General features: G+C 56.5%; 3 long non-coding RNA genes across 4 annotated transcripts; all 3 read left to right on the top strand.

Moving 5' to 3' along the window:
• Positions 1-29,138: 29,138 nt before the first annotated feature.
• LOC110258561 lies at positions 29,139-35,238 on the top strand. The gene is made up of 5 exons (XR_002341178.1): positions 29,139-29,153; positions 29,512-29,559; positions 31,149-31,348; positions 32,084-32,108; positions 35,202-35,238. It is a non-coding gene; the product is annotated as an uncharacterized LOC110258561 (long non-coding RNA).
• A 14-nt stretch (positions 35,239-35,252) lies between these two features.
• On the top strand, positions 35,253-43,011 carry LOC110258560. 2 transcript variants are annotated; one of them, XR_002341177.1, is made up of 6 exons: positions 35,253-35,267; positions 35,626-35,673; positions 36,709-36,837; positions 38,952-39,151; positions 39,888-39,912; positions 42,975-43,011. It is a non-coding gene; the product is annotated as an uncharacterized LOC110258560 (long non-coding RNA). The 2 variants fall into 2 exon arrangements; XR_002341176.1 differs by lacking the exon at positions 36,709-36,837.
• A 14-nt stretch (positions 43,012-43,025) lies between these two features.
• On the top strand, positions 43,026-49,095 carry LOC110258559. Its single transcript, XR_002341175.1, has 5 exons — positions 43,026-43,040; positions 43,399-43,446; positions 45,036-45,235; positions 45,972-45,996; positions 49,059-49,095. It is a non-coding gene; the product is annotated as an uncharacterized LOC110258559 (long non-coding RNA).
• Positions 49,096-59,490: the final 10,395 nt, after the last annotated feature.

The raw sequence follows: 59,490 nt of genomic DNA, 5'->3' as shown, positions 1-59,490 counted from the left end.
TATGCTTAAGGATCATGTTTACAAACATGTTCCCTGAGAAGTTTTCTACCTGTATAGAATCCAGTAGTATAGAAAAGAAAAGGAATAGTGCTATGAGCTACTGCATGAGGTAAAATGAGATAGGATGTATTGTTTGATGAGAGCTTCAGTAGTGTATCTTAATTATGGAATTTCATCCCAAAAAACTGGGAAAAACTACCATAAGATTCAGCAAATCCATTGTTAGGACTTCTGACGAAAACGAACATCCTAATTTGAAAAGATAGGACCAGCTCTGTCCACCGAAGTATTTTTTAGACCTTTTCTCTCTCACATAACTTCTTTTCACAACAGCGAGTGATAACGTGTAGACCAGCCAGGATATGGCAGCAGCCTGTGTCCACTGAGAGATGAGTCAAGAAGATGTGGTGTCCCTGTGCAGTGCAGTGGTATTCGGCCAGAAAAGAGAGTGGCCTCTTGCCATTGGCTACACCTTGGGTAAGCTTAGAAAGTATTATGCTGAAGGCCACAGTCAGACAAGTCAGGGCAGATACTGTGTGATGTCCCTGATTTGTGCAGTCTAATACCCAGAACCAATGAACAAACACACCAAAGAGTAACAGACTCATAGATACAGGGAGGAAAAGAGGACACCATCTCCCTTGTTGTCCTGGCTGAAAAGTGATGCATTCGGTCTCTCAGTTTTAGATATTTGGGGTGAATCAGCCATGGCAGAGTTGTCTCTCACAGCCTCCCATACCTTACACCCTCCCTGCTTGGCTTGAAATATTGCAATGCTCTCAGTTTTCTCCTGGAATTGTCTCATGTTCCATGTGGGCTGGTGCTCATTTTGCTTTCGAGTCAGATTTCATGACACTATCCCAGGAACTGGTGTGATGAGGGGTTGAATTTTGAGAAGAATACATTTAATCCTAGAGCTTTGAGTTACCTAAAGTTTGTTGCTTGGAAAATCATGAGATACCTGTTTTAAGACACCCCTCTGTTGAAAGTAGGGTGAGTCTTTGTTTCCTAACTGTTCAGGCATAGTAAGTTTTGTACGTATACAATGACAGGGACACTGTTATGAGAACCAATGGGAAGATAATCAAGTGTACAGATTGTTGCATCAGAAAAAATTCTACACGTGGTCAGTGTGAAGATTTTACAATTTGATGAGCATATGCTAGCGTGTGCCTTTTACATTTAATTTCTATAACTACCTCTTTCTTCTGAACAAATGTTTACCTATGAATGTAAAATGTCTGGTGCTCAACTGCTAGAAATGAGTGAAATGTATATCCATCCAAAAATGGAGCATTTTAAATCTGAATAATTTAGGTTTTTTCCTTCCCTAAATGTTGAATATCATTATATTTGGGGACGTCAATAATGTCTTTTCAAAAACAGAGAGTAAAACTGCTTGACTTCAGGATGCGTTTTGAAGTACAATGTTGACCCTGTCCAGGGAAACGGCCACTCAGCTATATAGAGCAGGTGGGAACGATCCTCCTTGAAGTTGCTTGACCAGCTACGAGGTATAGATTGAACTGCCATCTAAAAAAAGGCAAAGCTTCTCACTCTCAGAATGGGGGTGGTTCAGTATAACGACTAAGGCTTATTGACTGAACATATATCTCTTTACTTCAGTCACCAGTCTCTCAGTCTGCCAAGCATAGTCTTTATACAGCTTGCCATAAGTCTAAGGTATATCTTAATGCTCCGAGTAGGCTGACGGCCTCACATATTTTCCTAAAATTGAGAAAAGACTCGGGTCTCATGGCAGTTTGAAACGCCCAGTCCGTGCCCTTCACGAAAGCCACAAGTCTGTTCTCTGTGTCCGTGGGTTTTGTGGACAGGGTCCTTTGTGCCATGGTTTAGACTCCACATCTAAGTGAGATCTCTCTCTTTGTCACGTACTTCGCTTTGTATGAGAATGTCTCGATCCAGCCCTATGGTTTTGAATGGCATTGGTTTCTTCTTGGATTTTCTGGCTGAGTCGTGAATTCCCTCGTGTATGTGGACCACATGGTCGTGATCCATCCCTGTGCCTGTGGACATGAGGTGGCGTCCCTGTCCTGGCTGTTGTGAGTGGTGCCGCCATACACACACAGGGGCATGTGTCTCTTTCCTGGATACGTGTGTCGTGGTATCTTCCAGGGCGCTCGCTCGGCTTGCTGGGTCGCATGCTGTGCTGCGTTCCGTTTTGGGAGGCCCCTCCGTGGTGCCTTCGGTAGTGGTTGTACGGTGTACGTTCGCACCGGCAGTGCTGGGGGGGAGGCCTTTGCTCCAGCCGTGTCTGCGACCGACACCAGAGCTGGCGGCAACGCTGGATCCTTAAGCCCCTCGGCGAGGCCAGGGATCAGCCCCGCAAGCTCGTGGTTCCTGGTCGGATTTGTTTCCGCTGCGCCCCGACGCCCCGACGGGAACTCCTGGCTTGTTTCTTTGCTGTTGCTGTTGAGGTGTATGAGTTTTCTTTATGTGTGCTTTGGAGAGGAACCTCACGGGCAGGGGTACCCGTCTCCTCAGTGTTTCTGTAGAGCTGCTGTCCACAGCGTGGCAGCCGCTGTCCAGAGGGAGCCATTTATGCTTCATTGAATTCAGCCAGTAGTTAGGTCTGCCTCTGGCAGTGAACAGAAGAAAGCAGCCAAGGGTTCACTCCCCCGAGCCAGCACGCAAGGGTGTCCGTGCAGCTGGACTTTCAGGTGTGTCACGCTGGGGCTGAGGCCTCCGGAGGGACTCCTAGAAGGGAGGCGTGCGTGTAAAGCGCCATCCCTCAGCAGCCCACGACCTCGGACGGTTTGCCACTGTGGCCAGTGTTTTATTGATGCTTCTGAGGCCATAGAGCACGCACGGGGAAGTTCTGAGCACACGGAGGACAAGCCAGGGCGGTGCTGTGTGGCCGCAGTCAACCCTAAGTAGGGGTCCGAGTGGGGGACGGTCGCTAACACCTCGATTCCTCATGTCTGTGTTTCTGCAGCTTGGAGCTTGGAGAGTGTGTGTGAGAGCGACCTCGCTGACAGCAACCTCGCAGAAAGTGATCGAGGTAAGAACAGCTCTCAGGTAGGAGCCAGTGGGAGAGGGTTCCCGGGACACTTGGGTTAGGCCTGCTGCTTGGAGGGTGGGGCGGGTGAGTGTGCAATTGCAAAAGAGAAAGAAATTGGTGTAAAGATGTTCGTCGCCTATGTTCCTAAGGAGGGGGAGCAGGTATGAGATGCCCGAATGTTGGCATCTGTGCTCACGTTGTGTTGGCGGGCCTCAGTCCCTGGAGCAGAGGGAAGGCCTGGGCACCTGGAGGAAAAACCCGGGTGATGCTGTGTGACCCGCCGTCACCTCGGGGAAGCCGGGGAAACGGGAGGGCCACTCCTTCTCACGCCTCGCTTCCCCGCGGTGTGTTTCTACAGACTCGGTGGCGGAGCGCACCGACTGCCGCCAGGATGAGGAGGCTGCAGGTAGGGAAGAGCACGCAGCTGGGATCCAGGGGGAGAGGGTTCCTGGGAGCAGCTGGGTTCCACCTGCTGCCGGGAGAGGGCGGAAGGGGGCTAGGACTTGGGGTGGGGTGGCCTACTGAGCGGAACTCCGCTGTGGTGTTTTCCCCTCTGAAGTTGCTAAGCCGAAGACGACTTGGGTCCCTGGTCTTTGTTGTGCTGTGTTTGGATTCGTGTCTCCTTCCTTTGAGAGGGAGAATGGCTTTTCCCTCCCGAAGCCGCTCCTTCCAGCTCTTGTCTCTGGCCATGGTGCCAGCTTGCTTTGTGGGTCGCACCCTGAGGGTCCTGTGCACAAGAGCTGTTGACTTAGTTTCCTTTGTTGCCCTTGAGGGCCCTGGTGTGGTGGGACGCAACCCTCTCCTAGGCCCTTGACCCTGGAGACCAAGTTTGCCTGGTGAGTGTCAGGTGGCGGGTGAGAAGGCAGGTCTCTCCCTCTGCACGTTTGGGATTTCTGGCCTCCCTGTCCTGGTGTGTCCTGGCGGTGTGTCCTGAGGGAAGGGGCGTTCCCAGAGTTGGATGAGTTGAAGGAGACGTCCTTGGAGTAGGCGTGGTTAACGAATCCGACCTGGAACCATGAGATTGCGGGTTCGATCCCTGGCCTCCTCGCTCAGTGGGTTAAGGATCCGGTGATGCCGTGAGCTGTGGTGTAGGTGGCAGATGGGGCTGGGATCCTGCCTTGCTGTGGCTCTGGCGTAAGCCGGCAGCTACAGCGCCGATGAGACCCCTAGCCTGGGAACCTCCATATGCCATGGGTGTGGCCCTAAGGAAGCGACAAGGATGACAAGAAAAAAAAATGTGAAATCAGGCAGCACAGCAACAGAGATAGCGTGCAGTTCAACACATAGGCGGCAAGTAGACTAGGCAGACTGTCAGAGCTGGAACGGAGAGATGGCTAAGACCTGGCAGCAGGGCTGAAGGGGGAGTCAGTCATTCCTGCATGGGTGCAGAGGTCCTGTGAGTCACGACGAGAAAGGTTGAGAAAGGTTGTTAGGGGCAGTGGTGCAAAGTACGTAGCATCGGGAAGGCCTGCTCTCCCTCCCCCTGCCTGAGTCTCCTGTTGCCAAAGCATTCCAAAGAGAAGTATTACGTGTCTAAGAAGAGAAAAGAGGTGACGCATTGCGGAGGATGGAGCGTGAACACAGGAGCACCCTGTGGGAAGAGTAGGGAAGCGGAAATGATCTCCTGCCATTTCAGCAGATGGAGGAATGGGGCCGGAGGTGAAAATGGGCAGGAGGACTCGGGAGGCTCTCTGGTGGCAGCAGAGCCGGCATGCTCGTGTTGGCCATTTCTCAGCTGGGGAATCCGCCACGGAGAGGTTCCCTTTAGCAAGAGAGGCAGAGGCTCCCTTTCTCAGGTCTTTCAGGGTGCTGTCTGCCTTCCTTCGAGACGTTTCCCCAGGAGGATGGGCCAAGAGGAGCTCTGTCCGTGCCTCATCCCGCCCCCGCCCCCCAGCCCCAGCCCTCGACTCCCAGCCCCTGTCCAGTCAGGTGAGGCGCCCAGAGTACCTCGTGAGCAGCACCACCGCCTTGCTGACAGTGACTTGTGTGTCCCCCAGCAACTCACGACGACGATGTTGTGGAGGCCGGTGGGAGTGAGAAGACCAAGGCGAAGCCCCGGGCTGGGGGACATGAGGACGAGGCGGCCCCAGTACCCCCAGTACCTGAGGTGGAGGAGGAGGAGGAGGCGGGCCGGCCCCTTGAAAATGGCCAGGAGGAGTCCCCAGCCATCGCCTGGGCCGAGCCGGAAGACGAGCCTGGCCCCAAGGTAAGCTCACCTTTCTTGATGTGAGGTTGGAAAAGGTGCCTCCTTTCTTCTTGGATGTACCTCCTTCAGAAATGGAAATCTGAGAAAGTCCACTGTAGATGATATATGCAGATTGCTGTGCGGAGGACTGTTGAGTCCAAGTTTGGTACCAAGCAGTAGCTCCTTCCCAGGGGCATTTGCAAAAGGGACCGCATCAGTTCCCAAGTGTGCAGTAGGGAGCATATGTCTTTGAAGAAGCCGGAATGTTGTTTTGTCTTGTTTGTCTTTTTTTGCCTTTTCTAGGGCCCCTCCCGCGGCATATGGAGATGAGGTTCCCAGGCTAGGGGTCTGATCGGAGCTGTAGCCACCGGCCTACGCCAGAGCCACAGCAACGTGGGATCCGAGCCTCGTCTGCCACCTACACCACAGCTCAGGGCAGCGCCGGATACTTCACCCACTGAGCAAGGCCAGGGATCGAACCCGCAACCTCATGGTTCTTGGTCCGATTCGTTAACCACTGTGCCACGATGGGAAGGCCAAAGAAGCCTGAAAGTTTGTTAAATGTACGAGGACTTGGGAGATCTTCCATGAAAAGCTGGCGCCTTTTCCAAAGGGGTCTTCGCCGTGTTCTTTTGGGGAAACGGACTCAACGCTGCCTTCTGTCTGCGTGCCTGCGGTCCCCAACGGCAGGAAGACCTGTGGCCGCAGTGCAGAGGATGCTGTGACACTCACCGTGTTTTCTCTTGTCTCATCACAGGTGGACGGGGCGGACGATGAAATCTGTGAGTATTCTGGAGCCCGGCTCTGCTGAGGAGAAGTCCAGGTGTTGAGGAAATGGGGGGGGGGCCGCGAGGGAGGCGGGGTGGGGGGGGCTCTCCTGCTCCTTTGGTTGCAGAGACACCCTGATTCTGGGTTCCTCCTGGGAATGAGGGTGAAGGATGGGGTGAAAGAGACGGACTTCCCAAGAAGGGCCACCCCAGGTTCTAGGGTCCCTGGACGAAAGGAGGCTCTTTGTATGGCGTGGGTAGGTGTCGGGGGACACTGCGGGGGCGGGGAGGGTGGTGCGTGTGAGGGCCTGCTGGTGTGATTGGCAATCAGTGTGAGTGGGTGTGTGCTGTGGGGAGCCGTTTGTGGCTTAGCACCACACAGCTGTCCAGCTTCTAATTGAAGAGTCTCACGATGACCGCAGGCTAACCGTCCATTCCCTCGTTCTGCCCGCACCGGCTGGGAGCAAGGGTTTGGGGGAAAGGCATTGCTTCCTCTGTTGGTCTTTCTTTTCCTTTTCGCTTCCCTCTCTGCCTTGTGTGGACTTTGATACCGTTGTTTCAAACACGTGCCAGGGACTCGAGCCCCTTCAGGCTGTGAGTGTCCCGAGGAGTGTTGTGAACGCTGTGCTCCACCCGCACCTCCTGCCCACTCTGGGCAGCCACCCTTCCAGCCTCTGCTCAGGAGTGGTGTGTCAGACACTTGATGCGCATGACATCAGAGAGTCTTTGTCCTTCTGTGCCTGACTTGCTTCGCTTGAAATGCTGTCCTCCAGCGAGTTCCTGTCGAGGCTCAGTGGTCATGAACCCGACTGGTATCTCTGAGGACGCGGGTTCGACCCTTGGCCTTGCTCAGTGGGGGAAGAATCCAGCGTTGCGGTGAGCTGCCTGCGGCAGAGGTCCCAGACGCGGCTGGTATCCAGCTTTGCTGCAGCTGGGGTGTAGGCCGGTGGCTACAGCTCTGATTTGCCGCCTCTCCTGGGAATTTCCGTATGCCGCGGGGGCCGCCCTCAAACCCCGAGACGAATCGATCAGTAATGTCCTCCAGTTCTCTGTGCACTGCTGCAGTGGGTAGGGTTTCTGTGGGCTGTATCCATCCCGTTGTCTTTCTCAGTCTGTGTGCCCGTGGGCACTGGGGCTCTGTTTCTGTTGGGCTCTCGTGTGTGTGGCGCTGCCGGGATCCTGGGATGGCGGGTCTCTTTACCCGACACCGATGGTTCTTCCTTTAGATGTCCACGCAGCAGTGGGACTGCGGGGTCCCGTGCTAGGTCCGTGGGCAGCTTTCCTGAGGACCTGCCATAGTGTTTCCCGTCCTGGCTGGGCCAGCTGACCTTCCCTCCCACAGCGTAGAGAAGTCCCAGGTAGTCACATCTTCCCAGACGACCTGTTCACGCTTGAAAACACTCCGCGTCCTACGAGGAGGGAGGTGATAGCTCGTTGTGCCTTTGCTTTGCCTTGCCGTTGTGGTGGGTGACTTTGGGAAACGTTCCGTGTGTGTGCTGCTGTCTGTTGTCTTCTTGGACGGAGGCGGTCTCCCAGGCTTCCGCTCACCTACACCTGAGTTATTTGCCTTTTGGGTCAATTGATTTGGCGTTGTTTCCCACAGATTCTGGACATGAGCCCCTGTTCCAAATGTAAGGTTTGCAGATAGCGTCTTCTGCGCGTTGTCTTTCCATTCAGTGGCTCGTCAGACACTGTCCTTTCTGTTTGTCTCTGTGTTCATTGAGGTGCCGTGTTGTTTCATTTTCTGCCGTGTAGCAACATTCCCCAGGCGTGTGTGTGCATAAACACAGGTTCCTTTTGGACTGTTATCGTCCGTCCCGGTCGATTTCAGGAGATGGGATCCAGTTCCCCGTGCGCTGCAGCAGGAGGACCTCGTCGTCGCTCCATTCTCAATGCCGTAGTTGGCATCGACTCCCCCCAAACGCCCAGTCCGTGCCCTTCACGAAAGCCACAAGTCTGTTCTCTGTGTCCGTGGGTTTTGTGGACAGGGTCCTTTGTGCCATGGTTTAGACTCCACATCTAAGTGAGATCTCTCTCTTTGTCACGTACTTCGCTTTGTATGAGAATGTCTCGATCCAGCCCTATGGTTTTGAATGGCATTGGTTTCTTCTTGGATTTTCTGGCTGAGTCGTGAATTCCCTCGTGTATGTGGACCACATGGTCGTGATCCATCCCTGTGCCTGTGGACATGAGGTGGCGTCCCTGTCCTGGCTGTTGTGAGTGGTGCCGCCATACACACACAGGGGCATGTGTCTCTTTCCTGGATACGTGTGTCGTGGTATCTTCCAGGGCGCTCGCTCGGCTTGCTGGGTCGCATGCTGTGCTGCGTTCCGTTTTGGGAGGCCCCTCCGTGGTGCCTTCGGTAGTGGTTGTACCGGTGTACGTTCGCACCGGCAGTGCTGGGGGGGAGGCCTTTGCTCCAGCCGTGTCTGCGACCGACACCAGAGCTGGCGGCAACGCTGGATCCTTAACCCCCTCGGCGAGCCAGGGATCAGCCCCGCAAGCTCGTGGTTCCTGGTCGGATTTGTTTCCGCTGCGCCCCGACGCCCCGACGGGAACTCCTGGCTTGTTTCTTTGCTGTTGCTGTTGAGGTGTATGAGTTTTCTTTATGTGTGCTTTGGAGAGGAACCTCACGGGCAGGGGTGCCCGTCTCCTCAGTGTTTCTGTAGAGCTGCTGTCCACAGCGTGGCAGCCGCTGTCCAGAGGGAGCCATTTATGCTTCATTGAATTCAGCCAGTAGTTAGGTCTGCCTCTGGCAGTGAACAGAAGAAAGCAGCCAAGGGTTCACTCCCCCGAGCCAGCACGCAAGGGTGTCCGTGCAGCTGGACTTTCAGGTGTGTCACGCTGGGGCTGAGGCCTCCGGAGGGACTCCTAGAAGGGAGGCGTGCGTGTAAAGCGCCATCCCTCAGCAGCCCACGACCTCGGACGGTTTGCCACTGTGGCCAGTGTTTTATTGATGCTTCTGAGGCCATAGAGCACGCACGGGGAAGTTCTGAGCACACGGAGGACAAGCCAGGGCGGTGCTGTGTGGCCGCAGTCAACCCTAAGTAGGGGTCCGAGTGGGGGACGGTCGCTAACACCTCGATTCCTCATGTCTGTGTTTCTGCAGCTTGGAGCTTGGAGAGTGTGTGTGAGAGCGACCTCGCTGACAGCAACCTCGCAGAAAGTGATCGAGGTAAGAACAGCTCTCAGGTAGGAGCCAGTGGGAGAGGGTTCCCGGGACACTTGGGTTAGGCCTGCTGCTTGGAGGGTGGGGCGGGTGAGTGTGCAATTGCAAAAGAGAAAGAAATTGGTGTAAAGATGTTCGTCGCCTATGTTCCTAAGGAGGGGGAGCAGGTATGAGATGCCCGAATGTTGGCATCTGTGCTCACGTTGTGTTGGCGGGCCTCAGTCCCTGGAGCAGAGGGAAGGCCTGGGCACCTGGAGGAAAAACCCGGGTGATGCTGTGTGACCCGCCGTCACCTCGGGGAAGCCGGGGAAACGGGAGGGCCACTCCTTCTCACGCCTCGCTTCCCCGCGGTGTGTTTCTACAGACTCGGTGGCGGAGCGCACCGACTGCCGCCAGGATGAGGAGGCTGCAGGTAGGGAAGAGCACGCAGCTGGGATCCAGGGGGAGAGGGTTCCTGGGAGCAGCTGGGTTCCACCTGCTGCCGGGAGAGGGCGGAAGGGGGCTAGGACTTGGGTGGGTGGCCTACTGAGCGGAACTCCGCTGTGGTGTTTTCCCCTCTGAAGTTGCTAAGCCGAAGACGACTTGGGTCCCTGGTCTTTGTTGTGCTGTGTTTGGATTCGTGTCTCCTTCCTTTGAGAGGGAGAATGGCTTTTCCCTCCCGAAGCCGCTCCTTCCAGCTCTTGTCTCTGGCCATGGTGCCAGCTTGCTTTGTGGGTCGCACCCTGAGGGTCCTGTGCACAAGAGCTGTTGACTTAGTTTCCTTTGTTGCCCTTGAGGGCCCTGGTGTGGTGGGACGCAACCCTCTCCTAGGCCCTTGACCCTGGAGACCAAGTTTGTCTAGTGAGTGTCAGGTGGCGGGTGAGAAGGCAGGTCTCTCCCTCTGCACGTTTGGGATTTCTGGCCTCCCTGTCCTGGTGTGTCCTGGCGGTGTGTCCTGAGGGAAGGGGCGTTCCCAGAGTTGGATGAGTTGAAGGAGACGTCCTTGGAGTAGGCGTGGTTAACGAATCCGACCTGGAACCATGAGATTGCGGGTTCGATCCCTGGCCTCCTCGCTCAGTGGGTTAAGGATCCGGTGATGCCGTGAGCTGTGGTGTAGGTGGCAGATGGGGCTGGGATCCTGCCTTGCTGTGGCTCTGGCGTAAGCCGGCAGCTACAGCGCCGATGAGACCCCTAGCCTGGGAACCTCCATATGCCATGGGTGTGGCCCTAAGGAAGCGACAAGGATGACAAGAAAAAAAAATGGTGAAATCAGGCAGCACAGCAACAGAGATAGCGTGCAGTTCAACACATAGGCGGCAAGTAGACTAGGCAGACTGTCAGAGCTGGAACGGAGAGATGGCTAAGACCTGGCAGCAGGGCTGAAGGGGGAGTCAGTCATTCCTGCATGGGTGCAGAGGTCCTGTGAGTCACGACGAGAAAGGTTGAGAAAGGTTGTTAGGGACAGTGGTGCAAAGTACGTAGCATCGGGAAGGCCTGCTCTCCCTCCCCCTGCCTGAGTCTCCTATTGCCAAAGTATTCCAAAGAGAAGTATTACGTATCTAAGAAGAGAAAAGAGGTGACGCATTGCGGAGGATGGAGCGTGAACACAGGAGCACCCTGTGGGAAGAGTAGGGAAGCGGAAATGATCTCCTGCCATTTCAGCAGATGGAGGAATGGGGCCGGAGGTGAAAATGGGCAGGAGGACTCGGGAGGCTCTCTGGTGGCAGCAGAGCCGGCATGCTCGTGTTGGCCATTTCTCAGCTGGGGAATCCGCCACGGAGAGGTTCCCTTTAGCAAGAGAGGCAGAGGCTCCCTTTCTCAGGTCTTTCAGGGTGCTGTCTGCCTTCCTTCGAGACGTTTCCCCAGGAGGATGGGCCAAGAGGAGCTCCGTCCGTGCCTCATCCCGCCCCCGCCCCCAGCCCCAGCCCTCGACTCCCAGCCCCTGTCCAGTCAGGTGAGGCGCCCAGAGTACCTCGTGAGCAGCACCATCGCCTTGCTGACAGTGACTTGTGTGTCCCCCAGGAACTCACGACGACGATGTTGTGGAGGCCGGTGGGAGTGAGAAGACTGAGGCAAAGCCCCGGGCTGGGGGACATGAGGACGAGGCGGCCCCAGTACCTGAGGTGGAGGTGGAGGAGGAGGCGGGCCAGCCCCGTGAAAATGGCCAGGAGGAGTCCTTAGCCATCGCCTGGGCTGAGCCGGAAGACGAGCCTGGCCCCAAGGTAAGCTCACCTTTCTTGATGTGAGGTTGGAAAAGGTGCCTCCTTTCTTCTTGGATGTACCTCCTTCAGAAATGGAAATCTGAGAAAGTCCACTGTAGATGATATATGCAGATTGCTGTGCGGAGGACTGTTGAGTCCAAGTTTGGTACCAAGCAGTAGCTCCTTCCCAGGGGCATTTGCAAAAGGGACCGCATCAGTTCCCAAGTGTGCAGTAGGGAGCATATGTCTTTGAAGAAGCCGGAATGTTGTTTTGTCTTGTTTGTCTTTTTTTGCCTTTTCTAGGGCCCCTCCCGCGGCATATGGAGATGAGGTTCCCAGGCTAGGGGTCTGATCGGAGCTGTAGCCACCGGCCTACGCCAGAGCCACAGCAACGTGGGATCCGAGCCTCGTCTGCCACCTACACCACAGCTCAGGGCAGCGCCGGATACTTCACCCACTGAGCAAGGCCAGGGATCGAACCCGCAACCTCATGGTTCTTGGTCCGATTCGTTAACCACTGTGCCACGATGGGAAGCCAAAGAAGCCTGAAAGTTTGTTAAATGTACGAGGACTTGGGAGATCTTCCATGAAAAGCTGGCGCCTTTTCCAAAGGGGTCTTCGCCGTGTTCTTTTGGGGAAACGGACTCAACGCTGCCTTCTGTCTGCGTGCCTGCGGTCCCCAACGGCAGGAAGACCTGTGGCCGCAGTGCAGAGGATGCTGTGACACTCACCGTGTTTTCTCTTGTCTCATCACAGGTGGACGGGGCGGACGATGAAATCTGTGAGTATTCTGGAGCCCGGCTCTGCTGAGGAGAAGTCCAGGTGTTGAGGAAATGGGGGGGGGGCCGCGAGGGAGGCGGGGTGGGGGGGCTCTCCTGCTCCTTTGGTTGCAGAGACACCCTGATTCTGGGTTCCTCCTGGGAATGAGGGTGAAGGATGGGGTGAAAGAGACGGACTTCCCAAGAAGGGCCACCCCAGGTTCTAGGGTCCCTGGACGAAAGGAGGCTCTTTGTATGGCGTGGGTAGGTGTCGGGGGACACTGCGGGGGCGGGGAGGGTGGTGCGTGTGAGGGCCTGCTGGTGTGATTGGCAATCAGTGTGAGTGGGTGTGTGCTGTGGGGAGCCGTTTGTGGCTTAGCACCACACAGCTGTCCAGCTTCTAATTGAGGAGTCTCACGATGACCGCAGGCTAACCGTCCATTCCCTCGTTCTGCCCGCACCGGCTGGGAGCAAGGGTTTGGGGGAAAGGCATTGCTTCCTCTGTTGGTCTTTCTTTTCCTTTTCGCTTCCCTCTCTGCCTTGTGTGGACTTTGATACCGTTGTTTCAAACACGTGCCAGGGACTCGAGCCCCTTCAGGCTGTGAGTGTCCCGAGGAGTGTTGTGAACGCTGTGCTCCACCCGCACCTCCTGCCCACTCTGGGCAGCCACCCTTCCAGCCTCTGCTCAGGAGTGGTGTGTCAGACACTTGATGCGCATGACATCAGAGAGTCTTTGTCCTTCTGTGCCTGACTTGCTTCGCTTGAAATGCTGTCCTCCAGCGAGTTCCTGTCGAGGCTCAGTGGTCATGAACCCGACTGGTATCTCTGAGGACGCGGGTTCGACCCTTGGCCTTGCTCAGTGGGGGAAGAATCCAGCGTTGCGGTGAGCTGCCTGCGGCAGAGGTCCCAGACGCGGCTGGTATCCAGCTTTGCTGCAGCTGGGGTGTAGGCCGGTGGCTACAGCTCTGATTTGCCGCCTCTCCTGGGAATTTCCGTATGCCGCGGGGGCCGCCCTCAAACCCCGAGACGAATCGATCAGTAATGTCCTCCAGTTCTCTGTGCACTGCTGCAGTGGGTAGGGTTTCTGTGGGCTGTATCCATCCCGTTGTCTTTCTCAGTCTGTGTGCCCGTGGGCACTGGGGCTCTGTTTCTGTTGGGCTCTCGTGTGTGTGGCGCTGCCGGGATCCTGGGATGGCGGGTCTCTTTACCCGACACCGATGGTTCTTCCTTTAGATGTCCACGCAGCAGTGGGACTGCGGGGTCCCGTGCTAGGTCCGTGGGCAGCTTTCCTGAGGACCTGCCATAGTGTTTCCCGTCCTGGCTGGGCCAGCTGACCTTCCCTCCCACAGCGTAGAGAAGTCCCAGGTAGTCACATCTTCCCAGACGACCTGTTCACGCTTGAAAACACTCCGCGTCCTACGAGGAGGGAGGTGATAGCTCGTTGTGCCTTTGCTTTGCCTTGCCGTTGTGGTGGGTGACTTTGGGAAACGTTCCGTGTGTGTGCTGCTGTCTGTTGTCTTCTTGGACGGAGGCGGTCTCCCAGGCTTCCGCTCACCTACACCTGAGTTATTTGCCTTTTGGGTCAATTGATTTGGCGTTGTTTCCCACAGATTCTGGACATGAGCCCCTGTTCCAAATGTAAGGTTTGCAGATAGCGTCTTCTGCGGGTTGTCTTTCCATTCAGTGGCTCGTCAGACACTGTCCTTTCTGTTTGTCTCTGTGTTCATTGAGGTGCCGTGTTGTTTCATTTTCTGCCGTGTAGCAACATTCCCCAGGCGTGTGTGTGCATAAACACAGGTTCCTTTTGGACTGTTATCGTCCGTCCCGGTCGATTTCAGGAGATGGGATCCAGTTCCCCGTGCGCTGCAGCAGGAGGACCTCGTCGTCGCTCCATTCTCAATGCCGTAGTTGGCATCGACTCCCCCCAAACGCCCAGTCCGTGCCCTTCACGAAAGCCACAAGTCTGTTCTCTGTGTCCGTGGGTTTTGTGGACAGGGTCCTTTGTGCCATGGTTTAGACTCCACATCTAAGTGAGATCTCTCTCTTTGTCACGTACTTCGCTTTGTATGAGAATGTCTCGATCCAGCCCTATGGTTTTGAATGGCATTGGTTTCTTCTTGGATTTTCTGGCTGAGTCGTGAATTCCCTCGTGTATGTGGACCACATGGTCGTGATCCATCCCTGTGCCTGTGGACATGAGGTGGCGTCCCTGTCCTGGCTGTTGTGAGTGGTGCCGCCATACACACACAGGGGCATGTGTCTCTTTCCTGGATACGTGTGTCGTGGTATCTTCCAGGGCGCTCGCTCGGCTTGCTGGGTCGCATGCTGTGCTGCGTTCCGTTTTGGGAGGCCCCTCCGTGGTGCCTTCGGTAGTGGTTGTACCGGTGTACGTTCGCACCGGCAGTGCTGGGGGGAGGCCTTTGCTCCAGCCGTGTCTGCGACCGACACCAGAGCTGGCGGCAACGCTGGATCCTTAACCCCCTCGGCGAGGCCAGGGATCAGCCCCGCAAGCTCGTGGTTCCTGGTCGGATTTGTTTCCGCTGCGCCCCGACGCCCCGACGGGAACTCCTGGCTTGTTTCTTTGCTGTTGCTGTTGAGGTGTATGAGTTTTCTTTATGTGTGCTTTGGAGAGGAACCTCACGGGCAGGGGTGCCCGTCTCCTCAGTGTTTCTGTAGAGCTGCTGTCCACAGCGTGGCAGCCGCTGTCCAGAGGGAGCCATTTATGCTTCATTGAATTCAGCCAGTAGTTAGGTCTGCCTCTGGCAGTGAACAGAAGAAAGCAGCCAAGGGTTCACTCCCCCGAGCCAGCACGCAAGGGTGTCCGTGCAGCTGGACTTTCAGGTGTGTCACGCTGGGGCTGAGGCCTCCGGAGGGACTCCTAGAAGGGAGGCGTGCGTGTAAAGCGCCATCCCTCAGCAGCCCACGACCTCGGACGGTTTGCCACTGTGGCCAGTGTTTTATTGATGCTTCTGAGGCCATAGAGCACGCACGGGGAAGTTCTGAGCACACGGAGGACAAGCCAGGGCGGTGCTGTGTGGCCGCAGTCAACCCTAAGTAGGGGTCCGAGTGGGGGACGGTCGCTAACACCTCGATTCCTCATGTCTGTGTTTCTGCAGCTTGGAGCTTGGAGAGTGTGTGTGAGAGCGACCTCGCTGACAGCAACCTCGCAGAAAGTGATCGAGGTAAGAACAGCTCTCAGGTAGGAGCCAGTGGGAGAGGGTTCCCGGGACACTTGGGTTAGGCCTGCTGCTTGGAGGGTGGGGCGGGTGAGTGTGCAATTGCAAAAGAGAAAGAAATTGGTGTAAAGATGTTCGTCGCCTATGTTCCTAAGGAGGGGGAGCAGGTATGAGATGCCCGAATGTTGGCATCTGTGCTCACGTTGTGTTGGCGGGCCTCAGTCCCTGGAGCAGAGGGAAGGCCTGGGCACCTGGAGGAAAAACCCGGGTGATGCTGTGTGACCCGCCGTCACCTCGGGGAAGCCGGGGAAACGGGAGGGCCACTCCTTCTCACGCCTCGCTTCCCCGCGGTGTGTTTCTACAGACTCGGTGGCGGAGCGCACCGACTGCCGCCAGGATGAGGAGGCTGCAGGTAGGGAAGAGCACGCAGCTGGGATCCAGGGGGAGAGGGTTCCTGGGAGCAGCTGGGTTCCACCTGCTGCCGGGAGAGGGCGGAAGGGGGCTAGGACTTGGGTGGGTGGCCTACTGAGCGGAACTCCGCTGTGGTGTTTTCCCCTCTGAAGTTGCTAAGCCGAAGACGACTTGGGTCCCTGGTCTTTGTTGTGCTGTGTTTGGATTCGTGTCTCCTTCCTTTGAGAGGGAGAATGGCTTTTCCCTCCCGAAGCGGCTCCTTCCAGCTCTTGTCTCTGGCCATGGTGCCAGCTTGCTTTGTGGGTCGCACCCTGAGGGTCCTGTGCACAAGAGCTGTTGACTTAGTTTCCTTTGTTGCCCTTGAGGGCCCTGGTGTGGTGGGACGCAACCCTCTCCTAGGCCCTTGACCCTGGAGACCAAGTTTGCCTGGTGAGTGTCAGGTGGCGGGTGAGAAGGCAGGTCTCTCCCTCTGCACGTTTGGGATTTCTGGCCTCCCTGTCCTGGTGTGTCCTGGCGGTGTGTCCTGAGGGAAGGGGCGTTCCCAGAGTTGGATGAGTTGAAGGAGACGTCCTTGGAGTAGGCGTGGTTAACGAATCCGACCTGGAACCATGAGATTGCGGGTTCGATCCCTGGCCTCCTCGCTCAGTGGGTTAAGGATCCGGTGATGCCGTGAGCTGTGGTGTAGGTGGCAGATGGGGCTGGGATCCTGCCTTGCTGTGGCTCTGGCGTAAGCCGGCAGCTACAGCGCCGATGAGACCCCTAGCCTGGGAACCTCCATATGCCATGGGTGTGGCCCTAAGGAAGCGACAAGGATGACAAGAAAAAAAAATGGTGAAATCAGGCAGCACAGCAACAGAGATAGCGTGCAGTTCAACACATAGGCGGCAAGTAGACTAGGCAGACTGTCAGAGCTGGAACGGAGAGATGGCTAAGACCTGGCAGCAGGGCTGAAGGGGGAGTCAGTCATTCCTGCATGGGTGCAGAGGTCCTGTGAGTCACGACGAGAAAGGTTGAGAAAGGTTGTTAGGGACAGTGGTGCAAAGTACGTAGCATCGGGAAGGCCTGCTCTCCCTCCCCCTGCCTGAGTCTCCTATTGCCAAAGTATTCCAAAGAGAAGTATTACGTATCTAAGAAGAGAAAAGAGGTGACGCATTGCGGAGGATGGAGCGTGAACACAGGAGCACCCTGTGGGAAGAGTAGGGAAGCGGAAATGATCTCCTGCCATTTCAGCAGATGGAGGAATGGGGCCGGAGGTGAAAATGGGCAGGAGGACTCGGGAGGCTCTCTGGTGGCAGCAGAGCCGGCATGCTCGTGTTGGCCATTTCTCAGCTGGGGAATCCGCCACGGAGAGGTTCCCTTTAGCAAGAGAGGCAGAGGCTCCCTTTCTCAGGTCTTTCAGGGTGCTGTCTGCCTTCCTTCGAGACGTTTCCCCAGGAGGATGGGCCAAGAGGAGCTCCGTCCGTGCCTCATCCCGCCCCCGCCCCCAGCCCCAGCCCTCGACTCCCAGCCCCTGTCCAGTCAGGTGAGGCGCCCAGAGTACCTCGTGAGCAGCACCATCGCCTTGCTGACAGTGACTTGTGTGTCCCCCAGGAACTCACGACGACGATGTTGTGGAGGCCGGTGGGAGTGAGAAGACTGAGGCAAAGCCCCGGGCTGGGGGACATGAGGACGAGGCGGCCCCAGTACCTGAGGTGGAGGTGGAGGAGGAGGCGGGCCAGCCCCGTGAAAATGGCCAGGAGGAGTCCTTAGCCATCGCCTGGGCTGAGCCGGAAGACGAGCCTGGCCCCAAGGTAAGCTCACCTTTCTTGATGTGAGGTTGGAAAAGGTGCCTCCTTTCTTCTTGGATGTACCTCCTTCAGAAATGGAAATCTGAGAAAGTCCACTGTAGATGATATATGCAGATTGCTGTGCGGAGGACTGTTGAGTCCAAGTTTGGTACCAAGCAGTAGCTCCTTCCCAGGGGCATTTGCAAAAGGGACCGCATCAGTTCCCAAGTGTGCAGTAGGGAGCATATGTCTTTGAAGAAGCCGGAATGTTGTTTTGTCTTGTTTGTCTTTTTTTGCCTTTTCTAGGGCCCCTCCCGCGGCATATGGAGATGAGGTTCCCAGGCTAGGGGTCTGATCGGAGCTGTAGCCACCGGCCTACGCCAGAGCCACAGCAACGTGGGATCCGAGCCTCGTCTGCCACCTACACCACAGCTCAGGGCAGCGCCGGATACTTCACCCACTGAGCAAGGCCAGGGATCGAACCCGCAACCTCATGGTTCTTGGTCCGATTCGTTAACCACTGTGCCACGATGGGAAGCCAAAGAAGCCTGAAAGTTTGTTAAATGTACGAGGACTTGGGAGATCTTCCATGAAAAGCTGGCGCCTTTTCCAAAGGGGTCTTCGCCGTGTTCTTTTGGGGAAACGGACTCAACGCTGCCTTCTGTCTGCGTGCCTGCGGTCCCCAACGGCAGGAAGACCTGTGGCCGCAGTGCAGAGGATGCTGTGACACTCACCGTGTTTTCTCTTGTCTCATCACAGGTGGACGGGGCGGACGATGAAATCTGTGAGTATTCTGGAGCCCGGCTCTGCTGAGGAGAAGTCCAGGTGTTGAGGAAATGGGGGGGGGGGCCGCGAGGGAGGCGGGGTGGGGGGGCTCTCCTGCTCCTTTGGTTGCAGAGACACCCTGATTCTGGGTTCCTCCTGGGAATGAGGGTGAAGGATGGGGTGAAAGAGACGGACTTCCCAAGAAGGGCCACCCCAGGTTCTAGGGTCCCTGGACGAAAGGAGGCTCTTTGTATGGCGTGGGTAGGTGTCGGGGGACACTGGCGGGGGGGGGGAGGGTGGTGCGTGTGAGGGCCTGCTGGTGTGATTGGCAATCAGTGTGAGTGGGTGTGTGCTGTGGGGAGCCGTTTGTGGCTTAGCACCACACAGCTGTCCAGCTTCTAATTGAGGAGTCTCACGATGACCGCAGGCTAACCGTCCATTCCCTCGTTCTGCCCGCACCGGCTGGGAGCAAGGGTTTGGGGGAAAGGCATTGCTTCCTCTGTTGGTCTTTCTTTTCCTTTTCGCTTCCCTCTCTGCCTTGTGTGGACTTTGATACCGTTGTTTCAAACACGTGCCAGGGACTCGAGCCCCTTCAGGCTGTGAGTGTCCCGAGGAGTGTTGTGAACGCTGTGCTCCACCCGCACCTCCTGCCCACTCTGGGCAGCCACCCTTCCAGCCTCTGCTCAGGAGTGGTGTGTCAGACACTTGATGCGCATGACATCAGAGAGTCTTTGTCCTTCTGTGCCTGACTTGCTTCGCTTGAAATGCTGTCCTCCAGCGAGTTCCTGTCGAGGCTCAGTGGTCATGAACCCGACTGGTATCTCTGAGGACGCGGGTTCGACCCTTGGCCTTGCTCAGTGGGGGAAGAATCCAGCGTTGCGGTGAGCTGCCTGCGGCAGAGGTCCCAGACGCGGCTGGTATCCAGCTTTGCTGCAGCTGGGGTGTAGGCCGGTGGCTACAGCTCTGATTTGCCGCCTCTCCTGGGAATTTCCGTATGCCGCGGGGGCCGCCCTCAAACCCCGAGACGAATCGATCAGTAATGTCCTCCAGTTCTCTGTGCACTGCTGCAGTGGGTAGGGTTTCTGTGGGCTGTATCCATCCCGTTGTCTTTCTCAGTCTGTGTGCCCGTGGGCACTGGGGCTCTGTTTCTGTTGGGCTCTCGTGTGTGTGGCGCTGCCGGGATCCTGGGATGGCGGGTCTCTTTACCCGACACCGATGGTTCTTCCTTTAGATGTCCACGCAGCAGTGGGACTGCGGGGTCCCGTGCTAGGTCCGTGGGCAGCTTTCCTGAGGACCTGCCATAGTGTTTCCCGTCCTGGCTGGGCCAGCTGACCTTCCCTCCCACAGCGTACAGAAGTCCCAGGTAGTCACATCTTCCCAGACGACCTGTTCACGCTTGAAAACACTCCGCGTCCTACGAGGAGGGAGGTGATAGCTCGTTGTGCCTTTGCTTTGCCTTGCCGTTGTGGTGGGTGACTTTGGGAAACGTTCCGTGTGTGTGCTGCTGTCTGTTGTCTTCTTGGACGGAGGCGGTCTCCCAGGCTTCCGCTCACCTACACCTGAGTTATTTGCCTTTTGGGTCAATTGATTTGGCGTTGTTTCCCACAGATTCTGGACATGAGCCCCTGTTCCAAATGTAAGGTTTGCAGATAGCGTCTTCTGCGGGTTGTCTTTCCATTCAGTGGCTCGTCAGACACTGTCCTTTCTGTTTGTCTCTGTGTTCATTGAGGTGCCGTGTTGTTTCATTTTCTGCCGTGTAGCAACATTCCCCAGGCGTGTGTGTGCATAAACACAGGTTCCTTTTGGACTGTTATCGTCCGTCCCGGTCGATTTCAGGAGATGGGATCCAGTTCCCCGTGCGCTGCAGCAGGAGGACCTCGTCGTCGCTCCATTCTCAATGCCGTAGTTGGCATCGACTCCCCCCAAACGCCCAGTCCGTGCCCTTCACGAAAGCCACAAGTCTGTTCTCTGTGTCCGTGGGTTTTGTGGACAGGGTCCTTTGTGCCATGGTTTAGACTCCACATCTAAGTGAGATCTCTCTCTTTGTCACGTACTTCGCTTTGTATGAGAATGTCTCGATCCAGCCCTATGGTTTTGAATGGCATTGGTTTCTTCTTGGATTTTCTGGCTGAGTCGTGAATTCCCTCGTGTATGTGGACCACATGGTCGTGATCCATCCCTGTGCCTGTGGACATGAGGTGGCGTCCCTGTCCTGGCTGTTGTGAGTGGTGCCGCCATACACACACAGGGGCATGTGTCTCTTTCCTGGATACGTGTGTCGTGGTATCTTCCAGGGCGCTCGCTCGGCTTGCTGGGTCGCATGCTGTGCTGCGTTCCGTTTTGGGAGGCCCCTCCGTGGTGCCTTCGGTAGTGGTTGTACCGGTGTACGTTCGCACCGGCAGTGCTGGGGGGAGGCCTTTGCTCCAGCCGTGTCTGCGACCGACACCAGAGCTGGCGGCAACGCTGGATCCTTAACCCCCTCGGCGAGGCCAGGGATCAGCCCCGCAAGCTCGTGGTTCCGGTCGGATTTGTTTCTGCTGCGCCCCGACGCCCCGACGGGAACTCCTGGCTTGTTTCTTTGCTGTTGCTGTTGAGGTGTATGAGTTTTCTTTATGTGTGCTTTGGAGAGGAACCTCACGGGCAGGGGTGCCCGTCTCCTCAGTGTTTCTGTAGAGCTGCTGTCCACAGCGTGGCAGCCGCTGTCCAGAGGGAGCCATTTATGCTTCATTGAATTCAGCCAGTAGTTAGGTCTGCCTCTGGCAGTGAACAGAAGAAAGCAGCCAAGGGTTCACTCCCCCGAGCCAGCACGCAAGGGTGTCCGTGCAGCTGGACTTTCAGGTGTGTCACGCTGGGGCTGAGGCCTCCGGAGGGACTCCTAGAAGGGAGGCGTGCGTGTAAAGCGCCATCCCTCAGCAGCCCACGATCTCGGACGGTTTGCCACTGTGGCCAGTGTTTTATTGATGCTTCTGAGGCCATAGAGCACGCACGGGGAAGTTCTGAGCACACGGAGGACAAGCCAGGGCGGTGCTGTGTGGCCGCAGTCAACCCTAAGTAGGGGTCCGAGTGGGGGACGGTCGCTAACACCTCGATTCCTCATGTCTGTGTTTCTGCAGCTTGGAGCTTGGAGAGTGTGTGTGAGAGCGACCTCGCTGACAGCAACCTCGCAGAAAGTGATCGAGGTAAGAACAGCTCTCAGGTAGGAGCCAGTGGGAGAGGGTTCCCGGGACACTTGGAGTTAGGCCTGCTGCTTGGAGGGTGGGGCGGGTGAGTGTGCAATTGCAAAAGAGAAAGAAATTGGTGTAAAGATGTTCGTCGCCTATGTTCCTAAGGAGGGGGAGCAGGTATGAGATGCCCGAATGTTGGCATCTGTGCTCACGTTGTGTTGGCGGGCCTCAGTCCCTGGAGCAGAGGGAAGGCCTGGGCACCTGGAGGAAAAACCCGGGTGATGCTGTGTGACCCGCCGTCACCTCGGGGAAGCCGGGGAAACGGGAGGGCCACTCCTTCTCACGCCTCGCTTCCCCGCGGTGTGTTTCTACAGACTCGGTGGCGGAGCGCACCGACTGCCGCCAGGATGAGGAGGCTGCAGGTAGGGAAGAGCACGCAGCTGGGATCCAGGGGGAGAGGGTTCCTGGGAGCAGCTGGGTTCCACCTGCTGCCGGGAGAGGGCGGAAGGGGGCTAGGACTTGGGTGGGTGGCCTACTGAGCGGAACTCCGCTGTGGTGTTTTCCCCTCTGAAGTTGCTAAGCCGAAGACGACTTGGGTCCCTGGTCTTTGTTGTGCTGTGTTTGGATTCGTGTCTCCTTCCTTTGAGAGGGAGAATGGCTTTTCCCTCCCGAAGCGGCTCCTTCCAGCTCTTGTCTCTGGCCATGGTGCCAGCTTGCTTTGTGGGTCGCACCCTGAGGGTCCTGTGCACAAGAGCTGTTGACTTAGTTTCCTTTGTTGCCCTTGAGGGCCCTGGTGTGGTGGGACGCAACCCTCTCCTAGGCCCTTGACCCTGGAGACCAAGTTTGCCTGGTGAGTGTCAGGTGGCGGGTGAGAAGGCAGGTCTCTCCCTCTGCACGTTTGGGATTTCTGGCCTCCCTGTCCTGGTGTGTCCTGCGGTGTGTCCTGAGGGAAGGGGCGTTCCCAGAGTTGGATGCCCAGACCTGGGACGTGAGGCGCAGAGAGATCTACGTCCCCTTCCCTGGCATTTTTTTCTTCTACAGGGGATGTGAGGAGTTCCCTAGTGTCCTATAGGTTAAGGGTCCAGTGTTGGATCCCTGCTGTGGTGCAGATTCAAGCCCTGGGCTGGGAACTTCAGCATGCCCTGGGAGTGGTGAAAATCAGTCAGTCGATCAGTCAGTGGGATTGACCTCAGACCATTCTGCATGGTCATTATCTTGGTTGTCTCCGCTCCCAAGAGGCATTTTCACACAAACCCTGTGTGGGGAGGTAACGGTTGGAAGTGCACCCCAAAGAGCAAGATCTCTCTAAGTAGAACTTGGATGCTGGAGGCTCTGCTGGGCAGGTGGGGATTGTGGGCATTGAGGGCTTGGCCTGGGAGTCAGCTGTTGGTCATTTCCCTGTGGTCTTCTGCAATCAGTATATCACTCGTTCTCTCTGTTGTCATGTATTTTCCAGACTGTTGCTTTGGGAGCAAAGGATCGTGCTTCAAAAGTCTGAGGACAAGTTTGTCCTCTGCGAGCTTGGCTAGAATAATTCCCCGGTGGCCACACAACAGGGTGCACCTTGCCACTGAGCCAGATGAAGGTACTGTGGGACCTGACTCAGTACATTCAGGCATGGACAATGATTCTAGTTCATTCAGTGTTCCAAATTTCCGAACAAACTCTACACATGCTAAGCCATGTCTTTCTTTTACTGCATGATGGAAATTCAAATGAACTAACTGGAGTTCCTGTCGTGGCGCAGTGGTTAACGAATCCGACTAGGAACCATGAGGTTGCGAGTTTGATCTCTGGCCTTGCTCAGTGGGTTAAGGATCCGGGGTTGCCGTGAGCTGTGGTGTAGGTCGCAGATGCGGTTCGGATCCCGAGTTGCAGTGGCTCTGGCGTAGGCTAGTGGCTACAACTCTGATTAGACCCCTGTCCTGGGAACCTCCGTGTGCCAAGGGAAGCGGGCCTAGAAAAGGCAAAATGGCCAAAAGCCAAGCAAGCAAGCAACCAACCAAAAAGCAAATTGAATAACTCCGTTGGTAATTTCACAACCATGGAAATAATGATTCATTTAAACTCAACATTTGGTTCCTGGTTAAAAGCAAAGGTGACCTCACTCACGTTTTGACGTTCGCTGATATTTGATGTTTCTAGTTGTACTAGATCCCTCCACGGAACCACATTTCCCAATTGGAAAACAATACTAGACGTGATTTAGAACAACAAGATCATACTAAGAGGAAATGGTGAACAGATATCACAGAAAGCTCCCCTAACCCATTCCTCCAATTTCCACCAGTGACAACGTCCGGCACTGAATGGGGAACTCGTGGTACACTGAGCGGCAAAAGGGTCATACAGTTTTAATTAATGAAAAGTTCCCCGTATACATTCAGGTTCATTTTTTGTGCTGTGACGTTAGTTGAGGTTGGACACATGCGCAATATTACGAGTCCCCAGGATGTTACCACAGAGACCGTGTACACTCTCATTTGTAGCAGCGCGTTATTCCTAACAGCCAAAAGGTGAAACCAATCCCAAGGGACAGGAAGAGATCAGGGGAGAGATCAAATGCGATATGTACCCCGAAGAGAACAGTGTTGCACCAGAAACAAAATTAAACTATTAGATAGGTTATCACATGGGGGATGCAAAATAAAACACTGTTTAACAGTAGTGACGAGTTCCCATCGTGGCATGGCAGAAGTGGGTCCGACCTGGAACCATGAGATTGCAGGTTCGATCCCTGGCCTCCTCGCTCAGTGGGTTAAGGATCCGGTGATGCCGTGAGCTGTGGTGTAGGTGGCAGATGGGGCTGGGATCCTGCCTTGCTGTGGCTCTGGCGTAAGCCGGCAGCTACAGCGCCGATGAGACCCCTAGCCTGGGAACCTCCATATGCCATGGGTGTGGCCCTAAGGAAGCGACAAGGATGACAAGAAAAAAAAATGGTGAAATCAGGCAGCACAGCAACAGAGATAGCGTGCAATTCAACACATAGGCGGCAAGTAGACTAGGCAGACTGTCAGAGCTGGAACGGAGAGATGGCTAAGACCTGGCAGCAGGGCTGAAGGGGGAGTCAGTCACTCCTGCATGGGTGCAGAGGTCCTGTGAGTCACGACGAGAAAGGTTGAGAAAGGTTGTTAGGGACAGTGGTGCAAAGTACGTAGCATCGGGAAGGCCTGCTCTCCCTCCCCCTGCCTGAGTCTCCTATTGCCAAAGTATTCCAAAGAGAAGTATTACGTGTCTAAGAAGAGAAAAGAGGTGACGCATTGGGGAGGATGGAGCGTGAACACAGGAGCACCCTGTGGGAAGAGTAGGGAAGCGGAAATGATCTCCTGCCATTTCAGCAGATGGAGGAATGGGGCCGGAGGTGAAAATGGGCAGGAGGACTCGGGAGGCTCTCTGGTGGCAGCAGAGCCGGCATGCTCGTGTTGGCCATTTCTCAGCTGGGGAATCCGCCACGGAGAGGTTCCCTTTAGCAAGAGAGGCAGAGGCTCCCTTTCTCAGGTCTTTCAGGGTGCTGTCTGCCTTCCTTCGAGACGTTTCCCCAGGAGGATGGGCCAAGAGGAGCTCCGTCCGTGCCTCATCCCGCCCCCGCCCCCAGCCCCAGCCCTCGACTCCCAGCCCCTGTCCAGTCAGGTGAGGCGCCCAGAGTACCTCGTGAGCAGCACCACCGCCTTGCTGACAGTGACTTGTGTGTCCCCCTAGCAACGCACGCCGACGATGTTGTGGAGGCCGGTGGGAGTGAGAAGACCGAGGCAAAGCCCCGGGCTGGGGGACATGAGGACGAGGCGGCCCCAGTACCTGAGGTGGAGGAGGAGGAGGAGGCGGGCCAGCCCCTTGAAAATGGCCAGGAGGAGTCCCCAGCCATCGCCTGGGCTGAGCCGGAAGACGAGCCTGGCCCCAAGGTAAGCTCACCTTTCTTGATGTGAGGTTGGAAAAGGTGCCTCCTTTCTTCTTGGATGTACCTCCTTCAGAAATGGAAATCTGAGAAAGTCCACTGTAGATGATATATGCAGATTGCTGTGCGGAGGACTGTTGAGTCCAAGTTTGGTACCAAGCAGTAGCTCCTTCCCAGGGGCATTTGCAAAAGGGACCGCATCAGTTCCCAAGTGTGCAGTAGGGAGCATATGTCTTTGAAGAAGCCGGAATGTTGTTTTGTCTTGTTTGTCTTTTTTTGCCTTTTCTAGGGCCCCTCCCGCGGCATATGGAGATGAGGTTCCCAGGCTAGGGGTCTGATCGGAGCTGTAGCCACCGGCCTACGCCAGAGCCACAGCAACGTGGGATCCGAGCCTCGTCTGCCACCTACACCACAGCTCAGGGCAGCGCCGGATACTTCACCCACTGAGCAAGGCCAGGGATCGAACCCGCAACCTCATGGTTCTTGGTCCGATTCGTTAACCACTGTGCCCCGATGGGAAGGCCAAAGAAGCCTGAATGTTTGTTAAATGTACGAGGACTTGGGAGATCTTCCATGAAAAGCTGGCGCCTTTTCCAAAGGGGTCTTCGCCGTGTTCTTTTGGGGAAACGGACTCAACGCTGCCTTCTGTCTGCGTGCCTGCGGTCCCCAACGGCAGGAAGACCTGTGGCCGCAGTGCAGAGGATGCTGTGACACTCACCGTGTTTTCTCTTGTCTCATCACAGGTGGACGGGGCGGACGATGAAATCTGTGAGTATTCTGGAGCCCGGCTCTGCTGAGGAGAAGTCCAGGTGTTGAGGAAATGGGGGGGGGGGCCGCGAGGGAGGCGGGGTGGGGGGGCTCTCCTGCTCCTTTGGTTGCAGAGACACCCTGATTCTGGGTTCCTCCTGGGAATGAGGGTGAAGGATGGGGTGAAAGAGACGGACTTCCCAAGAAGGGCCACCCCAGGTTCTAGGGTCCCTGGACGAAAGGAGGCTCTTTGTATGGCGTGGGTAGGTGTCGGGGGACACGGTGGGGGGGGGGGGAAGGGTGGTGCGTGTGAGGGCCTGCTGGTGTGATTGGCAATCAGTGTGAGTGGGTGTGTGCTGTGGGGAGCCGTTTGTGGCTTAGCACCACACAGCTGTCCAGCTTCTAATTGAGGAGTCTCACGATGACCGCAGGCTAACCGTCCATTCCCTCGTTCTGCCCGCACCGGCTGGGAGCAAGGGTTTGGGGGAAAGGCATTGCTTCCTCTGTTGGTCTTTCTTTTCCTTTTCGCTTCCCTCTCTGCCTTGTGTGGACTTTGATACCGTTGTTTCAAACACGTGCCAGGGACTCGAGCCCCTTCAGGCTGTGAGTGTCCCGAGGAGTGTTGTGAACGCTGTGCTCCACCCGCACCTCCTGCCCACTCTGGGCAGCCACCCTTCCAGCCTCTGCTCAGGAGTGGTGTGTCAGACACTTGATGCGCATGACATCAGAGAGTCTTTGTCCTTCTGTGCCTGACTTGCTTCGCTTGAAATGCTGTCCTCCAGCGAGTTCCTGTCGAGGCTCAGTGGTCATGAACCCGAGTGGTATCTCTGAGGACGCGGGTTCGACCCTTGGCCTTGCTCAGTGGCGGCAGAGGTCCCAGACGCGGCTGGTATCCAGCTTTGCTGCAGCTGGGGTGTAGGCCGGTGGCTACAGCTCTGATTTGCCGCCTCTCCTGGGAATTTCCGTATGCCGCGGGGGCCGCCCTCAAACCCCGAGACGAATCGATCAGTAATGTCCTCCAGTTCTCTGTGCACTGCTGCAGTGGGTAGGGTTTCTGTGGGCTGTATCCATCCCGTTGTCTTTCTCAGTCTGTGTGCCCGTGGGCACTGGGGCTCTGTTTCTGTTGGGCTCTCGTGTGTGTGGCGCTGCCGGGATCCTGGGATGGCGGGTCTCTTTACCCGACACCGATGGTTCTTCCTTTAGATGTCCACGCAGCAGTGGGACTGCGGGGTCCCGTGCTAGGTCCGTGGGCAGCTTTCCTGAGGACCTGCCATAGTGTTTCCCGTCCTGGCTGGGCCAGCTGACCTTCCCCCCACAGCGTAGAGAAGTCCCAGGTAGTCACATCTTCCCAGACGACCTGTTCACGCTTGAAAACACTCCGCGTCCTACGAGGAGGGAGGTGATAGCTCGTTGTGCCTTTGCTTTGCCTTGCCGTTGTGGTGGGTGACTTTGGGAAACGTTCCGTGTGTGTGCTGCTGTCTGTTGTCTTCTTGGACGGAGGCGGTCTCCCAGGCTTCCGCTCACCTACACCTGAGTTATTTGCCTTTTGGGTCAATTGATTTGGCGTTGTTTCCCACAGATTCTGGACATGAGCCCCTGTTCCAAATGTAAGGTTTGCAGATAGCGTCTTCTGCGGGTTGTCTTTCCATTCAGTGGCTCGTCAGACACTGTCCTTTCTGTTTGTCTCTGTGTTCATTGAGGTGCCGTGTTGTTTCATTTTCTGCCGTGTAGCAACATTCCCCAGGCGTGTGTGTGCATAAACACAGGTTCCTTTTGGACTGTTATCGTCCGTCCCGGTCGATTTCAGGAGATGGGATCCAGTTCCCCGTGCGCTGCAGCAGGAGGACCTCGTCGTCGCTCCATTCTCAATGCCGTAGTTGGCATCGACTCCCCCCAAACGCCCAGTCCGTGCCCTTCACGAAAGCCACAAGTCTGTTCTCTGTGTCCGTGGGTTTTGTGGACAGGGTCCTTTGTGCCATGGTTTAGACTCCACATCTAAGTGAGATCTCTCTCTTTGTCACGTACTTCGCTTTGTATGAGAATGTCTCGATCCAGCCCTATGGTTTTGAATGGCATTGGTTTCTTCTTGGATTTTCTGGCTGAGTCGTGAATTCCCTCGTGTATGTGGACCACATGGTCGTGATCCATCCCTGTGCCTGTGGACATGAGGTGGCGTCCCTGTCCTGGCTGTTGTGAGTGGTGCCGCCATACACACACAGGGGCATGTGTCTCTTTCCTGGATACGTGTGTCGTGGTATCTTCCAGGGCGCTCGCTCGGCTTGCTGGGTCGCATGCTGTGCTGCGTTCCGTTTTGGGAGGCCCCTCCGTGGTGCCTTCGGTAGTGGTTGTACCGGTGTACGTTCGCACCGGCAGTGCTGGGGGGAGGCCTTTGCTCCAGCCGTGTCTGCGACCGACACCAGAGCTGGCGGCAACGCTGGATCCTTAACCCCCTCGGCGAGACCAGGGATCAGCCCCGCAAGCTCGTGGTTCCTGGTCGGATTTGTTTCTGCTGCGCCCCGACGCCCCGACGGGAACTCCTGGCTTGTTTCTTTGCTGTTGCTGTTGAGGTGTATGAGTTTTCTTTATGTGTGCTTTGGAGAGGAACCTCACGGGCAGGGGTGCCCGTCTCCTCAGTGTTTCTGTAGAGCTGCTGTCCACAGCGTGGCAGCCGCTGTCCAGAGGGAGCCATTTATGCTTCATTGAATTCAGCCAGTAGTTAGGTCTGCCTCTGGCAGTGAACAGAAGAAAGCAGCCAAGGGTTCACTCCCCCGAGCCAGCACGCAAGGGTGTCCGTGCAGCTGGACTTTCAGGTGTGTCACGCTGGGGCTGAGGCCTCCGGAGGGACTCCTAGAAGGGAGGCGTGCGTGTAAAGCGCCATCCCTCAGCAGCCCACGATCTCGGACGGTTTGCCACTGTGGCCAGTGTTTTATTGATGCTTCTGAGGCCATAGAGCACGCACGGGGAAGTTCTGAGCACACGGAGGACAAGCCAGGGCGGTGCTGTGTGGCCGCAGTCAACCCTAAGTAGGGGTCCGAGTGGGGGACGGTCGCTAACACCTCGATTCCTCATGTCTGTGTTTCTGCAGCTTGGAGCTTGGAGAGTGTGTGTGAGAGCGACCTCGCTGACAGCAACCTCGCAGAAAGTGATCGAGGTAAGAACAGCTCTCAGGTAGGAGCCAGTGGGAGAGGGTTCCCGGGACACTTGGGTTAGGCCTGCTGCTTGGAGGGTGGGGCGGGTGAGTGTGCAATTGCAAAAGAGAAAGAAATTGGTGTAAAGATGTTCGTCGCCTATGTTCCTAAGGAGGGGGAGCAGGTATGAGATGCCCGAATGTTGGCATCTGTGCTCACGTTGTGTTGGCGGGCCTCAGTCCCTGGAGCAGAGGGAAGGCCTGGGCACCTGGAGGAAAAACCCGGGTGATGCTGTGTGACCCGCCGTCACCTCGGGGAAGCCGGGGAAACGGGAGGGCCACTCCTTCTCACGCCTCGCTTCCCCGCGGTGTGTTTCTACAGACTCGGTGGCGGAGCGCACCGACTGCCGCCAGGATGAGGAGGCTGCAGGTAGGGAAGAGCACGCAGCTGGGATCCAGGGGGAGAGGGTTCCTGGGAGCAGCTGGGTTCCACCTGCTGCCGGGAGAGGGCGGAAGGGGGCTAGGACTTGGGTGGGTGGCCTACTGAGCGGAACTCCGCTGTGGTGTTTTCCCCTCTGAAGTTGCTAAGCCGAAGACGACTTGGGTCCCTGGTCTTTGTTGTGCTGTGTTTGGATTCGTGTCTCCTTCCTTTGAGAGGGAGAATGGCTTTTCCCTCCCGAAGCCGCTCCTTCCAGCTCTTGTCTCTGGCCATGGTGCCAGCTTGCTTTGTGGGTCGCACCCTGAGGGTCCTGTGCACAAGAGCTGTTGACTTAGTTTCCTTTGTTGCCCTTGAGGGCCCTGGTGTGGTGGGACGCAACCCTCTCCTAGGCCCTTGACCCTGGAGACCAAGTTTGCCTGGTGAGTGTCAGGTGGCGGGTGAGAAGGCAGGTCTCTCCCTCTGCACGTTTGGGATTTCTGGCCTCCCTGTCCTGGTGTGTCCTCGCGGTGTGGGCTGAGGGAAGGGGCGTTCCCAGAGTTGGATGAGTTGAAGGAGACGGCCTTGGAGTAGGCGTGGTTATCGAATCCGACCTGGAACCATGAGATTGCGGGTTCGATCCCTGGCCTCCTCGCTCAGTGGGTTAAGGATCCGGTGATGCCGTGAGCTGTGGTGTAGGTGGCAGATGGGGCTGGGATCCTGCCTTGCTGTGGCTCTGGCGTAAGCCGGCAGCTACAGCGCCGATGAGACCCCTAGCCTGGGAACCTCCATATGCCATGGGTGTGGCCCTAAGGAAGCGACAAGGATGACAAGAAAAAAAAATGGTGAAATCAGGCACCACAGCAACAGAGATAGCGTGCAGTTCAACACATAGGCGGCAAGTAGACTAGGCAGACTGTCAGAGCTGGAACGGAGAGATGGCTAAGACCTGGCAGCAGGGCTGAAGGGGGAGTCAGTCATTCCTGCATGGGTGCAGAGGTCCTGTGAGTCACGACGAGAAAGGTTGAGAAAGGTTGTTAGGGACAGTGGTGCAAAGTACGTAGCATCGGGAAGGCCTGCTCTCCCTCCCCCTGCCTGAGTCTCCTATTGCCAAAGTATTCCAAAGAGAAGTATTACGTGTCTAAGAAGAGAAAAGAGGTGACGCATTGGGGAGGATGGAGCGTGAACACAGGAGCACCCTGTGGGAAGAGTAGGGAAGCGGAAATGATCTCCTGCCATTTCAGCAGATGGAGGAATGGGGCCGGAGGTGAAAATGGGCAGGAGGACTCGGGAGGCTCTCTGGTGGCAGCAGAGCCGGCATGCTCGTGTTGGCCATTTCTCAGCTGGGGAATCCGCCACGGAGAGGTTCCCTTTAGCAAGAGAGGCAGAGGCTCCCTTTCTCAGGTCTTTCAGGGTGCTGTCTGCCTTCCTTCGAGACGTTTCCCCAGGAGGATGGGCCAAGAGGAGCTCCGTCCGTGCCTCATCCCGCCCCCGCCCCCAGCCCCAGCCCTCGACTCCCAGCCCCTGTCCAGTCAGGTGAGGCGCCCAGAGTACCTCGTGAGCAGCACCACCGCCTTGCTGACAGTGACTTGTGTGTCCCCCAGGAACTCACGACGACGATGTTGTGGAGGCCGGTGGGAGTGAGAAGACTGAGGCAAAGCCCCGGGCTGGGGGACATGAGGACGAGGCGGCCCCAGTACCTGAGGTGGAGGTGGAGGAGGAGGCGGGCCAGCCCCGTGAAAATGGCCAGGAGGAGTCCTTAGCCATCGCCTGGGCTGAGCCGGAAGACGAGCCTGGCCCCAAGGTAAGCTCACCTTTCTTGATGTGAGGTTGGAAAAGGTGCCTCCTTTCTTCTTGGATGTACCTCCTTCAGAAATGGAAATCTGAGAAAGTCCACTGTAGATGATATATGCAGATTGCTGTGCGGAGGACTGTTGAGTCCAAGTTTGGTACCAAGCAGTAGCTCCTTCCCAGGGGCATTTGCAAAAGGGACCGCATCAGTTCCCAAGTGTGCAGTAGGGAGCATATGTCTTTGAAGAAGCCGGAATGTTGTTTTGTCTTGTTTGTCTTTTTTTGCCTTTTCTAGGGCCCCTCCCGCGGCATATGGAGATGAGGTTCCCAGGCTAGGGGTCTGATCGGAGCTGTAGCCACCGGCCTACGCCAGAGCCACAGCAACGTGGGATCCGAGCCTCGTCTGCCACCTACACCACAGCTCAGGGCAGCGCCGGATACTTCACCCACTGAGCAAGGCCAGGGATCGAACCCGCAACCTCATGGTTCTTGGTCCGATTCGTTAACCACTGTGCCCGATGGGAAGGCCAAAGAAGCCTGAATGTTTGTTAAATGTACGAGGACTTGGGAGATCTTCCATGAAAAGCTGGCGCCTTTTCCAAAGGGGTCTTCGCCGTGTTCTTTTGGGGAAACGGACTCAACGCTGCCTTCTGTCTGCGTGCCTGCGGTCCCCAACGGCAGGAAGACCTGTGGCCGCAGTGCAGAGGATGCTGTGACACTCACCGTGTTTTCTCTTGTCTCATCACAGGTGGACGGGGCGGACGATGAAATCTGTGAGTATTCTGGAGCCCGGCTCTGCTGAGGAGAAGTCCAGGTGTTGAGGAAATGGGGGGGGGGCCGCGAGGGAGGCGGGGTGGGGGGGCTCTCCTGCTCCTTTGGTTGCAGAGACACCCTGATTCTGGGTTCCTCCTGGGAATGAGGGTGAAGGATGGGGTGAAAGAGACGGACTTCCCAAGAAGGGCCACCCCAGGTTCTAGGGTCCCTGGACGAAAGGAGGCTCTTTGTATGGCGTGGGTAGGTGTCGGGGGACACGGCCGGGGGGTGGGAGGGTGGTGCGTGTGAGGGCCTGCTGGTGTGATTGGCAATCAGTGTGAGTGGGTGTGTGCTGTGGGGAGCGTTTGTGGCTTAGCACCACACAGCTGTCCAGCTTCTAATTGAGGAGTCTCACGATGACCGCAGGCTAACCGTCCATTCCCTCGTTCTGCCCGCACCGGCTGGGAGCAAGGGTTTGGGGGAAAGGCATTGCTTCCTCTGTTGGTCTTTCTTTTCCTTTTCGCTTCCCTCTCTGCCTTGTGTGGACTTTGATACCGTTGTTTCAAACACGTGCCAGGGACTCGAGCCCCTTCAGGCTGTGAGTGTCCCGAGGAGTGTTGTGAACGCTGTGCTCCACCCGCACCTCCTGCCCACTCTGGGCAGCCACCCTTCCAGCCTCTGCTCAGGAGTGGTGTGTCAGACACTTGATGCGCATGACATCAGAGAGTCTTTGTCCTTCTGTGCCTGACTTGCTTCGCTTGAAATGCTGTCCTCCAGCGAGTTCCTGTCGAGGCTCAGTGGTCATGAACCCGACTGGTATCTCTGAGGAGGCGGGTTCGACCCTTGGCCTTGCTCAGTGGGGGAAGAATCCAGCGTTGCGGTGAGCTGCCTGCGGCAGAGGTCCCAGACGCGGCTGGTATCCAGCTTTGCTGCAGCTGGGGTGTAGGCCGGTGGCTACAGCTCTGATTTGCCGCCTCTCCTGGGAATTTCCGTATGCCGCGGGGGCCGCCCTCAAACCCCGAGACGAATCGATCAGTAATGTCCTCCAGTTCTCTGTGCACTGCTGCAGTGGGTAGGGTTTCTGTGGGCTGTATCCATCCCGTTGTCTTTCTCAGTCTGTGTGCCCGTGGGCACTGGGGCTCTGTTTCTGTTGGGCTCTCGTGTGTGTGGCGCTGCCGGGATCCTGGGATGGCGGGTCTCTTTACCCGACACCGATGGTTCTTCCTTTAGATGTCCACGCAGCAGTGGGACTGCGGGGTCCCGTGCTAGGTCCGTGGGCAGCTTTCCTGAGGACCTGCCATAGTGTTTCCTGTCCTGGCTGGGCCAGCTGACCTTCCCGCCCACAGCGTACAGAAGTCCCAGGTAGTCACATCTTCCCAGACGACCTGTTCACGCTTGAAAACACTCCGCGTCCTACGAGGAGGGAGGTGATAGCTCGTTGTGCCTTTGCTTTGCCTTGCCGTTGTGGTGGGTGACTTTGGGAAACGTTCCGTGTGTGTGCTGCTGTCTGTTGTCTTCTTGGACGGAGGCGGTCTCCCAGGCTTCCGCTCACCTACACCTGAGTTATTTGCCTTTTGGGTCAATTGATTTGGCGTTGTTTCCCACAGATTCTGGACATGAGCCCCTGTTCCAAATGTAAGGTTTGCAGATAGCGTCTTCTGCGGGTTGTCTTTCCATTCAGTGGCTCGTCAGACACTGTCCTTTCTGTTTGTCTCTGTGTTCATTGAGGTGCCGTGTTGTTTCATTTTCTGCCGTGTAGCAACATTCCCCAGGCGTGTGTGTGCATAAACACAGGTTCCTTTTGGACTGTTATCGTCCGTCCCGGTCGATTTCAGGAGATGGGATCCAGTTCCCCGTGCGCTGCAGCAGGAGGACCTCGTCGTCGCTCCATTCTCAATGCCGTAGTTGGCATCGACTCCCCCCAAACGCCCAGTCCGTGCCCTTCACGAAAGCCACAAGTCTGTTCTCTGTGTCCGTGGGTTTTGTGGACAGGGTCCTTTGTGCCATGGTTTAGACTCCACATCTAAGTGAGATCTCTCTCTTTGTCACGTACTTCGCTTTGTATGAGAATGTCTCGATCCAGCCCTATGGTTTTGAATGGCATTGGTTTCTTCTTGGATTTTCTGGCTGAGTCGTGAATTCCCTCGTGTATGTGGACCACATGGTCGTGATCCATCCCTGTGCCTGTGGACATGAGGTGGCGTCCCTGTCCTGGCTGTTGTGAGTGGTGCCGCCATACACACACAGGGGCATGTGTCTCTTTCCTGGATACGTGTGTCGTGGTATCTTCCAGGGCGCTCGCTCGGCTTGCTGGGTCGCATGCTGTGCTGCGTTCCGTTTTGGGAGGCCCCTCCGTGGTGCCTTCGGTAGTGGTTGTACCGGTGTACGTTCGCACCGGCAGTGCTGGGGGGAGGCCTTTGCTCCAGCCGTGTCTGCGACCGACACCAGAGCTGGCGGCAACGCTGGATCCTTAACCCCCTCGGCGAGGCCAGGGATCAGCCCCGCAAGCTCGTGGTTCCTGGTCGGATTTGTTTCCGCTGCGCCCCGACGCCCCGACGGGAACTCCTGGCTTGTTTCTTTGCTGTTGCTGTTGAGGTGTATGAGTTTTCTTTATGTGTGCTTTGGAGAGGAACCTCACGGGCAGGGGTGCCCGTCTCCTCAGTGTTTCTGTAGAGCTGCTGTCCACAGCGTGGCAGCCGCTGTCCAGAGGGAGCCATTTATGCTTCATTGAATTCAGCCAGTAGTTAGGTCTGCCTCTGGCAGTGAACAGAAGAAAGCAGCCAAGGGTTCACTCCCCCGAGCCAGCACGCAAGGGTGTCCGTGCAGCTGGACTTTCAGGTGTGTCACGCTGGGGCTGAGGCCTCCGGAGGGACTCCTAGAAGGGAGGCGTGCGTGTAAAGCGCCATCCCTCAGCAGCCCACGATCTCGGACGGTTTGCCACTGTGGCCAGTGTTTTATTGATGCTTCTGAGGCCATAGAGCACGCACGGGGAAGTTCTGAGCACACGGAGGACAAGCCAGGGCGGTGCTGTGTGGCCGCAGTCAACCCTAAGTAGGGGTCCGAGTGGGGGACGGTCGCTAACACCTCGATTCCTCATGTCTGTGTTTCTGCAGCTTGGAGCTTGGAGAGTGTGTGTGAGAGCGACCTCGCTGACAGCAACCTCGCAGAAAGTGATCGAGGTAAGAACAGCTCTCAGGTAGGAGCCAGTGGGAGAGGGTTCCCGGGACACTTGGGTTAGGCCTGCTGCTTGGAGGGTGGGGCGGGTGAGTGTGCAATTGCAAAAGAGAAAGAAATTGGTGTAAAGATGTTCGTCGCCTATGTTCCTAAGGAGGGGGAGCAGGTATGAGATGCCCGAATGTTGGCATCTGTGCTCACGTTGTGTTGGCGGGCCTCAGTCCCTGGAGCAGAGGGAAGGCCTGGGCACCTGGAGGAAAAACCCGGGTGATGCTGTGTGACCCGCCGTCACCTCGGGGAAGCCGGGGAAACGGGAGGGCCACTCCTTCTCACGCCTCGCTTCCCCGCGGTGTGTTTCTACAGACTCGGTGGCGGAGCGCACCGACTGCCGCCAGGATGAGGAGGCTGCAGGTAGGGAAGAGCACGCAGCTGGGATCCAGGGGGAGAGGGTTCCTGGGAGCAGCTGGGTTCCACCTGCTGCCGGGAGAGGGCGGAAGGGGGCTAGGACTTGGGTGGGTGGCCTACTGAGCGGAACTCCGCTGTGGTGTTTTCCCCTCTGAAGTTGCTAAGCCGAAGACGACTTGGGTCCCTGGTCTTTGTTGTGCTGTGTTTGGATTCGTGTCTCCTTCCTTTGAGAGGGAGAATGGCTTTTCCCTCCCGAAGCGGCTCCTTCCAGCTCTTGTCTCTGGCCATGGTGCCAGCTTGCTTTGTGGGTCGCACCCTGAGGGTCCTGTGCACAAGAGCTGTTGACTTAGTTTCCTTTGTTGCCCTTGAGGGCCCTGGTGTGGTGGGACGCAACCCTCTCCTAGGCCCTTGACCCTGGAGACCAAGTTTGCCTGGTGAGTGTCAGGTGGCGGGTGAGAAGGCAGGTCTCTCCCTCTGCACGTTTGGGATTTCTGGCCTCCCTGTCCTGGTGTGTCCTGGCGGTGTGTCCTGAGGGAAGGGGCGTTCCCAGAGTTGGATGCCCAGACCTGGGACGTGAGGCGCAGAGAGATCTACGTCCCCTTCCCTGGCATTTTTTTCTTCTACAGGGGATGTGAGGAGTTCCCTAGTGTCCTATAGGTTAAGGGTCCAGTGTTGGATCCCTGCTGTGGTGCAGATTCAAGCCCTGGGCTGGGAACTTCAGCATGCCCTGGGAGTGGTGAAAATCAGTCAGTCGATCAGTCAGTGGGATTGACCTCAGACCATTCTGCATGGTCATTATCTTGGTTGTCTCCGCTCCCAAGAGGCATTTTCACACAAACCCTGTGTGGGGAGGTAACGGTTGGAAGTGCACCCCAAAGAGCAAGATCTCTCTAAGTAGAACTTGGATGCTGGAGGCTCTGCTGGGCAGGTGGGGATTGTGGGCATTGAGGGCTTGGCCTGGGAGTCAGCTGTTGGTCATTTCCCTGTGGTCTTCTGCAATCAGTATATCACTCGTTCTCTCTGTTGTCATGTATTTTCCAGACTGTTGCTTTGGGAGCAAAGGATCGTGCTTCAAAAGTCTGAGGACAAGTTTGTCCTCTGCGAGCTTGGCTAGAATAATTCCCCGGTGGCCACACAACAGGGTGCACCTTGCCACTGAGCCAGATGAAGGTACTGTGGGACCTGACTCAGTACATTCAGGCATGGACAATGATTCTAGTTCATTCAGTGTTCCAAATTTCCGAACAAACTCTACACATGCTAAGCCATGTCTTTCTTTTACTGCATGATGGAAATTCAAATGAACTAACTTGGAGTTCCTGTCGTGGCGCAGTGGTTAACGAATCCGACTAGGAACCATGAGGTTGCGAGTTTGATCTCTGGCCTTGCTCAGTGGGTTAAGGATCCGGGGTTGCCGTGAGCTGTGGTGTAGGTCGCAGATGCGGTTCGGATCCCGAGTTGCAGTGGCTCTGGCGTAGGCTAGTGGCTACAACTCTGATTAGACCCCTGTCCTGGGAACCTCCGTGTGCCAAGGGAAGCGGGCCTAGAAAAGGCAAAATGGCCAAAAGCCAAGCAAGCAAGCAACCAACCAAAAAGCAAATTGAATAACTCCGTTGGTAATTTCACAACCATGGAAATAATGATTCATTTAAACTCAACATTTGGTTCCTGGTTAAAAGCAAAGGTGACCTCACTCACGTTTTGACGTTCGCTGATATTTGATGTTTCTAGTTGTACTAGATCCCTCCACGGAACCACATTTCCCAATTGGAAAACAATACTAGACGTGATTTAGAACAACAAGATCATACTAAGAGGAAATGGTGAACAGATATCACAGAAAGCTCCCCTAACCCATTCCTCCAATTTCCACCAGTGACAACGTCCGGCACTGAATGGGGAACTCGTGGTACACTGAGCGGCAAAAGGGTCATACAGTTTTAATTAATGAAAAGTTCCCCGTATACATTCAGGTTCATTTTTTGTGCTGTGACGTTAGTTGAGGTTGGACACATGCGCAATATTACGAGTCCCCAGGATGTTACCACAGAGACCGTGTACACTCTCATTTGTAGCAGCGCGTTATTCCTAACAGCCAAAAGGTGAAACCAATCCCAAGGGACAGGAAGAGATCAGGGGAGAGATCAAATGCGATATGTACCCCGAAGAGAACAGTGTTGCACCAGAAACAAAATTAAACTATTAGATAGGTTATCACATGGGGGATGCAAAATAAAACACTGTTTAACAGTAGTGACGAGTTCCCATCGTGGCATGGCAGAAGTGAGTCCGACCTGGAACCATGAGATTGCGGGTTCGATCCCTGGCCTCCTCGCTCAGTGGGTTAAGGATCCGGTGATGCCGTGAGCTGTGGTGTAGGTGGCAGATGGGGCTGGGATCCTGCCTTGCTGTGGCTCTGGCGTAAGCCGGCAGCTACAGCGCCGATGAGACCCCTAGCCTGGGAACCTCCATATGCCATGGGTGTGGCCCTAAGGAAGCGACAAGGATGACAAGAAAAAAAAATGGTGAAATCAGGCAGCACAGCAACAGAGATAGCGTGCAATTCAACACATAGGCGGCAAGTAGACTAGGCAGACTGTCAGAGCTGGAACGGAGAGATGGCTAAGACCTGGCAGCAGGGCTGAAGGGGGAGTCAGTCACTCCTGCATGGGTGCAGAGGTCCTGTGAGTCACGACGAGAAAGGTTGAGAAAGGTTGTTAGGGACAGTGGTGCAAAGTACGTAGCATCGGGAAGGCCTGCTCTCCCTCCCCCTGCCTGAGTCTCCTATTGCCAAAGTATTCCAAAGAGAAGTATTACGTGTCTAAGAAGAGAAAAGAGGTGACGCATTGCGGAGGATGGAGCGTGAACACAGGAGCACCCTGTGGGAAGAGTAGGGAAGCGGAAATGATCTCCTGCCATTTCAGCAGATGGAGGAATGGGGCCGGAGGTGAAAATGGGCAGGAGGACTCGGGAGGCTCTCTGGTGGCAGCAGAGCCGGCATGCTCGTGTTGGCCATTTCTCAGCTGGGGAATCCGCCACGGAGAGGTTCCCTTTAGCAAGAGAGGCAGAGGCTCCCTTTCTCAGGTCTTTCAGGGTGCTGTCTGCCTTCCTTCGAGACGTTTCCCCAGGAGGATGGGCCAAGAGGAGCTCCGTCCGTGCCTCATCCCGCCCCCGCCCCCAGCCCCAGCCCTCGACTCCCAGCCCCTGTCCAGTCAGGTGAGGCGCCCAGAGTACCTCGTGAGCAGCACCACCGCCTTGCTGACAGTGACTTGTGTGTCCCCCAGGAACTCACGACGACGATGTTGTGGAGGCCGGTGGGAGTGAGAAGACTGAGGCAAAGCCCCGGGCTGGGGGACATGAGGACGAGGCGGCCCCAGTACCTGAGGTGGAGGAGGAGGAGGAGGCGGGCCAGCCCCGTGAAAATGGCCAGGAGGAGTCCTTAGCCATCGCCTGGGCTGAGCCGGAAGACGAGCCTGGCCCCAAGGTAAGCTCACCTTTCTTGATGTGAGGTTGGAAAAGGTGCCTCCTTTCTTCTTGGATGTACCTCCTTCAGAAATGGAAATCTGAGAAAGTCCACTGTAGATGATATATGCAGATTGCTGTGCGGAGGACTGTTGAGTCCAAGTTTGGTACCAAGCAGTAGCTCCTTCCCCGGGGCATTTGCAAAAGGGACCGCATCAGTTCCCAAGTGTGCAGTAGGGAGCATATGTCTTTGAAGAAGCCGGAATGTTGTTTTGTCTTGTTTGTCTTTTTTTGCCTTTTCTAGGGCCCCTCCCGCGGCATATGGAGATGAGGTTCCCAGGCTAGGGGTCTGATCGGAGCTGTAGCCACCGGCCTACGCCAGAGCCACAGCAACGTGGGATCCGAGCCTCGTCTGCCACCTACACCACAGCTCAGGGCAGCGCCGGATACTTCACCCACTGAGCAAGGCCAGGGATCGAACCCGCAACCTCATGGTTCTTGGTCCGATTCGTTAACCACTGTGCCACGATGGGAAGGCCAAAGAAGCCTGAATGTTTGTTAAATGTACGAGGACTTGGGAGATCTTCCATGAAAAGCTGGCGCCTTTTCCAAAGGGGTCTTCGCCGTGTTCTTTTGGGGAAACGGACTCAACGCTGCCTTCTGTCTGCGTGCCTGCGGTCCCCAACGGCAGGAAGACCTGTGGCCGCAGTGCAGAGGATGCTGTGACACTCACCGTGTTTTCTCTTGTCTCATCACAGGTGGACGGGGCGGACGATGAAATCTGTGAGTATTCTGGAGCCCGGCTGTGCTGAGGAGAAGTCCAGGTGTTGAGGAAATGGGGGGGGGGCCCGCGAGGGAGGCGGGGTGGGGGGGCTCTCCTGCTCCTTTGGTTGCAGAGACACCCTGATTCTGGGTTCCTCCTGGGAATGAGGGTGAAGGATGGGGTGAAAGAGACGGACTTCCCAAGAAGGGCCACCCCAGGTTCTAGGGTCCCTGGACGAAAGGAGGCTCTTTGTATGGCGTGGGTAGGTGTCGGGGGACACGGCCGGGGGGGTGGGAGGGTGGTGCGTGTGAGGGCCTGCTGGTGTGATTGGCAATCAGTGTGAGTGGGTGTGTGCTGTGGGGAGCTGTTTGTGGCTTAGCACCACACAGCTGTCCAGCTTCTAATTGAGGAGTCTCACGATGACCGCAGGCTAACCGTCCATTCCCTCGTTCTGCCCGCACCGGCTGGGAGCAAGGGTTTGGGGGAAAGGCATTGCTTCCTCTGTTGGTCTTTCTTTTCCTTTTCGCTTCCCTCTCTGCCTTGTGTGGACTTTGATACCGTTGTTTCAAACACGTGCCAGGGACTCGAGCCCCTTCAGGCTGTGAGTGTCCCGAGGAGTGTTGTGAACGCTGTGCTCCACCCGCACCTCCTGCCCACTCTGGGCAGCCACCCTTCCAGCCTCTGCTCAGGAGTGGTGTGTCAGACACTTGATGCGCATGACATCAGAGAGTCTTTGTCCTTCTGTGCCTGACTTGCTTCGCTTGAAATGCTGTCCTCCAGCGAGTTCCTGTCGAGGCTCAGTGGTCATGAACCCGAGTGGTATCTCTGAGGAAGCGGGTTCGACCCTTGGCCTTGCTCAGTGGCGGCAGAGGTCCCAGACGCGGCTGGTATCCAGCTTTGCTGCGGCTGGGGTGTGGGCCGGTGGCTACAGCTCTGATTTGCCGCCTCGCCTGGGAATTTCCATATGCCGCGGGGGCCGCTCTCAAACCCCGAAAGGAATCGATCAGTAATGTCCTCCAGTTCTCTGTGCACTGCTGCAGTGGGTAGGGTTTCTGTGGGCTGTATCCATCCCGTTGTCTTTCTCAGTCTGTGTGCCCGTGGGCACTGGGGCTCTGTTTCTGTTGGGCTCTCGTGTGTGTGGCGCTGCCGGGATCCTGGGATGGCGGGTCTCTTTACCCGACACCGATGGTTCTTCCTTTAGATGTCCACGCAGCAGTGGGACTGCGGGGTCCCGTGCTAGGTCCGTGGGCAGCTTTCCTGAGGACCTGCCATAGTGTTTCCCGTCCTGGCTGGGCGAGCTGACCTTCCCTCCCACAGCGTACAGAAGTCCCAGGTAGTCACATCTTCCCAAACGACCTGTTCACGCTTGAAAACACTCCGCGTCCTACCAGGAGGGAGGTGATAGCTCGTTGTGCCTTTGCTTTGCCTTGCCGTTGTGGTGGGTGACTTTGGGAAACGTTCCGTGTGTGTGCTGCTGTCTGTTGTCTTCTTGGACGGAGGCGGTCTCCCAGGCTTCCGCTCACCTACACCTGAGTTATTTGCCTTTTGGGTCAATTGATTTGGCGTTGTTTCCCACAGATTCTGGACATGAGCCCCTGTTCCAAATGTAAGGTTTGCAGATAGCGTCTTCTGCGGGTTGTCTTTCCATTCAGTGGCTCGTCAGACACTGTCCTTTCTGTTTGTCTCTGTGTTCATTGAGGTGCCGTGTTGTTTCATTTTCTGCCGTGTAGCAACATTCCCCAGGCGTGTGTGTGCATAAACACAGGTTCCTTTTGGACTGTTATCGTCCGTCCCGGTCGATTTCAGGAGATGGGATCCAGTTCCCCGTGCGCTGCAGCAGGAGGACCTCGTCGTCGCTCCATTCTCAATGCCTAGTTGGCATCGACTCCCCCCAAACGCCCAGTCCGTGCCCTTCACGAAAGCCACAAGTCTGTTCTCTGTGTCCATGGGTTTTGTGGACAGGGTCCTTTGTGCCATGGTTTAGACTCCACATCTAAGTGAGATCTCTCTCTTTGTCACGTACTTCGCTTTGTATGAGAATGTCTCGATCCAGCCCTATGGTTTTGAATGGCATTGGTTTCTTCTTGGATTTTCTGGCTGAGTCGTGAATTCCCTCGTGTATGTGGACCACATGGTCGTGATCCATCCCTGTGCCTGTGGACATGAGGTGGTGTCCCTGTCCTGGCTGTTGTGAGTGGTGCCGCCATACACACACAGGGGCATGTGTCTCTTTCCTGGATACGTGTGTCGTGGTATCTTCCAGGGCGCTCGCTCGGCTTGCTGGGTCGCATGCTGTGCTGCGTTCCGTTTTGGGAGGCCCCTCCGTGGTGCCTTCAGTAGTGGTTGTACCGGTGTACGTTAGCACCGGCAGTGCTGGGGGGAGGCCTTTGCTCCAGCCGTGTCTGCGACCGACACCAGAGCTGGCGGCAACGCTGGATCCTTAACCCCCTCGGCGAGGCCAGGGATCAGCCCCGCAAGCTCGTGGTTCCGGTCGGATTTGTTTCTGCTGCGCCCCGACGCCCCGACGGGAACTCCTGGCTTGTTTCTTTGCTGTTGCTGTTGAGGTGTATGAGTTTTCTTTATGTGTGCTTTGGAGAGGAACCTCACGGGCAGGGGTACCCGTCTCCTCAGTGTTTCTGTAGAGCTGCTGTCCACAGCGTGGCAGCCGCTGTCCAGAGGGAGCCATTTATGCTTCATTGAATTCAGCCAGTAGTTAGGTCTGCCTCTGGCAGTGAACAGAAGAAAGCAGCCAAGGGTTCACTCCCCCGAGCCAGCACGCAAGGGTGTCCGTGCAGCTGGACTTTCAGGTGTGTCACGCTGGGGCTGAGGCCTCCGGAGGGACTCCTAGAAGGGAGGCGTGCGTGTAAAGCGCCATCCCTCAGCAGCCCACGACCTCGGACGGTTTGCCACTGTGGCCAGTGTTTTATTGATGCTTCTGAGGCCATAGAGCACGCACGGGGAAGTTCTGAGCACACGGAGGACAAGCCAGGGCGGTGCTGTGTGGCCGCAGTCAACCCTAAGTAGGGGTCCGAGTGGGGGACGGTCGCTAACACCTCGATTCCTCATGTCTGTGTTTCTGCAGCTTGGAGCTTGGAGAGTGTGTGTGAGAGCGACCTCGCTGACAGCAACCTCGCAGAAAGTGATCGAGGTAAGAACAGCTCTCAGGTAGGAGCCAGTGGGAGAGGGTTCCCGGGACACTTGGGTTAGGCCTGCTGCTTGGAGGGTGGGGCGGGTGAGTGTGCAATTGCAAAAGAGAAAGAAATTGGTGTAAAGATGTTCGTCGCCTATGTTCCTAAGGAGGGGGAGCAGGTATGAGATGCCCGAATGTTGGCATCTGTGCTCACGTTGTGTTGGCGGGCCTCAGTCCCTGGAGCAGAGGGAAGGCCTGGGCACCTGGAGGAAAAACCCGGGTGATGCTGTGTGACCCGCCGTCACCTCGGGGAAGCCGGGGAAACGGGAGGGCCACTCCTTCTCACGCCTCGCTTCCCCGCGGTGTGTTTCTACAGACTCGGTGGCGGAGCGCACCGACTGCCGCCAGGATGAGGAGGCTGCAGGTAGGGAAGAGCACGCAGCTGGGATCCAGGGGGAGAGGGTTCCTGGGAGCAGCTGGGTTCCACCTGCTGCCGGGAGAGGGCGGAAGGGGGCTAGGACTTGGGTGGGTGGCCTACTGAGCGGAACTCCGCTGTGGTGTTTTCCCCTCTGAAGTTGCTAAGCCGAAGACGACTTGGGTCCCTGGTCTTTGTTGTGCTGTGTTTGGATTCGTGTCTCCTTCCTTTGAGAGGGAGAATGGCTTTTCCCTCCCGAAGCGGCTCCTTCCAGCTCTTGTCTCTGGCCATGGTGCCAGCTTGCTTTGTGGGTCGCACCCTGAGGGTCCTGTGCACAAGAGCTGTTGACTTAGTTTCCTTTGTTGCCCTTGAGGGCCCTGGTGTGGTGGGACGCAACCCTCTCCTAGGCCCTTGACCCTGGAGACCAAGTTTGTCTAGTGAGTGTCAGGTGGCGGGTGAGAAGGCAGGTCTCTCCCTCTGCACGTTTGGGATTTCTGGCCTCCCTGTCCTGGTGTGTCCTGGCGGTGTGTCCTGAGGGAAGGGGCGTTCCCAGAGTTGGATGAGTTGAAGGAGACGGCCTTGGAGTAGGCGTGGTTAACGAATCCGACCTGGAACCATGAGATTGCGGGTTCGATCCCTGGCCTCCTCGCTCAGTGGGTTAAGGATCCGGTGATGCCGTGAGCTGTGGTGTAGGTGGCAGATGGGGCTGGGATCCTGCCTTGCTGTGGCTCTGGCGTAAGCCGGCAGCTACAGCGCCGATGAGACCCCTAGCCTGGGAACCTCCATATGCCATGGGTGTGGCCCTAAGGAAGCGACAAGGATGACAAGAAAAAAAAATGGTGAAATCAGGCACCACAGCAACAGAGATAGCGTGCAGTTCAACACATAGGCGGCAAGTAGACTAGGCAGACTGTCAGAGCTGGAACGGAGAGATGGCTAAGACCTGGCAGCAGGGCTGAAGGGGGAGTCAGTCACTCCTGCATGGGTGCAGAGGTCCTGTGAGTCACGACGAGAAAGGTTGAGAAAGGTTGTTAGGGACAGTGGTGCAAAGTACGTAGCATCGGGAAGGCCTGCTCTCCCTCCCCCTGCCTGAGTCTCCTATTGCCAAAGTATTCCAAAGAGAAGTATTACGTGTCTAAGAAGAGAAAAGAGGTGACGCATTGCGGAGGATGGAGCGTGAACACAGGAGCACCCTGTGGGAAGAGTAGGGAAGCGGAAATGATCTCCTGCCATTTCAGCAGATGGAGGAATGGGGCCGGAGGTGAAAATGGGCAGGAGGACTCGGGAGGCTCTCTGGTGGCAGCAGAGCCGGCGTGCTCGTGTTGGCCATTTCTCAGCTGGGGAATCCGCCACGGAGAGGTTCCCTTTAGCAAGAGAGGCAGAGGCTCCCTTTCTCAGGTCTTTCAGGGTGCTGTCTGCCTTCCTTCGAGACGTTTCCCCAGGAGGATGGGCCAAGAGGAGCTCCGTCCGTGCCTCATCCCGCCCCCGCCCCCAGCCCCAGCCCTCGACTCCCAGCCCCTGTCCAGTCAGGTGAGGCGCCCAGAGTACCTCGTGAGCAGCACCACCGCCTTGCTGACAGTGACTTGTGTGTCCCCCAGGAACTCACGACGACGATGTTGTGGAGGCCGGTGGGAGTGAGAAGACTGAGGCAAAGCCCCGGGCTGGGGGACATGAGGACGAGGCGGCCCCAGTACCTGAGGTGGAGGTGGAGGAGGAGGCGGGCCAGCCCCGTGAAAATGGCCAGGAGGAGTCCTTAGCCATCGCCTGGGCTGAGCCGGAAGACGAGCCTGGCCCCAAGGTAAGCTCACCTTTCTTGATGTGAGGTTGGAAAAGGTGCCTCCTTTCTTCTTGGATGTACCTCCTTCAGAAATGGAAATCTGAGAAAGTCCACTGTAGATGATATATGCAGATTGCTGTGCGGAGGACTGTTGAGTCCAAGTTTGGTACCAAGCAGTAGCTCCTTCCCCGGGGCATTTGCAAAAGGGACCGCATCAGTTCCCAAGTGTGCAGTAGGGAGCATATGTCTTTGAAGAAGCCGGAATGTTGTTTTGTCTTGTTTGTCTTTTTTTGCCTTTTCTAGGGCCCCTCCCGCGGCATATGGAGATGAGGTTCCCAGGCTAGGGGTCTGATCGGAGCTGTAGCCACCGGCCTACGCCAGAGCCACAGCAACGTGGGATCCGAGCCTCGTCTGCCACCTACACCACAGCTCAGGGCAGCGCCGGATACTTCACCCACTGAGCAAGGCCAGGGATCGAACCCGCAACCTCATGGTTCTTGGTCCGATTCGTTAACCACTGTGCCACGATGGGAAGGCCAAAGAAGCCTGAATGTTTGTTAAATGTACGAGGACTTGGGAGATCTTCCATGAAAAGCTGGCGCCTTTTCCAAAGGGGTCTTCGCCGTGTTCTTTTGGGGAAACGGACTCAACGCTGCCTTCTGTCTGCGTGCCTGCGGTCCCCAACGGCAGGAAGACCTGTGGCCGCAGTGCAGAGGATGCTGTGACACTCACCGTGTTTTCTCTTGTCTCATCACAGGTGGACGGGGCGGACGATGAAATCTGTGAGTATTCTGGAGCCCGGCTCTGCTGAGGAGAAGTCCAGGTGTTGAGGAAATGGGGGGGGGGCCCGCGAGGGAGGCGGGGGGGGGGGGCTCTCCTGCTCCTTTGGTTGCAGAGACACCCTGATTCTGGGTTCCTCCTGGGAATGAGGGTGAAGGATGGGGTGAAAGAGACGGACTTCCCAAGAAGGGCCACCCCAGGTTCTAGGGTCCCTGGACGAAAGGAGGCTCTTTGTATGGCGTGGGTAGGTGTCGGGGGACACGGCCGGGGGGGTGGGAGGGTGGTGCGTGTGAGGGCCTGCTGGTGTGATTGGCAATCAGTGTGAGTGGGTGTGTGCTGTGGGGAGCTGTTTGTGGCTTAGCACCACACAGCTGTCCAGCTTCTAATTGAGGAGTCTCACGATGACCGCAGGCTAACCGTCCATTCCCTCGTTCTGCCCGCACCGGCTGGGAGCAAGGGTTTGGGGGAAAGGCATTGCTTCCTCTGTTGGTCTTTCTTTTCCTTTTCGCTTCCCTCTCTGCCTTGTGTGGACTTTGATACCGTTGTTTCAAACACGTGCCAGGGACTCGAGCCCCTTCAGGCTGTGAGTGTCCCGAGGAGTGTTGTGAACGCTGTGCTCCACCCGCACCTCCTGCCCACTCTGGGCAGCCACCCTTCCAGCCTCTGCTCAGGAGTGGTGTGTCAGACACTTGATGCGCATGACATCAGAGAGTCTTTGTCCTTCTGTGCCTGACTTGCTTCGCTTGAAATGCTGTCCTCCAGCGAGTTCCTGTCGAGGCTCAGTGGTCATGAACCCGAGTGGTATCTCTGAGGAAGCGGATTCGACCCTTGGCCTTGCTCAGTGGCGGCAGAGGTCCCAGACGCGGCTGGTATCCAGCTTTGCTGCGGCTGGGGTGTGGGCCGGTGGCTACAGCTCTGATTTGCCGCCTCGCCTGGGAATTTCCATATGCCGCGGGGGCCGCTCTCAAACCCCGAAAGGAATCGATCAGTAATGTCCTCCAGTTCTCTGTGCATTGCTGCAGTGGGTAGGGTTTCTGTGGGCTGTATCCATCCCGTTGTCTTTCTCAGTCTGTGTGCCCGTGGGCACTGGGGCTCTGTTTCTGTTGGGCTCTCGTGTGTGTGGCGCTGCCGGGATCCTGGGATGGCGGGTCTCTTTACCCGACACCGATGGTTCTTCCTTTAGATGTCCACGCAGCAGTGGGACTGCGGGGTCCCGTGCTAGGTCCGTGGGCAGCTTTCCTGAGGACCTGCCATAGTGTTTCCCGTCCTGGCTGGGCGAGCTGACCTTCCCTCCCACAGCGTACAGAAGTCCCAGGTAGTCACATCTTCCCAAACGACCTGTTCACGCTTGAAAACACTCCGCGTCCTACCAGGAGGGAGGTGATAGCTCGTTGTGCCTTTGCTTTGCCTTGCCGTTGTGGTGGGTGACTTTGGGAAACGTTCCGTGTGTGTGCTGCTGTCTGTTGTCTTCTTGGACGGAGGCGGTCTCCCAGGCTTCCGCTCACCTACACCTGAGTTATTTGCCTTTTGGGTCAATTGATTTGGCGTTGTTTCCCACAGATTCTGGACATGAGCCCCTGTTCCAAATGTAAGGTTTGCAGATAGCGTCTTCTGCGGGTTGTCTTTCCATTCAGTGGCTCGTCAGACACTGTCCTTTCTGTTTGTCTCTGTGTTCATTGAGGTGCCGTGTTGTTTCATTTTCTGCCGTGTAGCAACATTCCCCAGGCGTGTGTGTGCATAAACACAGGTTCCTTTTGGACTGTTATCGTCCGTCCCGGTCGATTTCAGGAGATGGGATCCAGTTCCCCGTGCGCTGCAGCAGGAGGACCTCGTCGTCGCTCCATTCTCAATGCCTAGTTGGCATCGACTCCCCCCAAACGCCCAGTCCGTGCCCTTCACGAAAGCCACAAGTCTGTTCTCTGTGTCCATGGGTTTTGTGGACAGGGTCCTTTGTGCCATGGTTTAGACTCCACATCTAAGTGAGATCTCTCTCTTTGTCACGTACTTCGCTTTGTATGAGAATGTCTCGATCCAGCCCTATGGTTTTGAATGGCATTGGTTTCTTCTTGGATTTTCTGGCTGAGTCGTGAATTCCCTCGTGTATGTGGACCACATGGTCGTGATCCATCCCTGTGCCTGTGGACATGAGGTGGTGTCCCTGTCCTGGCTGTTGTGAGTGGTGCCGCCATACACACACAGGGGCATGTGTCTCTTTCCTGGATACGTGTGTCGTGGTATCTTCCAGGGCGCTCGCTCGGCTTGCTGGGTCGCATGCTGTGCTGCGTTCCGTTTTGGGAGGCCCCTCCGTGGTGCCTTCGGTAGTGGTTGTACCGGTGTACGTTCGCACCGGCAGTGCTGGGGGGAGGCCTTTGCTCCAGCCGTGTCTGCGACCGACACCAGAGCTGGCGGCAACGCTGGATCCTTAACCCCCTCGGCGAGGCCAGGGATCAGCCCCGCAAGCTCGTGGTTCCGGTCGGATTTGTTTCTGCTGCGCCCCGACGCCCCGACGGGAACTCCTGGCTTGTTTCTTTGCTGTTGCTGTTGAGGTGTATGAGTTTTCTTTATGTGTGCTTTGGAGAGGAACCTCACGGGCAGGGGTACCCGTCTCCTCAGTGTTTCTGTAGAGCTGCTGTCCACAGCGTGGCAGCCGCTGTCCAGAGGGAGCCATTTATGCTTCATTGAATTCAGCCAGTAGTTAGGTCTGCCTCTGGCAGTGAACAGAAGAAAGCAGCCAAGGGTTCACTCCCCCGAGCCAGCACGCAAGGGTGTCCGTGCAGCTGGACTTTCAGGTGTGTCACGCTGGGGCTGAGGCCTCCGGAGGGACTCCTAGAAGGGAGGCGTGCGTGTAAAGCGCCATCCCTCAGCAGCCCACGACCTCGGACGGTTTGCCACTGTGGCCAGTGTTTTATTGATGCTTCTGAGGCCATAGAGCACGCACGGGGAAGTTCTGAGCACACGGAGGACAAGCCAGGGCGGTGCTGTGTGGCCGCAGTCAACCCTAAGTAGGGGTCCGAGTGGGGGACGGTCGCTAACACCTCGATTCCTCATGTCTGTGTTTCTGCAGCTTGGAGCTTGGAGAGTGTGTGTGAGAGCGACCTCGCTGACAGCAACCTCGCAGAAAGTGATCGAGGTAAGAACAGCTCTCAGGTAGGAGCCAGTGGGAGAGGGTTCCCGGGACACTTGGAACTTAGGCCTGCTGCTTGGAGGGTGGGGCGGGTGAGTGTGCAATTGCAAAAGAGAAAGAAATTGGTGTAAAGATGTTCGTCGCCTATGTTCCTAAGGAGGGGGAGCAGGTATGAGATGCCCGAATGTTGGCATCTGTGCTCACGTTGTGTTGGCGGGCCTCAGTCCCTGGAGCAGAGGGAAGGCCTGGGCACCTGGAGGAAAAACCCGGGTGATGCTGTGTGACCCGCCGTCACCTCGGGGAAGCCGGGGAAACGGGAGGGCCACTCCTTCTCACGCCTCGCTTCCCCGCGGTGTGTTTCTACAGACTCGGTGGCGGAGCGCACCGACTGCCGCCAGGATGAGGAGGCTGCAGGTAGGGAAGAGCACGCAGCTGGGATCCAGGGGGAGAGGGTTCCTGGGAGCAGCTGGGTTCCACCTGCTGCCGGGAGAGGGCGGAAGGGGGCTAGGACTTGGGTGGGTGGCCTACTGAGCGGAACTCCGCTGTGGTGTTTTCCCCTCTGAAGTTGCTAAGCCGAAGACGACTTGGGTCCCTGGTCTTTGTTGTGCTGTGTTTGGATTCGTGTCTCCTTCCTTTGAGAGGGAGAATGGCTTTTCCCTCCCGAAGCGGCTCCTTCCAGCTCTTGTCTCTGGCCATGGTGCCAGCTTGCTTTGTGGGTCGCACCCTGAGGGTCCTGTGCACAAGAGCTGTTGACTTAGTTTCCTTTGTTGCCCTTGAGGGCCCTGGTGTGGTGGGACGCAACCCTCTCCTAGGCCCTTGACCCTGGAGACCAAGTTTGCCTAGTGAGTGTCAGGTGGCGGGTGAGAAGGCAGGTCTCTCCCTCTGCACGTTTGGGATTTCTGGCCTCCCTGTCCTGGTGTGTCCTGGCGGTGTGTCCTGAGGGAAGGGGCGTTCCCAGAGTTGGATGAGTTGAAGGAGACGGCCTTGGAGTAGGCGTGGTTAACGGATCCGACCTGGAACCATGAGATTGCGGGTTCGATCCCTGGCCTCCTCGCTCAGTGGGTTAAGGATCCGGTGATGCCGTGAGCTGTGGTGTAGGTGGCAGATGGGGCTGGGATCCTGCCTTGCTGTGGCTCTGGCGTAAGCCGGCAGCTACAGCGCCGATGAGACCCCTAGCCTGGGAACCTCCATATGCCATGGGTGTGGCCCTAAGGAAGCGACAAGGATGACAAGAAAAAAAAAATGGTGAAATCAGGCAGCACAGCAACAGAGATAGTGTGCAGTTCAACACATAGGCGGCAAGTAGACTAGGCAGACTGTCAGAGCTGGAACGGAGAGATGGCTAAGACCTGGCAGCAGGGCTGAAGGGGGAGTCAGTCATTCCTGCATGGGTGCAGAGGTCCTGTGAGTCACGACGAGAAAGGTTGAGAAAGGTTGTTAGGGACAGTGGTGCAAAGTACGTAGCATCGGGAAGGCCTGCTCTCCCTCCCCCTGCCTGAGTCTCCTATTGCCAAAGTATTCCAAAGAGAAGTATTACGTGTCTAAGAAGAGAAAAGAGGTGACGCATTGCGGAGGATGGAGCGTGAACACAGGAGCACCCTGTGGGAAGAGTAGGGAAGCGGAAATGATCTCCTGCCATTTCAGCAGATGGAGGAATGGGGCCGGAGGTGAAAATGGGCAGGAGGACTCGGGAGGCTCTCTGGTGGCAGCAGAGCCGGCATGCTCGTGTTGGCCATTTCTCAGCTGGGGAATCCGCCACGGAGAGGTTCCCTTTAGCAAGAGAGGCAGAGGCTCCCTTTCTCAGGTCTTTCAGGGTGCTGTCTGCCTTCCTTCGAGACGTTTCCCCAGGAGGATGGGCCAAGAGGAGCTCCGTCCGTGCCTCATCCCGCCCCCGCCCCCAGCCCCAGCCCTCGACTCCCAGCCCCTGTCCAGTCAGGTGAGGCGCCCAGAGTACCTCGTGAGCAGCACCACCGCCTTGCTGACAGTGACTTGTGTGTCCCCCAGGAACTCACGACGACGATGTTGTGGAGGCCGGTGGGAGTGAGAAGACTGAGGCAAAGCCCCGGGCTGGGGGACATGAGGACGAGGCGGCCCCAGTACCTGAGGTGGAGGTGGAGGAGGAGGCGGGCCAGCCCCGTGAAAATGGCCAGGAGGAGTCCTTAGCCATCGCCTGGGCTGAGCCGGAAGACGAGCCTGGCCCCAAGGTAAGCTCACCTTTCTTGATGTGAGGTTGGAAAAGGTGCCTCCTTTCTTCTTGGATGTACCTCCTTCAGAAATGGAAATCTGAGAAAGTCCACTGTAGATGATATATGCAGATTGCTGTGCGGAGGACTGTTGAGTCCAAGTTTGGTACCAAGCAGTAGCTCCTTCCCCGGGGCATTTGCAAAAGGGACCGCATCAGTTCCAAGTGTGCAGTAGGGAGCATATGTCTTTGAAGAAGCCGGAATGTTGTTTTGTCTTGTTTGTCTTTTTTTGCCTTTTCTAGGGCCCCTCCCGCGGCATATGGAGATGAGGTTCCCAGGCTAGGGGTCTGATCGGAGCTGTAGCCACCGGCCTACGCCAGAGCCACAGCAACGTGGGATCCGAGCCTCGTCTGCCACCTACACCACAGCTCAGGGCAGCGCCGGATACTTCACCCACTGAGCAAGGCCAGGGATCGAACCCGCAACCTCATGGTTCTTGGTCCGATTCGTTAACCACTGTGCCACGATGGGAACGCCAAAGAAGCCTGAAAGTTTGTTAAATGTACGAGGACTTGGGAGATCTTCCATGAAAAGCTGGCGCCTTTTCCAAAGGGGTCTTCGCCGTGTTCTTTTGGGGAAACGGACTCAACGCTGCCTTCTGTCTGCGTGCCTGCGGTCCCCAACGGCAGGAAGACCTGTGGCCGCAGTGCAGAGGATGCTGTGACACTCACCGTGTTTTCTCTTGTCTCATCACAGGTGGACGGGGCGGACGATGAAATCTGTGAGTATTCTGGAGCCCGGCTCTGCTGAGGAGAAGTCCAGGTGTTGAGGAAATGGGGGGGGGGGCCGCGAGGGAGGCGGGGTGGGGGGGGCTCTCCTGCTCCTTTGGTTGCAGAGACACCCTGATTCTGGGTTCCTCCTGGGAATGAGGGTGAAGGATGGGGTGAAAGAGACGGACTTCCCAAGAAGGGCCACCCCAGGTTCTAGGGTCCCTGGACAAAAGGAGGCTCTTTGTATGGCGTGGGTAGGTGTCGGGGGACACGGTGGGGGCGGGGAGGGTGGTGCGTGTGAGGGCCTGCTGGTGTGATTGGCAATCAGTGTGAGTGGGTGTGTGCTGTGGGGAGCCGTTTGTGGCTTAGCACCACACAGCTGTCCAGCTTCTAATTGAGGAGTCTCACGATGACCGCAGGCTAACCGTCCATTCCCTCGTTCTGCCCGCACCGGCTGGGAGCAAGGGTTTGGGGGAAAGGCATTGCTTCCTCTGTTGGTCTTTCTTTTCCTTTTCGCTTCCCTCTCTGCCTTGTGTGGACTTTGATACCGTTGTTTCAAACACGTGCCAGGGACTCGAGCCCCTTCAGGCTGTGAGTGTCCCGAGGAGTGTTGTGAACGCTGTGCTCCACCCGCACCTCCTGCCCACTCTGGGCAGCCACCCTTCCAGCCTCTGCTCAGGAGTGGTGTGTCAGACACTTGATGCGCATGACATCAGAGAGTCTTTGTCCTTCTGTGCCTGACTTGCTTCGCTTGAAATGCTGTCCTCCAGCGAGTTCCTGTCGAGGCTCAGTGGTCATGAACCCGACTGGTATCTCTGAGGACGCGGGTTCGACCCTTGGCCTTGCTCAGTGGGGGAAGAATCCAGCGTTGCGGTGAGCTGCCTGCGGCAGAGGTCCCAGACGCGGCTGGTATCCAGCTTTGCTGCAGCTGGGGTGTAGGCCGGTGGCTACAGCTCTGATTTGCCGCCTCTCCTGGGAATTTCCGTATGCCGCGGGGGCCGCCCTCAAACCCCGAGACGAATCGATCAGTAATGTCCTCCAGTTCTCTGTGCACTGCTGCAGTGGGTAGGGTTTCTGTGGGCTGTATCCATCCCGTTGTCTTTCTCAGTCTGTGTGCCCGTGGGCACTGGGGCTCTGTTTCTGTTGGGCTCTCGTGTGTGTGGCGCTGCCGGGATCCTGGGATGGCGGGTCTCTTTACCCGACACCGATGGTTCTTCCTTTAGATGTCCACGCAGCAGTGGGACTGCGGGGTCCCGTGCTAGGTCCGTGGGCAGCTTTCCTGAGGACCTGCCATAGTGTTTCCCGTCCTGGCTGGGCCAGCTGACCTTCCCGCCCACAGCGTAGAGAAGTCCCAGGTAGTCACATCTTCCCAGACGACCTGTTCACGCTTGAAAACACTCCGCGTCCTACGAGGAGGGAGGTGATAGCTCGTTGTGCCTTTGCTTTGCCTTGCCGTTGTGGTGGGTGACTTTGGGAAACGTTCCGTGTGTGTGCTGCTGTCTGTTGTCTTCTTGGACGGAGGCGGTCTCCCAGGCTTCCGCTCACCTACACCTGAGTTATTTGCCTTTTGGGTCAATTGATTTGGCGTTGTTTCCCACAGATTCTGGACATGAGCCCCTGTTCCAAATGTAAGGTTTGCAGATAGCGTCTTCTGCGGGTTGTCTTTCCATTCAGTGGCTCGTCAGACACTGTCCTTTCTGTTTGTCTCTGTGTTCATTGAGGTGCCGTGTTGTTTCATTTTCCTGCCGTGTAGCAACATTCCCCAGGCGTGTGTGTGCATAAACACAGGTTCCTTTTGGACTGTTATCGTCCGTCCCGGTCGATTTCAGGAGATGGGATCCAGTTCCCCGTGCGCTGCAGCAGGAGGACCTCGTCGTCGCTCCATTCTCAATGCCGTAGTTGGCATCGACTCCCCCCAAACGCCCAGTCCGTGCCCTTCACGAAAGCCACAAGTCTGTTCTCTGTGTCCGTGGGTTTTGTGGACAGGGTCCTTTGTGCCATGGTTTAGACTCCACATCTAAGTGAGATCTCTCTCTTTGTCACGTACTTCGCTTTGTATGAGAATGTCTCGATCCAGCCCTATGGTTTTGAATGGCATTGGTTTCTTCTTGGATTTTCTGGCTGAGTCGTGAATTCCCTCGTGTATGTGGACCACATGGTCGTGATCCATCCCTGTGCCTGTGGACATGAGGTGGCGTCCCTGTCCTGGCTGTTGTGAGTGGTGCCGCCATACACACACAGGGGCATGTGTCTCTTTCCTGGATACGTGTGTCGTGGTATCTTCCAGGGCGCTCGCTCGGCTTGCTGGGTCGCATGCTGTGCTGCGTTCCGTTTTGGGAGGCCCCTCCGTGGTGCCTTCGGTAGTGGTTGTACCGGTGTACGTTCGCACCGGCAGTGCTGGGGGGGAGGCCTTTGCTCCAGCCGTGTCTGCGACCGACACCAGAGCTGGCGGCAACGCTGGATCCTTAACCCCCTCGGCGAGGCCAGGGATCAGCCCCGCAAGCTCGTGGTTCCTGGTCGGATTTGTTTCCGCTGCGCCCCGACGCCCCGACGGGAACTCCTGGCTTGTTTTCTTTGCTGTTGCTGTTGAGGTGTATGAGTTTTCTTTATGTGTGCTTTGGAGAGGAACCTCACGGGCAGGGGTGCCCGTCTCCTCAGTGTTTCTGTAGAGCTGCTGTCCACAGCGTGGCAGCCGCTGTCCAGAGGGAGCCATTTATGCTTCATTGAATTCAGCCAGTAGTTAGGTCTGCCTCTGGCAGTGAACAGAAGAAAGCAGCCAAGGGTTCACTCCCCCGAGCCAGCACGCAAGGGTGTCCGTGCAGCTGGACTTTCAGGTGTGTCACGCTGGGGCTGAGGCCTCCGGAGGGACTCCTAGAAGGGAGGCGTGCGTGTAAAGCGCCATCCCTCAGCAGCCCACGATCTCAGACGGTTTGCCACTGTGGCCAGTGTTTTATTGATGCTTCTGAGGCCATAGAGCACGCACGGGGAAGTTCTGAGCACACGGAGGACAAGCCAGGGCGGTGCTGTGTGGCCGCAGTCAACCCTAAGTAGGGGTCCGAGTGGGGGACGGTCGCTAACACCCTCGATTCCTCATGTCTGTGTTTCTGCAGCTTGGAGCTTGGAGAGTGTGTGTGAGAGCGACCTCGCTGACAGCAACCTCGCAGAAAGTGATCGAGGTAAGAACAGCTCTCAGGTAGGAGCCAGTGGGAGAGGGTTCCCGGGACACTTGGAACTTAGGCCTGCTGCTTGGAGGGTGGGGCGGGTGAGTGTGCAATTGCAAAAGAGAAAGAAATTGGTGTAAAGATGTTCGTCGCCTATGTTCCTAAGGAGGGGAGCAGGTATGAGATGCCCGAATGTTGGCATCTGTGCTCACGTTGTGTTGGCGGGCCTCAGTCCCTGGAGCAGAGGGAAGGCCTGGGCACCTGGAGGAAAAACCCGGGTGATGCTGTGTGACCCGCCGTCACCTCGGGGAAGCCGGGGAAACGGGAGGGCCACTCCTTCTCACGCCTCGCTTCCCGCGGTGTGTTTCTACAGACTCGGTGGCGGAGCGCACCGACTGCCGCCAGGATGAGGAGGCTGCAGTAGGGAAGAGCACGCAGCTGGGATCCAGGGGAGAGGGTTCCTGGGAGCAGCTGGGTTCCACCTGCTGCCGGGAGAGGGCGGAAGGGGGCTAGGACTTGGGTGGGTGGCCTACTGAGCGGAACTCCGCTGTGGTGTTTTCCCCTCTGAAGTTGCTAAGCCGAAGACGACTTGGGTCCCTGGTCTTTGTTGTGCTGTGTTTGGATTCGTGTCTCCTTCCTTTGAGAGGGAGAATGGCTTTTCCCTCCCGAAGCGGCTCCTTCCCAGCTCTTGTCTCTGGCCATGGTGCCAGCTTGCTTTGTGGGTCGCACCCTGAGGGTCCTGTGCACAAGAGCTGTTGACTTAGTTTCCTTTGTTGCCCTTGAGGGCCTGGTGTGGTGGGACGCAACCCTCTCCTAGGCCCTTGACCCTGGAGACCAAGTTTGCCTGGTGAGTGTCAGGTGGCGGGTGAGAAGGCAGGTCTCTCCCTCTGCACGTTTGGGATTTCTGGCCTCCCTGTCCTGGTGTGTCTGGCGGTGTGTCCTGAGGGAAGGGGCGTTCCCAGAGTTGGATGCCCAGACCTGGGACGTGAGGCGCAGAGAGATCTACGTCCCCTTCCCTGGCATTTTTTTCTTCTACAGGGGATGTGAGGAGTTCCCTAGTGTCCTATAGGTTAAGGGTCCAGTGTTGGATCCCTGCTGTGGTGCAGATTCAAGCCCTGGGCTGGGAACTTCAGCATGCCCTGGAGTGGTGAAATCAGTCAGTCGATCAGTCAGTGGATTGACCTCAGACCATTCTGCATGGTCATTATCTTGGTTGTCTCCGCTCCCAAGAGGCATTTTCACACAAAACCCTGTGTGGGGAGGTAACGGTTGGAAGGCACCCCAAAGAGCAAGATCTCTCTAAGTAGAACTTGGATGCTGGAGCTCTGCTGGGCAGGTGGGGATTGTGGCATTGAGGGCTTGGCCTGGGAGTCAGCTGTTGGTCATTTCCCTGTGGTCTTCTGCAATCAGTATATCACTCGTTCTCTCTGTTGTCATGTATTTTCCAGACTGTTGCTTGGGAGCAAAGGATCGTGCTTCAAAAGTCTGAGGACAAGTTTGTCCCTGCGAGCTTGGCTAGAATAATTCCCCGGTGGCCACACAACAGGGTGCACCTTGCCACTGAGCCAGATGAAGGTACTGTGGGACCTGACTCAGTACATTAGGCATGGACAATGATTCTAGTTCATTCAGTGTTCCAAATTTCCGAACAAACTCTACACATGCTAAGCCATGTCTTTCTTTTTACTGCATGATGGAAATTCCAAATGAACTACTTGGAGTTCCTGTCGTGGCGCAGTGGTTAACGAATCCGATAGGAACCATGAGGTTCGAGTTTTGATCTCTGGCCTTGCTCAGTGGGTTAAGGATCCGGCGTTTGCTGAGCTGTGGTTAGGTCGCAGATCGGTTCGGATCCGAGTTGCAGTGGCTCTGGCGTAGGCTAGTGGCTTCAACTCTGGATTAGACCCCTGTCCTGGAACCTCCGTGTGCCAAGGGAAGCGGGCCTAGAAAAGGCAAATGGAAAGCCAACAAAAAACAACAAAAAGCAAAGGACAATCAAACCAAATCACCAACCCAAACAAAAATCCGGCAATGGAAAACAATACTAGACGTGATTTAGAACAACAAGATCATACTAAGAGGAAATGGTGAACAGATATCACAGAAAGCTCCCCTAACCCATTCCTCCAATTTCCACCAGTGACAACGTCCGGCACTGAATGGGGAACTCGTGGTACACTGAGCGGCAAAAGGGTCATACAGTTTTAATTAATGAAAAGTTCCCGTATACATTCAGGTTCATTTTTTGTGCTGTGACGTTAGTTGAGGTTGGACACATGCGCAATATTACGAGTCCCCAGGATGTTACCACAGAGACCGTGTACACTCTCATTTGTAGCAGCGCGTTATTCCTAACAGCCAAAAGGTGAAACCAATCCCAAGGGACAGGAAGAGATCAGGGGAGAGATCAAATGCGATATGTACCCCGAAGAGAACAGTGTTGCACCAGAAACAAAATTAAACTATTAGATAGGTTATCACATGGGGGATGCAAAATAAAACACTGTTTAACAGTAGTGACGAGTTCCCATCGTGGCATGGCAGAAGTGAGTCCGACCTGGAACCATGAGATTGCGGGTTCGATCCCTGGCCTCCTCGCTCAGTGGGTTAAGGATCCGGTGATGCCGTGAGCTGTGGTGTAGGTGGCAGATGGGGCTGGGATCCTGCCTTGCTGTGGCTCTGGCGTAAGCCGGCAGCTACAGCGCCGATGAGACCCCTAGCCTGGGAACCTCCATATGCCATGGGTGTGGCCCTAAGGAAGCGACAAGGATGACAAGAAAAAAAAAATGGTGAAATGAAAGCAGCCACAGCAACAGAGATAAGCGTGCAATTCAACACATAGGCGGCAAGTAGACTAGGCAGACTGTCAGAGCTGGAACGGAGAGATGGCTAAGACCTGGCAGCAGGGCTTGAAGGGGGAGTCAGTCACTCCTGCATGGGTGCAGAGGTCCTGTGAGTCACGACGAGAAAGGTTGAGAAAGGTTGTTAGGGACAGTGGTGCAAAGTACGTAGCATCGGGAAGGCCTGCTCTCCCTCCCCCTGCCTGAGTCTCCTATTGCCAAGTATTCCAAAGAGAAGTATTACGTGTCTAAGAAGAGAAAAGGAGGTGACGCATTGCGGAGGATGGAGCGTGAACACAGGAGCACCTGTGGGAAGAGTAGGGAAGCGGAAATGATCTCCTGCCATTTCAGCAGATGGAGGAATGGGGCCGGAGGTGAAAATGGGCAGGAGGACTCGGGAGGCTCTCTGGTGGCAGCAGAGCCGGCATGCTCGTGTTGGCCATTTCTCAGCTGGGGAATCCGCCACGGAGAGGTTCCCTTTAGCAAGAGAGGCAGAGGCTCCCTTTCTCAGGTCTTTCAGGGTGCTGTCTGCCTTCCTTCGAGACGTTTCCCCAGGAGGATGGGCCAAGAGGAGCTCCGTCCGTGCCTCATCCCGCCCCCGCCCCAGCCCCAGCCCTCGACTCCCAGCCCCTGTCCAGTCAGGTGAGGCGCCCAGAGTACCTCGTGAGCAGCACCACCGCCTTGCTGACAGTGACTTGTGTGTCCCAGAACTCACGACGACGATGTTGTGGAGGCCGGTGGGAGTGAGAAGACTGAGGCAAAGCCCGGGCTGGGGGACATGAGGACGAGGCGGCCCCAGTACTTGAGGTGGAGGTGGAGGAGGAGGCGGGCCAGCCCCGTGAAAATGGCCAGGAGGAGTCCTTAGCCATCGCCTGGGCTGAGCCGGAAGACGAGCCTGGCCCCAAGGTAAGCTCACCTTTCTTGATGTGAGGTGGAAAAGGTGCCTCCTTTCTTCTTGGATGTACCTCCTTCAGAAATGGAAATCTGAGAAAGTCCACTGTAGATGATATATGCAGATTGCTGTGCGGAGGACTGTTTGAGTCCAAGTTTGGTACCAAGCAGTAGCTCCTTCCCAAGGGGCATTTGCAAAAGGGACCGCATCAGTTCCCAAGTGTGCAGTAGGGAGCATATGTCTTTGAAGAAGCCGGAATGTTGTTTTGTCTTGTTTGTCTTTTTTGCCTTTTCTAGGGCCCCTCCCGCGGCATATGGGAGATGAGGTCCCAGGCTAGGGGTCTGAATCGGAGCTGTAGCCACCGGCCTACGCCAGAGCCACAGCAACGTGGGATCCGAGCCTCGTCTGCCACCTACACCACAGCTCAGGGCAGCGCCGATACTCACCCACTGAGCAAGGCCAGGGATCGGAACCCGCAACCTCATGGTTCTTGTCCGATTCGTTTAACCCACTGTGCCCCGATGGG

The sequence above is a fragment of the Sus scrofa genome, unplaced genomic scaffold (assembly GCF_000003025.6).
Source record: "Sus scrofa isolate TJ Tabasco breed Duroc unplaced genomic scaffold, Sscrofa11.1 Contig2377, whole genome shotgun sequence".
Taxonomy (NCBI): domain Eukaryota; kingdom Metazoa; phylum Chordata; class Mammalia; order Artiodactyla; family Suidae; genus Sus; species Sus scrofa.
The sequence above is the reverse complement of the archived record's forward strand: the minus strand, read 5'-3'. Positions and strand labels throughout refer to the sequence as shown.